Here is a 60,948-nt window from a genome sequence, read left to right as displayed (position 1 = left end):
CCAGAGGAATATACAGAACTACTGAGGTCACCTGACGAAGGCTACCTGTTGGGCGAAACATTGTTTTGTAATAAAGCAGCAGATTCCATGTGCAGGCTTTTCTTTCATTATTTAATCGTTTATGGCCCAGCACCGGTATAATATTTAAGGATGTGCATATCTATTTGTTGATTAACAGTATCTGTTCTTGTTTCAACAGCACTTGAGTTTGGTCTTGTGACATTGCATTAGTGCTGTGTCATTGTAACATTGCAAATGTCAACAGCCTGATAGGAATGACATATTGAAGTTAATATACTTGTGAACTTGAAACAAACAGTTATAAATACTACTTTAATAAACTACAAAATTAGAAAAACTCATACGCAGGAACATATTTTGTGATGTAGTTATTCAACTGTGGAATGAAGTCTTACAGGACGTTTGAGGCAAGTGTCTGAGGGAAGAGGAAATAAAAACATGAAGCGGTCATTTTCCTCAGTCTGGTCTTTACTGTAACAGTTGAAGCTTTACAAATAGAGTGCAGATAGTTAATGCGTCCAGCACACATACCTAATGAAAACAAGCGTTTCAAACAGTAGCTATGGCAACAAAGCGGCTCGATGGGCATGGTTCAAGAGGTGTGCGTGTCCTCCTGAGATACAGTTTACAGCTTTAAATTAGCTACATACAATACATTCCAAAGACAGTTACCATTCATGTCAACAACGTATTTTGGTAAAGCATGAAATGGAGAAAAACTACTTATGAAAATATATTTTTCCCTATTCAACTGCCTGGGGTTTATGGTCACACTAGTTGGGATGAAACCCATAAACCAACTATTCTACAACTTAGCCATCACTGGCCGAAACTAGTGCTCATGCTCAGTAATGTACCTTGACTAAACAGACATCTGTATAGATAATGACAGACATGCCGTTGGGTACTTAGAAAGTTAATAAGTGCTGATTGCAGAACAAGGAACTTGACCCACCTTGGCATACACACTGCCAATCCTATACAGGATGGCTTAACAAAAGAAAGGGAACCAAGAACATTTAGAAAAACGTGAACCAACAAATGCTCAAAACCCCATTCATATAACAAAATATAAATGTATCTTGGGAGTTTTGGAGATTGGAAGCACAGCAAGCTGTAGTACAAACAGTTGTGTTTTCAAACGCACACAAACTGATATAAATTAAATGGAATAAATCCAAAGCTTTAGTTTTAGAGCTAAACACAAGAGAACATGGCCTCTTGCACTTAAGGCTTGGGCTTCTAAACTTATTCTAACCTATCATCACAGTAGACTTGCACAATCAAACCGGCACATTCAAAGTACTGGAGAATTGACAGAGAATTCATGTATTGCAAAGCATGTGAAGCACTTGAGATGTCAAAGAGAAAACATCTTACAGAAAATCCTATTGAATAATGTCATGCACTGTAAAATGACATCCTTAGGCCTATCAATCATGCCTGTTATTCTAAAAATGTAAAATTATTCCACCAACTATCATGTTTGTTGTGTAAACAGTTTAATTGCTTAGGCCCGATCAAAGCTTTATAATCTGAAAAATGTGAGGTTAGAATGTCACTTAAACAAGTTGTCAATGAAGAAACAAATTCAGCAGGAGATAATGCAGAGCAGAAATGGAGGCAAGAATACCTGGACATGAGCAGGGGGTCATCACAAGTTGAAAACAATCTCCTGTCCCAGTTTCATGGGCAGTTCCTATTCTATTGGTGGTTCCCTATTTGCTTAATGGACAGCAGAGGAGGAAGAAGTTACCATTCACAGAAATAAGAGGGGATTTCAGTGTAATTCTGCACACCGAAAGTCCCTTAAAGTCCCAGCCGTGATTTTAAAAAAATGCCCAAGGGGCATGGAAACCGTCTACATCCAGAGAGGGAGATTTTTCCAAACAGTGCTCAGGATGGAGACACATCACCAGGCTTTAGGTGTCTGGAGATGCCCCTGCTCTCTGGGTGTGTGGGGCGTAAGTGGAAGGGACGGTTACTCCATGATGGCTCTGTATATGACAGGCTCAATGTAGTCCTCTCTGTAGCGGGAGTTGATGACCCGTTGTCTTTTGGAATCTTGTTTGACCTCCTTCTCTGTGAAGATCCCATCAAATCGCATGTCTGATGCCACCGACTGAGTTTGGGGGAAGGAGGGGGGGTTAGAGAGAGAAGCCATGAGTGTGACACAAAATTCAGAAACATACACAACAGCCAGACTTCATACCAACAAATTGTAATAACATCAAATAAAAATCCATAGAATAACCTTATCATGCGTTCAATTTGATACAATTTTGCTTAATGAACATTGGGCGTGTCGCACCATTCGGGACTTGACTCGTTTAGGTAGGTCTTCGTCTAGACTGTAGACATCTTCCCTCTTGGCTGAGAGCTGTGAGCCGTCTTCAAACTCCACCTGTGGCGGCATACACACAGAGAACCTCAGCATGATAACGCAACCATGACAAGGGATTCTGAAAACAGGTTGTGTTCAGAAGACACAAAATAAGAGAAAGTTCTATCAAGAGAAAGTTCTACCAAGAGAAAGTTCTACCTGAATGTGTCTAACATTTTCATTTATCGTTTCAGAACGTTTTCAGTTGTTTTCATGCCTATTGAACATGACATATGGTTCTTCTTAAAGGAAAATTTCACCAACTGTCACCACAACTCAACAGCAAGTTAAATTAGTTGTCTTTGTTACCTAAATAGACAAAATAAATGTAAAGGCAGATAAACGAGAAAACAGCCTTTTATCCAATCAGGAAGTAATGTCAGAATGATTAATTACTACAACGTCCATAGTGCTTTGCACATCCCAGCCAGTCACGGAGGTGCGTCTAAGCTAAGACGCACTTTAGCAAACACAAGTGATTGATGAATGCGCGAGCGCGGTGCTTGTAAACAAACCAGGCAGTAGCTAATTCGGAAACGATAACCTCAGTTATTACAATAAACCTACGTATAAAAGCAAATCAGTATAAATACTTAAAACAGTTTTGGCAATAGATATTTTGATGTGTTTTTTTAACAGTTGCACTTTCCCACCACACACCGTTGCTATAAATATCCCCTTGTATCTGTTTGTGGTATTGTTGCAATTATAATGCCGTCGGGTGCAATGCTGTTGTTGTGGTTCTGTTACCTGATACATTGGGATGGAGTGTGACGCTACAAACTTGGCCCCATACAGCAGTCCATCAGTCCAGCGCACTTGCACCACGTCTCCCTCTGATGGTGGACCCAACTGGACGCAGTCCCGGTTCTGAAATCATACAGGGTACACACAGATATGGTCAATATGCCATAGAACACAAGAGGAACGGAGCGATCTGATTACGTTTTTGCAATCAGCAAAGGGAAGTAACTAAATAAAACTGAGCGCACAAACTGTTTTTTTTATAAATCCGACACACACAGCAGACACATGCGGGAGAGAATATTGTTTGCATCATCCATTATGCACATCATTACGCTATTGACTGCCCACTTTCGGTATTGTTATCACTGACTTTCTGTCCATGTGTGCGACCTATTCCGGTTGAAATGGGTACGCCATTCATAACTGTAGGGTCAGTTTCTAATCACCATGATGACGGTAAAGCTATGGCGCAAATGGACCATTTTGGGAGCAGGTGTTAATCCCGCCTCAAGGGCGTGACTTGGAGATGTTGGCTATCAGCAAATCATGAAAATACTTCCAGATTCGTTTCTATGTGTGATTTTGAAATTGTAACAAAGCTATTATGTTTAAAAAATCATTTAGGAAAAGTCAGGGAAGGAGGTGGACGTTTCACAACGGCAGAGTTATTTTATTATAGTGTCACATCAGAAAATACAACAGCAACAAAAGTAAAATTTCAGGAGAAACTTTGTTGCATGACAAGCTACAGCAATAACAGGGTTATTATTATAGCACGCAACTGGTAAATGATAAGTAGGATTCCGTAACAAATCATGAGAGGCTGCTTTCGACACTGATGACATTTCCTTACCTCTATGTCCTCTGGGAAGAGGTTATCGCTAAAGGAGCCGTCATCAAAGATAACCTCATAGAAGGTGGCAGTGGTCAGCTCCACCACCTCGCAATGGTAGTAGCGGCCATTTCTGTACTTGCAGATTACCTTCTGGCCCACCTCCAACTCTCGCATGGAAGCTGTATCACGCTGGGAGCAAAGAGAGGGCCATTACCACACCATCAAATCATTAAATGCGGGTCCAATATTATGAGTGACTTAATTGACTTTCCTTACTTGACTTTCACTCAATATACCATAAATGGGTGACCATTTAGAGATAACATCAAGTATGTACAACATCAACAAATACAACATTTGGCAACTGAAAGTATTATGTGAAGTACGGTGGAGTTGGAACATAGTTAACTTAAACTAGTTAATCTGAGGTATTCAAAAGATCAAGTAGCTGAAAGTAATTATCTTGTAGCACATTAATTTGCATTTCATTGAGCATTAGTCCTGTCTTTACATCTCTTCTGTACAACATGTATTCTCCCTCCCTAATTAGTGAATTATAAAGCACTGAGCTTCAACACCAGAGAGACACTGCAGGTAAAAATAATAATATAAATGTTCAACCTTTAATGTGTAGCTCCTGTTTTGACTCAAGCCAGAGTAGTCTCACAAAGTCTACGATCCGTAATGCAAGTGAGTCTGATGCGGTTATTGATCGAGAGATGAGATTCTGGGTTCTGAGATTTGTGCCAGAGGTACAAAGACAACCAGCACAGCAGAGTTGGTGGTCTCTGTTCTGATTTCAACATGGCCAATTACGGGAGTGTAAAAGACACACAAACCATCTTTGTGCTACTGTTTAAAGATTAAGGTTGGTCCTCAACATGTACACAAATACCATCAAGTAAAAGCTGATAATCTCTACCTTAACCGTATTTCAAATCCAAACTTTTGGAGTGTCGAGCTAAAAGTAGAAAACAATGCTTCACTGTCCCATTACTTACGCAGGGCACTGTATTGGTTGTATTGTTGCCACAATAAGCAGCATGGTCTAGGAAATGATTACAAATATATCCTAATAATTTCCAAGGTAAGAATGATACTGATTATACCTGTCTGGACTTGCAGGTGTGCCAGAAGCCATGCTCTTCTATGGCCATAGGGTCTCTGGTTATCATCATTTGTTGTTGCTCAACATTTAATTACGTCCAATTATGGGATGCATGTCCCTTTTCTCATCCATCTTCAAAGAAATCCCCCTCCCTTTAAATTAAGATGCATGCAAAATAGACAGCTACCCAAACAAGAACTTCACACGATCCACTGATGCTGGAAGAAAATACACTATTGTGTCAATACGCTGGTAAAGTGAATGCAATAAAATCAAAGAATACTATGACAACGGAAATGGAGACAAACATAGCAAGCTTGTATAGAAAGCTCTATAGGATACTGTAAATATAGCTATTTAAAATAGATTGTTGATTGTTGAATGTGATAAAATATGTTTTATTTGATATTAGAGATGTGTGCTAGTACAAGTAATGTACTAGCTAATGTCGCTAATATAGCTGAAAAAAGCTATATTAGCGACATTATATATATATATTTTTTAAATAAATCTTCTAACCTGCACAGTTTTACATGCTGTCTCCATTTCCGTGATGATGGGGAAATCGAAATAATGCTTACAAAAAATAACGTTCCGTCTCCAGTGACGTTCTACTTTACCAGCGTATTCTTAGTGGATGCCTGGTTTTAAAGTGGCCCTCTATAAACATGTGATACAGTAGTACCAAACAGGTGTGCAACAAACAGGTGTGAGATAATATTCCTGGTCTTTGAGCTGCAGTACTGCAGGCTTTCATCCCAGCTCAGCAGTAACACCAGATACATCAGTTGATTCGCTCATCAGAAGTGATAGCCCTAGGATGAGACTAAAAGCCCGAACGTGCTTTGTCTCCCCCAGGACCACTTGACAAACATGAGTGTCCACTCAGGTACCTCTGGGATGGTGGATGCCTTGTGTTTGGAGCAGGTGACGTGAACTATGAAGGGCCAGTCGTCCGGGTGCAGGAGTACGCCTGCTGCCTGGGCGCAGGTGGGGTGGAAGGCTGTGGAGCATCTGCCATGAGAGCACTGCACGCAACAGCCTGTCATCTCCCTCCTTATCCGCTGCCTGCAGAGGTGACACTTCTACAAGGGGGAGGGGGGAGACAGAGGAGGGGGTGGGGGAGTAGGAGCAATGGGATGAAAGGGGAGAGGCAGGAGGGGTGTGGCATGAGAGGACGAGGAGTATAAAAGTGGTAAGTGGAGGATAAAAATGAAAGGAAGCAATGGAGAAGGCAGAGGGAGAGGTGTGAGAGGAGGAAGAGTCAGAAAAGGAGTGGATAAAAGTGAGAGGAAGAAGCGGAGGGGGGTGAAGAGAAGACCATTGAGATCAATGTCCTTTCTCATATTTCAACCTCCTAGTTTTGTACATGACTAAGAACACTTGTGTATACTCTCCTTCCTCCCTGTAGACCAAAGAGGCAGTCAGAGTGAGAAGTGAAACACCACAAACTGACTGATCTACTAGCGATGGCGCCATGCTACAGTACAGTACAATGCCCTTAATGAAGAAAATAGTTAGTTTCTGCCTAGAAGACAACAATTCCGCATGGGTTTCATTCAGAAGGGTCTGAATTCAGGCTCAATAAAGTGACAGACATGAAACAACAATAAAATGAAGTTGAGATGAATTGCCCAGCATCATAAGCCACCCATGTATGTTTATACTGAATGTAACCCATGGCATACGATTGCTCACCAGTTTAAATCTCTGGAGAGGTATACCACTGAGGTCAACGGGACTGCGGTCAATAATGTCCATGAAGCGAGCCTCCAGGATCGTGACTGCACACAACACATGCACCCACCTGTGCAGGATACAGGAAATATGTCATCACAATGACCATAACATCTTGGGGAAGTATATAAAACACAGGGGCAAGTATCCACTGAGGGACAATAATGTGCCTTCTTGCTACCCCTCAAGGAAATAAGAACACAATTTGATTTTAAAACACATATACACAAAACCATATGAATCTTACTCATCACATCAAATGTTTTACAATACACTGGCACAAGATGCCCTGCAAGCTAGCAGTCCCTCACTATCACAAGCCATTTAAGAAAGAAGCTAGCTTCATCTACAGGCATTTAGTTGAAAGAGTGAGACCACTGGCTGTAGAGTGGTTGTAGTAATGTGGTTCACAAAGCTTTTAGAGGGGTTCCATTAGAGAGTAGGTCCTCTAACCACTGTGTTACTTACTTGTCATTGTTGGCTCTCTGCAGAGCCCCGCCTCGCAGTGGACACAGACAGCAGTCCTGGGGGCAGAGACAGACAGACAGACAGACACACAGATGACTCCTGACCTTGAACCAGTGTTTAAAGCAGACTATGGCACTGCTCTGAGATCAGTTTTCCCTGCCAATTAAATTCCTACCTTGGCTATAAGTCTAAAATGGATCCGGCCAAAGAGTACTTCACTATCACAGTTTGTATTAGCAGGTTTTTGTTGTTATCTTATCATACAGTAGGTTACTGTTGTGGGAGCACGATTAGAGAAACTTTGCTATAAAATTGTGAGATTATGGTGATTAAGTACTGTGCCACAGTATGCTCATCACCCTCTAGTGGTATAAATGGTTGAGTCAGCCTGGGACAGCATCCAAGAGATATACAAGAAGCAGAATTTCATTTAACTAAATTGGCTTGGGTGAATTAATCAAAGAATGTTGTGTCAAACGATTAGAGACTTGGCATGTACGCTGCTGTGCAAGATAGGACATGCATTTTCAGCAACTGTATTGATCAAAATTAATGAGGTTAAATCCGTAAATGTTTGGCCTGATTTCCCCATAACAATGAATAATCTGACTGTTTGTTGAGCTGTCCAATTAGACAATGGTATATGTTCACTCCTGACTTCAGAGGTAGTATAAATCATTTTACAAAATCATGACCTTAAGAAGTGAGTGATGAAAAGATCCACCTTCCACTGTGTTTGACCCTGTTTTTCAAGTATATTCAGGAAGTAAAGCAACTTTGTTACTTTAAAACATACTGTAAATCACCCATTATTATCTATCATATTCCTACCCAGCTTTTTAAAAAGCTTAGTTCTAGAATCTTCAAGGATTTTCAATAAAGATGAATCTGATCCCTATACTGAAGTCAGTGTGGGACAAGTATAAGAATGAAGGCTAACACCAGGCCCACATTACTCGCACGCAAGCTCCAACGTGCAACTGTAATTTTTGTATATCCACAATAATGCAATCAGGACAGGCGAGCGCAAATAGCAAAATTACAGATAAATGTACAGCCAAACAATATGAAACCCACCTGGATATTAAAACTAGCTAGCTAGTGAAAGGGATAGCTCAGGTTTTTTGTTTTTTTTTAGACCTAACGTTAGACCTAATTTTCCACTTACTTTGAGTGTTGTAGGCACATTCAAACACTCTTTTTGGTCATATATGGTATATTCTTGAGCTTTCCTTGGCTGGCTCCGGGGCTAGTATTTAACCATACCAGTGTACATGAATGGGAACACCTGTACGCTATACTTATGACTACTTAAAAACATCTCCACAAGAGATTCTACAGCCATGTCATGTCTTTGTGGGCTATATTATTCCAACTGAAAATACTTCCCGTTTTGCCCTCGGTTTGGAACTAATTTTTTATTACATTCACTTGAGCGGAATAACATGGACAACAACATTCGGTTGAAGTAGCTAGTCCATTCTTTTCAAAAGCACAATTACAGATCATTTTCTATAAAATCAATATAATATTTTTCTACGGAACCCCTGATAACTAAATCATGATTTACATTTCGTGTGGAGACGCTTTGAAAGCTGTTTTCTGTGCTTTTGATAGTGTACAGGTGATCCCATTCATGTACACTGGTATGGCTAAATGCTAGCCGCGGAGCCAGCCAAAGAAAGCTCAAGAATGGAAATATGAATATACAAAGTGTGTGGATGGGCTGACAACAGTCCAAGTAAGTGGAAAATCTCCAGAATCAATGAACTTATTCTTGGAGATATTTTAAGGTCATATAAACTTGTTTCTCAAAATCTATAGCCTCCCAGTATGTTTTTTGTATGCAGGTGGTAAAAGCCAATGAGGAGGTGAAATAGGCAGGATTTTCAAAGGTTTGCTTGGTGTGGTGTGTCTCAAATAGAAACAGTACTGCGGTTTTGCCACTTGCGATGCACACGGATAATGTGGATGGCAAAATTGTTTAGAATGCAAACCTTCATTATTCTTGCAATGCTTGCGCACGCTACGCAGGTAATGTGGGGCTGGTGTAAGGTGGCACTGTTCTTGTAGGTCCACTGTATCAGTTCCACTTGACTTGACCCTATACTCACCTCAGTCATAGCATTGGCTTCACAGCGTGCACACTTCCATTCATCCGACACCTCGTCTCCAGACACGCCATAGCAACCTGGCGGGAAATGGGTAAATAGAAAAAGTTGTTCTCTGTTAACAAAGGTCAATGAAACAGCATTCCACAACCAGGCAGCTAAATTAATGTGCATGTCAGTTCATTTATAGGTATACAAACTAAACTTGTCTAAATAAATAAATGTATTATCAGTTTTGTCCTTTGGAATTAACAAAAACAATTACAGACAGGCACTGTTTACAGACATGTAATGAATGAGCTGAGTTAGTAGGTCCTCACTGGTATGGACACGGACGCAGCACTGGGAGCAGCTGACAAGTGTGCTGGTGCCGTCCTCTTCCAAGTGTGGCGTGGTGAGATGGCCCTTTTCTTCTGTGCTCAAACCCTTCTTGGTGGTAGTGCTAAAGCACATCTCTGGGATCAGGGGCTTGGACTTCTGCCTGCCCCCCCGCCGCCCCACTAGAGTCTGGCCAGGGCTGCCGCTGCCCGACTCCAACTGGAGAAGGGAAATAGAGGTCATACAAGTGGAGTCAACCGTCTTAATGGCATACATTCAAATTGGTCATCAATTCAAAGTGAAAGAAGAGGTTTTGCACATCATCGCTCCACAGTGTTGATTTGAATGTGAAAGTCACACAATGGGCAAACAAAACGGTAGGACTCCCAAGACCTGGATTAGGTGTCCATCAGACATTGGTCAAAAGACATTATTGACCCCCCTTTAAAAATAGATTTAATTTAGATTGTTTTTGTCACTGATCTACACAAAATACCCAATAATGTCAAAGTGAAAATATTTTTAGAAATGTATGAAAAGCTGAAATGTCACTCCTAAAAATAGCTCAAATGTAAATAAGTTACACAGTTATGAATGTGAAATATATATTTTTTTTCATTAAGGGATTTCTTTTTGGCCACTTGGTTATATAGACCAATTTTGTAGAGTGACTGGGATGATGTCCCATCGACTGGCCTTTTTCCTCTCAGCCATTCAACTTAGATTTTTGTCTCTCCGGGCTTCAGGGTAGCATTCCAGAGCAGTTTTCTCCTCTCCATTTGCTCATTTTACCTGATCCACAGTGTGTAATTGATTCCTATGCAAATCAGAGACCTTATGAAAACAAAGACATTCATTCCGAAATCACATTATCCTTGCACTCAGATTCAGACTCAATTCAACTTAAGATATGTTTGCATTTGAGCTAATTTAAAGAGTGTCATAGCAAAGGGGGGTGAATAATTACTGATTCAAGACATTGGCTCTTCATTTTTAATTAAAAAGAAAAACAAAATGACTTTGACACCATGGGGTATTTTGTGTAGATGAGTGATAAACACAATTAATTAAATCTATTTTAAAGTCAGGCTGTAACAACAAAATGTGGTAAGAGGTGAATACTGACTGAAGGCACTGTATATCAAATACTTTCAAATAATTGAGCTGCGCATGAATAAGTTTGGTACAATGGAACTTCAGTAAATCAAACATATACTTTTAAGTATTTGACATACGTATTTTACGCCTGTGGTGTCCATGAACACCAGCTAAAGTAAAAACAAAACCCGGAAGAACTCTGCCTTTCTACCTGGTAGTATGTGTGGAAGAGAAGGCAGATGGCGCAGTAGGGCGCCTGCGAGCCCATGTGTTTGTTGTACTCCCTCTCTGCGTCTGGGTTGTACGGTCGGCTCTGCCACAGCTGGGCCAGTGGTCTGGCCCACTTGTCTGTCTTCTCTGGTTCATCCTCTATATCCAGGTACAGCTCTGGGGGAGAGTGGGTGACAGAGAGAAGGGGGGGGGGGGGGGTCAAGAAAAACAGAGAGCACATGAAGGGAGGTTAGATGAAGAGACAGGCAAAAGATCAAGGATTAAGACTAAACTAAATAACTAACTAAATAAAGCAACTGAAATGTCTGCTGTTCTCTCACCATCATCACTACTGCACTCCCTGAGAAGTGGGTGCTGACGGGGCAGCTTGCAGAGCTCAGTCTTCTGTTTGCTCTTCAGACTTTTGCAGTATGTCGTACCTTGGACTGTTTGTTTGCAGTGTGTTGTACTTGGGAACATTTGCTGAAGAAGGGGAATCATTATAGCAAGATGATGAGTTACATGGGTATAACAGAGAGTAGAGTAGTAGTACTTTATTAATCCCCATGAGGAAATTCATTTTTAGCAGCAGCTTTACAAAGGACCACGTAGAAAACAGACAGTAAATATAAAAACAAACAATCAACACTAGACACGACCATAAGCCACTAAGTGCAAAATCATATCATCACTGATAATACACCATGAACTGCTTTTTACATTTCTCTGTGAGTGAATTATATGCATCTTGTGAGTGATTCCTACTAATTTCACTCTGGAGATAATAGATTAATTGATTTAAACATTGATTGATTTCCACAACTAGTGACATTTGGACATCTACAGTATCATAATTTTCGAAGGCATTAGCATATGTGTGGAAATCATCCATGATGATTAAGACATATATCCACTACATCAACTTCTCCTACATCAGACACAATCATAGAGTACTGGTGTGTTTCAATAATGAAGCATGAAGCCCTCTTGAATAAATGGTAAGAGGAAGTACACAAACCTTCTGCTTGTCCCTTCTGAGGGCCTCTTCTTCCACCTCTACCCTCTTCTCAGCCCAGGTTTGTGCTTGGGTCTGGACAGGCTCTAGCCTGTTTAACACCTTAGCTTCAGGGCTCTCCTCCTGAGCCTGGGCCTTGCCAGGCTGTTCCTGCTGTCCCTGGCTGAGGCTTTGGCTCTGGGCCTTGGCCTGCTGCTGCTGTCCCTTGGTATATGCTTTGGCCTGGTTATGCTGCTCTCCTTTGGTGGGAAGGCTGTGGCACTCCCCCTGCTCTGTCCTTCCATGGCCGGTGGCCTGGGTTTGAGCCTGAGCCTGGGCCTGGGCCTGGGCCTTATGCTGTGCCTGGTGTTGGAGGTGGAGGCGTGGCTGGTGCTCCCTAGCATAACTGTGCACATGGAGCTGGGTGTGGTGTTGGTGCTGCTGGTTCTCACGGGCATAGCTGTGGACCTGCAGGGCCTCCTTAGGGCTCAGGGTCTTGTGGAAGAGCAGACTGGCCACCCCTAGTTTAAGGGTTGGTCGGGCAGACTGGGTCGTGGCTCCGGTCCTGTTAGGGAGAGCCGCTACAGTGACATGGCCATTCCTGAGGGACTGCTGGGCTTGAGCCAATATGGAGGATGCAGGGGTAGTAGTGGAGCTGATGGTGGCCTCTTGTGGAGGAAGAGGTGTGCCACTGCCTGGGTCTGTTTTCACAGAGGGTGGCTCCCTCAGGAAGAGCTTTGATGGGGTGATTACCAGCTTTGGTGGGTCTGAAAATACAATTATCAGTGTCAGGAGAAGCAAAGGGACTAGCATTTGCAAATAACTGATACACAAGGACCTGAAAAGCAGATATACTGTATATTCCATCATATTCTATTCCATTTAACACACAAATCCGATCTAACCTCATGTGTTTTAACTGAAGTGAAAATGATTTAAATACAAAAAACTTTACATTAACAACCCCTTTAAAAAGGTTGGAGTCTAATCCTATCACCAGTGATGATACCTCCATCTCCACTGCAGTCCTCTGATCCAGTGCTAAGTCTAGCCTTCTTTCTGTACTCCTCCTCCTCCTCCTCCTCCTCTTCTTTTTTATCATCTCCGAAGACCACAGTGTCAGGTACCTCCAGACACACTCTGTGCCTCTTGGCCCCTATCCTCTGTGTGGGGCTGGTGGTTCACAAATCAGACAAGAGGATAAAAGGAGTGTGTTAGCAGAAGATGTTTTGGCTGTTACTCCCTCTCATAGTTACAGTTGTATTGGATAGCTACTAGCTTAGAGGCAACTGATTTTCGATGATGCTTAACCTTTTGATCTAACTAAACAACCTTATATAATGACAATGGAAACAACCAAAAACTTAATACAGTAATTTAATATTTTATCAAATGTGGGGCTATCAGGGATTGGTGCATCCATTTTTTGACTTTCAAATTAATAAATATGAATATATATATATTAATATAGCCATTGATTCTTAAAGAATATTACTTATAAATGCCTCATGAGCTTAGTTCAACTGTCCTACCCCATGAGAACCCAAAATATCAGACTGTTTTACTCCACTATCTATAAACAATGGCCCTGTAAACATCCTCTTTTCTGACCTCTTTCGTTCTCCGTCAGTGTTGAGCTCCTCTACACAGGGCCCCTGGGAACTGCTGCTGATGCTCCCAAGCTCCTCCCCCAGGAACTCTTTGGCCTCAGGAGTAGGGCGTGAGTGGTCGATGGGCCCTGTGTCCCTCCCTGCTAGCCAGCGTTCGTAACGGTCCGGCTGGTACTTCTTCACAAACACGTCCATGGATATTTTCACCATGTCTTTCCTGCATGAACACTGCAGTCAAATAAGGCAAAAAAGGAAGAGATTAAACAATTGTGATGTATTTGTGTTTGAGTGTGTAGCCAATAATAATTAAATCTTAAATGGCAAATGATGAATCAATATCGTGTTTGCAATCCTTTTCCGAAATGTGTATGCATTGTTTGTGACACAATAAACATATTAAAATTCAAAACTGATAATTGCATTATCATTTTCATGACTGAGTACACCTAATGCCTGCCAAACTGAAAAAGAAAAAGCTAAGTCTATTGGACTTTTCATTGTCATACATATCCGGTACAAAACTGCCACATTGATATGGCAGTATTGTACTGTATTGTACTAAGAACAAAAGTCCAATAGACTTTGCTTATTATTATAATATATATATTTTTTAATTTGGCAGGCATTGTGCATACTCAATCATAAAAATTATAATGCAATACAGTTTTGAATTTAAAATTTTCATTGTGTCACAAACAATGCATCCACATTTGGGAAAAGGAATTGCAAACATGATATTGATTAATCATTTGCCACATTGAATTTAAGATTTTGTTAAAGCAGTTATATGCTTCCATAGGTACATCACCATCTCCTATTGGTTAACATTTGCTCAACTGTAGTTTTAAACTAAAAGCGGGTCTAGGTGTCAAGGCATACATGTTCTTGTCATATTGCTTACCAGTGTGGCTTTCTTGCCATACTCAATCCATCTTTCGGTGGCAAAGTTGGTAGACTCTGCACAATTGAAGCCGTGGTTAAAGCCAGCATGGTAAGAATAGGGAAACGTCACCATGAACTCACCAGCCTCCTGTGTGATCTGGAACACAAGACCGGGAATATGACAAGATGACAAATCAAGTAATCATGTTTAGTATTTGGTCGACAATCCTTTGCATGCAATGTCTGCGACCCATTGACCCCACCAGACGGTGGGTATCTTCTCTGGTGATGCTCTGCCAGGCCTGTACTGCATCTTCAGTTGTTGTTTCTTTTGCCTAAAATCTTATTGTCAGGACATGAAATGCATGTTCAATTGGATTTAAATCTGAAGATTGAATTGGCCAGTCAAGAACTCTCCGCTTTTTGGCCCTGAAAAACTCCCTAGTTGCTATGGCAGTATGTTTGGGGTCATTGTCTTACTGTATGATGGAGCGCCATCCATTGAATTTGGAGGCATTTGCTTGTACTCGAGCAGACAAGATGTTTCTGTACACTTCAGAATACATTCTGCTGCTGCTGTCAGCAGTAACATCATCAATTAAGACATGTTAGCCAGTTATTGTGGCAGCTATACATGCCCAAACCAAAGCACCAATGCACGAGGGTCCACCATGTTTCACAGATGAGGTGGTACGCTGTAAATCTTGGGCAGACACTCTCTGAATCCTCTTATGATCACTCTGGTACATGACAACATTGTCTTATCTATCCACAACCTCTGCAGGCTTTTTAGCAAACTGTAACATGACCATCCTTTTTGAGGATAACTAGAGGTTTGCACCTTGCAGTGAAGCCTCTGTAGTTCTGCCGTCACGTATTCTGCAGATGGTAGTCTCTGACACATTCACGCCTACCTCCTGGAGAGTGTTCCTGACCCTCTGTGGGACAGTTATTTTGGGGGTTTTCCTAATTATGAGAATTATTTGGTCATCCACTGTAGATGTTTTCCGTTTTGTTATGGCTGAGCTCACCAGTGCTCTTTCTTTTTTTTCTGATGTTACAAACTCTTGATTTTGGTACGTCTGAGGTTTTGGCTATGTTTCTGATAGATTTTTCTGATATTTCAGCCTCATAATGGCTTCCTTGACTTCCATTGACGTCTCTTTGGTCCTCATGTTGACAGACACCAATAGCAGACTCCAAGAGCGAATACTAGAGATTGACAGCTCTCTTATGCCTACACAAATGATGTGACGGAACACACCTGACAAGCCAATACTTTTGGTGCCAACCTAAACATGAGTACTTTATTTGGATATTATATGATTTTTTTCTCAATACTTTTGGAGCCCTGAAATAGTGGGAGTATGTTTAAAAAAAATATTCTAAATGGTGAGACCAATCTGAAAATACAAAACATTGAATTAAAGCTGAGAATCTTTACTTTAAATCCAAATGTTGGAATATTGAGCTAAAAGAGGACAAAATGCTTGCATGTGTTTGTGTCAATGTTGGGATTGACGAGGAAGGTGAGCCACTGCTTTTAGCCTCTGTCAAAAAAAGTTGTTTTTATCTCAGTAGTTTTTAAGCCTTTTACAGCGGTGATTAGATTAATGCACAATTGTGTGTAAAATCAAGGCTAAGCTGAACAATTACCTTCTCAAATGGAATGCCATATTTTCTCAGTATAGAGGGCGAGATGAGGGTCATCTTATGCCTTAGAAAGGCCTCACAGTTTTGAGCACTGCCAGCAAAAAATCCTGCAAGAGAGCAGCCGCAAATGTTAGTGTGTTGGACTTAAGGCAGTTGAAAGGCAATTTTTCTTTATCACTACTGTGCCACCTTTGTTTTGGTCTCTTACAAAATTGCCTCATGCGTCCGTTACACAAACATCCCCTTACTCTTACCGTGAGCAAGACGCTCCAATCTTTTCCCATGTTCTGGGGGAACACAGTACCTGTTAGTATACAAATATAGAAATGATCTTTTATAGTCTGTTAAAACAACACTACCATCACTTTTGCTGCCAGTTCATAGAAAAATCTAAATTGACTTAATACTTTTTTTTCCAACATAATAACATGCTACTGTTGATACAGGGACCAGTCACATTTAATGTCTTGCCTCTCACACAAACTACTCAACACTTTCAGAGTCAGACTGTGGTTCATTACCAGGACTTGGGTTCTCCAAAGTGTAGGTAGTTTATGCTGTAGAGGTCCATGTCCTCCGTGTGCCAGGCGAAGGTGGTCTTCCACATGCCAAAATAAAGGTAGGGGGTGTTCACCCCTTCAATGGTGATCCCACTCTCATGCTCCACTGTGTCCAGGATGGTGTTCAGGTGGCCAATGTTCCACTCTGTGACACTCTGGTGATCAGATGAATAAAATCATGTTGTTGACAGATTTTCAGTATCATCATCCTCCTCGTCCAATTCAATCAGTGCAGCAGTGGCATGTGACATGTGACATGACTGAGACAAAGTTAGGGCTGTCACAGTTGTTGCATAATCGGCACACCAATAACCATTGCGGTCATGTGATTTTATATATCAAGTTTATATCATTTTCCAGTTTTCTTTTCAAGTAAATTTTGCCAACTCAATAGCATATGTATTACTGAATAATAACATGAACAATTGTCACTTTCCTATCCAGCTATCTAGCAAACTTTCTGCGTTTCCTCCTACAATGCACATACTTGCAGGTTTACAGACATTCCAGTGCTGCTAGGGTTTGGGAGGGAGAGGCAGGAGAGCATTCTAAAGCAGTAGTTCACTTTCTTTCAGAACTTAAACCCATAACTTGTGATGCATTGTCCACATTTTTGGAAGTGGAAAACGCTGCTGCACGTTTTAAGAACCTGTCAATTTCAGCTACTTGGCACCATTTCAAGCTGCAGAGGTTCCTGTGTAGAGCTAGTAACAACAATCAATAGCTTGTGAGCAGGGTATAAAATTAACTTTTTGGTCTACCAGCCAAGGTGTCTGGTGGATGAGAATATTCACCAGCCACATTTTTTTTAAACCAACATTAAGGCAAATGGCACAAAAAACACATTAGCATGACTTCTGACGCATTGAAAATTACTCCCTGCACAGAACAAACCTCATGTAGTAGGCTTTAAGTTTCGTGCCTATCCCTGTCAAAATACCGCTACATTTTTTCCCCTGCATGTCATCTCACGCGGTTGCATCTAAGTTGCTATCTCATGCTGTCGTGTGTAGTATGCTTTATTTTAGGTTGGAACCACAGACAATGTTGTAACAAGAAAGTTCATAGACTCAGGGGTTTGTTTGAAAGTCAGGAGAAGCGTGAGTGAGATGCGCAGCAGTTACAGTCAGCTGGAGGAGGCAGGAGCAGCAGGAGTGTCACAAATGTTGAATCAACAGTGACCATAATTGCGGATCGCACCAGTTTAGCTGGAAGCTTAGTATTCATAAACCTTTGTTGACTACCCGCCAAAGTGGCTGGTAAGACTGAAAGACTTACCTGCCAATGACAAAATCTACCTGCATTTGGCAATCAAGACTCATGCTTGTGAATAATAAAAGCACAGCAGCTAAACCAGCCTGTCATTTCAAAATAAATGTTACTACAGTTTTTGGGCACACCCTCATCCACCCGCCCCCTCTCGGAAACAGTAATCACGATTATTTGGCTAACAATGAATTGTTGACTCAAATTTCATGACTGTGACAGCCCTAGACAAAGAGCTTAAATAATATCTTCGACCAACAACAAAATACTGATGAGAAATCTCCCCTTGCGACCTCATAAACAGCAACAATTACAATGTCAATATATCAACGTTGCAAACAATATCCAAGAAGGGATTCACTATGACTCACAGGATCATAGAGTGTTCCGTTCACATCTGCCCCGTAGATGGGGGGATTAAAGGTCACGTTCTTCCAGTACTTTCTCTCCAGCTCCTCAAAGTCAGCATAGAGAGGAGTGGAGAACCTATAGCGGAGGGAAAACAATCAGTGCTGATCAGTAGAAATGTTGTGATTCATATAAGGGCTCTAAGCGGCAGTTTAAACGGAGCTGGTCAAAATCACAAAACATCTTGAATTATTCTCATAAAGTTTTACACATTAAAGTTTTACACATTAACCGCTTTGTCCTCTATAAGGATTCCTCAAATGGCATTTCAAAGTAATTTGCAACACAGACAGACATTTCCCTGGACAGATCAATGTCAAAATCCCTTTATAAAGACCAATGTCACAAAATGACAAATATATCACCCATTCATAGACACTATTACGGTGTTGGTTGGTGCTCACTTGTCGCTGTTGGCCATCTTGCGGAACTCTTGAACAGTCATGGCCTTCTTCTGCATATTGAACTGGGTGAACAGTCCTGACTGGCCTGTCACCACCTGCTGTATAGGTGCCGGGATTACCAGCTCATCTATGTCATCATAGGAACCCCTGGGTTTCCAGTCCTTTGGGGGCACAATCTATAAAATCCATACAGTTTAAGTACCACTCAGTGCTCCATTCTTTTCATTCAATAAATGTATGCCATTTATCTGCTATTATTGTGTGTTTTAATGCTAAATAGTCAACCAATAACCAAAGAAATCAATACACTGTCTTGTAGGCAAGCTCCATGATACAAAATAGTATTTCCAGTAGTTGCTTTAGCCTGACATGATAGATTGGTACTTGGAAGATGAGGCTCTAGGCTAGTATATAAATGTATATCATGAAATAATCATCACCATTCAGCAGAAATTGTTTCTGGACTCACTTTAGCCAGGCCTGCTTTGTGTGCTCCCTGGAACTCCATGTAGGCGATGTAGCGGCTGAAGTTCTGAAACTCTTCACTGGTGGGGTGAAAGGTCTGGATCCCCTTGGAGACGGGATTCTGGGGTCCCACTTCGGACATTATCTCAAACACAACGGCCCTGCAGATCAGAGTTAAGCTTCACCATCTGTAGGCATTGTTTGGTGTACTAGTATGTATTCAAATTACTTTTACCCAAATTACTAATTTCAACCGTTATTGTTCACAGACTGCTTGCCAACTTCTCACTCAGCCCATATTCAGAAGAACTGCAACATACTGTTGATAGATCACCAAATATTGCCCTAGGTGTGATGCTTATGATTATGTCCAAAGCATAGACTTTTTGGTCTACACCTCTGGTTCAGTTTTTACTGAAAAATGAATTCATCACTTGCCATCATGACCACGGTTTTTCCATACACCGAGTCAAACAATTGGACACGCCCATCGCCACACCCCATTTATTTAAAAGTGCAATCCGTGTTTATTAGCCATCAAAGCAAAAAACTAAAAAGACTATGTAGCTAGCTAGCCATAAAAGGATTAATTGATAATTGCTACTTTAGTCACTAGCTACAATCTAACGGACTCTAGCTATTATCTTTTGTCTGATAATGCATGATGTACCTCAATGTGCGAATCAGACACGCCCACAACCTAAAGCCTCTGGACTGGTAAAGCAGTAGCTCTCATTTATAAGGTTAGATGCAAAGTGGGACCTTAGGGCGACCCTACCCTAAACCATAACCTTAACCATTAGCTACCCTCACTCTAACCATAACCGTTACCTAACTGTTTTAAATCTTAACTTCAATGGTGTGACGTCAGAGTCGGGTCGTCCCAACTAAGAATCCCATTTAGCATTTACCAAGCAGCATCTCGAACTTCTGACACGTACGGCCTACCCTGAAGTCTACAGTGCTGGATAGCTAGAGACAGTTAGGTAGCTACACACACCAATAAATACGACGTCCATATGTACGATATGACAAATTATAAAAAAACTGCATATTTGTTAAAAGTATGCATACAGTTCAAGGAAACCGGACTCTTTTCATCTTGCCTTGGCTTGGCTAACGACGTAATACTAGCTAACAGTTAGCTTGCTATTACTGCATAGTGAAATCGCGTCTATAAGTCCACGATACCTTTAAATTCCAACTTTCTAAAAGATAATTATATCCGCACACTTACCAACAACGTCAACTTGATTCAATAAATGTTCTCTGTACAGTTTGTGTCTAGATACATAGTATTTCCGATGTTATCCCAAAGAGAAGGATATGTCCTCCATTACGTAAATGTACGCAAGCGCACGCACGTTGCAGATTTGTTTACCACAGACGCACAGGATCAGACCACGTAGCCGTGTGCACACCCCACAGTCGTTGGGATTGTTTGACTTCAAAATTGAACCCGGCTAGAATTCAGGCAAGGCTAGGCGAGAACATGCAGTGTATCTGTAGTCTGAAGTTGAAAACATGGCGGTGACTGAAATCCTACGAATTCTCTTTGAATAATCACCACATAACACAAGCATCAACTGAACATATGTGCAATCAGTAGATCTCACAAATACCATAATGATTTTCATCCTACCACAGTCTATACATCAGGGCATATAGGGCGTTTCCTGATTCAGGGACACCTGTCAAGAAAACATTCATGATAGTGACGTTTCACAGCTCTCCAATGGGGTTTCCAATGCGTTTTCCAGTGGGGTACCATCGACTTTTAACTATGATGCAGGTGATTTATGGTGATGACTGCTGCTAATTATTTTTGATACATAAATATAACAACACTGAATGTCGAAAGTGGCCAACGGTAAGCTATTTGTAATGAGGGTCAATGGGGAAACTTGACTTTCGTACCCCAGTAGAGGGACATGGCTTCAGATTTCTGGGATTTTAACGCTTCACTGCGTGAACCTCGATCTCGCGACACTAATAAATCATATACAGCCGAACTTTGAGTAAGTCAGACAGATTTTATCCCCATCATGCAACAGGTATTGATTGAAAGGCGCTGATCAGCAATGATCGTTCACTGCTCAAAATTGATCCTCTCAAACACAGTCAATGGCACATACACGTCCACTGTGACGTATATAGCACTGCCCACCAGGCGAAATGGCGTGTTGTACAGTGGTTGTACCTCATCATAACCAAACTTATTACTGTATTGTTTATGTTTTTGTTGATATATACATTTAATGTAAACAAATGATAGCTTGAAGGTAATGCTTCTCTTAAGGAATGTAATTACTTGAGCACAACAGAAGTCCTAGAAATCTAGTGCTACAGTATTTGCATGTTAAACTGCATTTTCCCCGTTGTTTAGGCCTACTTGTGATTAGGCTGATCTTCTTTAGAATAGCTGGGTCCTCAACCCTGCACACTATAACCTTCGGTTCAAAACTGTTCTGTGTTCAGATTGCATAATTAATGACGTTGCACCCTCCTCTGAACAATGCATGTATGCATACTTTTACTGCACAGAACAGTAGGCTATATTCAGTGTTTGGAAAGACCTAACCAGATGGATATTTTACTGTGCTTCAGAGGCTATTTATTAATCCTAGATCAATCACACACTCGAATGAGGAACATTTATAAATGAGCACCGTAGCCTATGTGTCTTATTATCATGAATGTCTCACCTTTGACAGGGTACAGATAGACTGGAGGGCGGTGGGTGGGGGATATGCTCTGTATTTCAATGGCAGGAACAATATATGTATGTAATGTGTGTTATACAATAATGTAAAGGCTTTACTATAGCAGCTGTTGATCATCACATTTCAAGACGACATGAACTGCTAGAAGTTTAATACATACAAGTATACTGTAGCAGCAGTATTAAAACATAAATTATATGGAGTACCACCTCGTCTACACTTGACACTTAAATCCAAATAAGATGATCACATACAACTGTACAGGTCAAGACGCGTAGAAGTCGCATTATGTTTTCATTGTGGCCTGATTGTGTTCGGATCCGGCTGACCACCTCGCGAGGTGGACGAGTTCGTATTGTATTCCGATTTCTATCAAGTCTAGACGCAATCCGGTCACCGAAAGAGGCGCGTACGAAATACAGCGATGGGAGAAGGAAATGCGGAAATGCGGACAAGAGACTCATTTTTGCATTTTTAATAACAGGTGTCGGCGCACATACTGTGATCGGATTGTGATCTCATCATCATATTCAGAAGTCTGATAAGTGTCAAGTGTAGACAAGGCCTTACATAGTTTGGGCAGGGCTTTAATCCCACCTGCATTACCCCCAGATATTTTTAGGGTTGATGTCTGTTGTAGGCTACATGATATTTAAAGCATTTTCATGCTGGATTTATATGGTCGTATTTGGTTAGATATTTCATGTTGTAGACACAGTTAGCAGTACAGTATAGGTTCCTAATACATGACTGGGCCTAAATGTTCTGGAAGCAAAACACTCCACTCCATGTTGTGCATAGATGAAGGATTGTGTTTCAAAATCTAACTCTGTGCCCTAGACCTCAAGCATCAGTTAATGCACAGTGTGTGGGCACGACTGGTTTCCCAGACAGTTTTTCCTACTCCTTAACTAGAAAGCCCTTTCAATGGAGATTCTTCTCTGAACACAGACTAGGATTAATCTGACAGAGAAACTATCCCATAATGAAGCTTTGACATGTTAACATTTAGTGAGGTTTAACGAATTCCATTAGCATTTGATTACTATTTTCATTACACTTGCAACTATACATACATACATTATAACTTATTGCATATATTTTAGTAATATCAATCGTTAATCCATTCGCCACTACCATCCAGTCAACATTCAGTGGTTACAATGTAGGATAATCAATGCTCAGTTCTTAGTCTATACTCTGCTTTATAAGGGAAGATTATGATGATGACCTCATGCAAACTAGAGTGTCATGGAGCATCATCTATCGTAATTCAGCACACCACAGTCACTCATTTACTTGCATTGTCTGGATAGTTTCTTAGTTTATCTATTCCTCTGCCCTTTCCTTGTAGAGAATATAGTCATATGTTATACAGTACTATACAGTGGATAATGGACGAGAGTGAGGAAGTCAATACACCATTTTATGGTCATACTGTCCTCACTTGTTCTCAATGATCCACTCACCAAATAAAGACTTGTTCTTGAGTGTATTACAAATGGACATTGGGTTTTAACATCCTGTAGACCCCAGGTTTGCGTGATTACAAACACCACATGATGGAGCACAGACAGCTGTCAAAAGAGAAACAGAAACAAGCATCTCTGCTGTTGCATTAGATTCCTCTTCTCTTCTTTACATCCTTTCCTTTCTGCTTGCCACCATGCAAAGTCACATTCATATTTCAGATATCTTGGAGCACCAGCAGCCACCCCAACTTCCTCATGATACTCTGGCCCTGTTCATGACAGCTCTCAGCCTGTGAGCAGCATTAAGACCACGTGCCACCTGTCAGAGATAGGTCCTCTGATTCGCATTGCTCATGAACAACAAGAATCCTTATTGGTTATTTGTCTATAAGCTTATTTGCTTTTGGTATCTGGACTGTGCCATTGACATTAATAGTCTTCTCAGAGTCTGTCTTCAAGGTATTCTTTTTGGACATGTCGGGCTCCCATAAGAAGAACTCGTGCAGGAGGGTGTTGACTGTGTCAGGGCATTCCATCATCACCATGTGGCTGCCCTCCTCTATGACTTTTAGGAACGCAAACAGAAGGATCTGAAATTAGATAATAACACAATCTCTGATCAAATTTGTAATATTCAATAGGTAATATAATCATATTAGACATTGAACATGACTTGGGGTATTGTGCTGTTCACATATGAGGCTGTTAGTGTTTACCATCATAAATTGATTCTGATGTTGAATGAATGAATCTGATCTGACAATTTTTATATACATATTAGGTTGCTACAACCATGTCAAGTCAACAATACACATTCAAAACCACTGAGGATAAAAACTCAATATAGTTCATAGACCTATTTCCATTGTGGTCCTAGTAATAATGTTTCTAATTACAGCTTCTTTCATAATGCTATAATATCAATTCAGTTTTTAAGTATAAACAGCTTCTTTCATATGGGCATCAGAGTTTCCCAATATAATTCACACAGACTGCTTATACTTTGTCTGTGCATACCTCTGCCATGCGCTGGTCCTCATCCATGGGCACAAACTTGTCATACATGCCATGCACCAGCAGGATGGGCACGGTGAGCTCAGCGTGGTATACCTCATCCCCCTCGGGCCAGTACTGCCCACTCATCATGGCACGCAGGACAAATGGAGACACATTGAAGGCGTTGCCCTGCTTCAGCAGCTGCTTCTCTTTGGCACCTTGACGTGCAAATCCAGCCCTGGAAAAAAGGGAAAGCGGTGTCAGCTCAACAGTAGACCAGTATTCCCCCGTTCATTTTAAGATCTGCTCATGGAGGAGTGCTCATGTTTTGAGTGATTGATTGGCTCCCTAATGTGTGTATTTTGTATTTAATGTGTGCTTTTTGTATTGTATTGTATTTTTTATTTTTGTATAATTCAAGGTTCACTTGATAAGGAGAACTGGATCACAGAACCCTTTTTTATTGTGTGAAATTCTACTGTAGATTTAGATTTTTCTGGAGTGGAACTGAAAGCTAATGGAGTTTAACTGAAAACTACAGTGGTATTTGTAACAGACAAGGGAATTTGAAAGTCTATATTCTGTGGTAAATTCCTTATTTTGTGTGCCATGGTAACAACGATTTGACAGTGGACAGTCTTCCAGAGTTCTTGGTTTTATTTTGTCTTCACAGTGATGGAATGATTGTTGTTCTGTCTATACTGTAGCAACTGTAACCAAGTTGAGATGGTAAACTCACTCCTCAAGTTGAAATACCCCCACCCACGTCTTTCAAGTTCTAGCTTTTCGGTGGTGTAGACTCATGTGAGATTGTATGAGAGGAAGCAATATTGTTTGCGGCAGTGTGGCGCCTGTTACAAAGGTGCTGTGACCCGGATTTGCAGTTGCACTCAACGGTTGGGGATGCTGTGGTATGAGTTTAGAGGGGTAAGTGTAACCGAGTTGTAAAGGTAATAAACTCACTCCATAAATAGCCCCACCTGTGCCATTGAATTGCGAGCTTCTTGGAGGCGTAGCTAGTTTACATAGGTGGGCGGTCACATGGATTTTGCAATACAGAGGATGCAGGTTTGAGACTCATGTGAAACCAAGTGCAAGGAAGCAATACTGTTTGCAGCAGCGTGAGGCCTGTTATAGTGGTGCTGTGACCTGGATCTGCAGTTGTGCTCAGCTCAACGGCTCAGGTCACTGTGGAGTGAGTTTAGAGGGGTGAGTGTAACTCCTCAAGTTGAAACACCCCCACCCACACCAATGATTTGCTAGCTTTTCGGTGGTGTAGCTGATTTGCATCTGGTATTTCGGAGAGCAGTCACGTGTGTTGGCAATACAGTGGATGCAGGTTCGAGACTCATGTGAGCTTGATTGCGAAGAAGCAATAATGTTTGCGGGAGTGTGACGCCTGTTACACAATGTTGTTTGGTCTGTATAGTGATGGAATGTTACTGGGATGTAGTTTCATCTATACACAGTGGTGGGATGGAACTAAAGTCTTACTTGAGGAAGCTCCAGGCCAGGCAGGGAGAAAGACAGTGCAGCACACAGGAAGGCAGCTGGAAGATGGAGCACAGGCTGGGCTCCAAAGCTGTGGGTCCCCCTCCATTGATCATCACTACCTTATGGACCTGCTCTGGATACTCGTGGGCCAGGAAGGTGCAGAACGACACCCTGAAGAGTGATGTAGATTCATTATTTTAAAATGTGTAAGAGTTTGAAATATGTAAAATCATTTCTCTTTTTTGACATTTTATTTAACCTTTATTTAATGTAAGTCAATTGAGAACCAACTCTCATTTACAGTGACAAGTATGATACTAGGTCTACTGTAATGTTAACTTCCCTTTAACAAGTTCAGTGATTATCACTTTGAGCATCTAACAGAGAAGCATGCACACTGACCCATAGGAGTGCCCGATCAGAATGTTGCGCTTGCGAGCATATCTCTTAAAGATGGCTCGTAGGTCCTCGGCCAGGGCGTAGAAGGTGTATGCCGCTGCGATGTGGGGAGCAGTGCTGGCTCCATGTCCCACCAGGTCAGGGGCAATGACCTCATAGCCCAGCCGAGAAAAGAAGTCCAGCTGACTGCCCCAGATGTCCAGCGAGCCGCCCACTCCATGTATGAAGAACAGCGCCACGTCTGAATGCGTCCCTTTGCAGCTGATGATCTCCCTCTCCGAGTTGATCAGCACTGTACGCTTGGGCTTGCGACGGCGTCTGCGAGGTGGGGGTGCAGGTTTCTGCTCTCCAGCTAGGGGCAAGGAGGGTGCAGGTTTGGGGTCTGGGGAGGAGGCTACTTCCTTATAGTCAGCCAGCTCCACCTCCAAAGTGCTGCAGGTCTCTAGGTCCCCATCCTGGCAGTGGAGGATCTCTGAGTGCAGCATGTCACCCAAGTTCTCAATAACCAGCTGGCCGTTGCGGTAGACGGTGATCTTGCGCTTGCAGTGCACTCTGCCGCTGCCACCCTTTTCTGCCACCTGATCCTCGGTCACTACTGCTTGTCGCTCTGGGATGATGTGGCGTACCCGCAGGATTCTCCCAGGCTTCACCTCTACAAACTCAAAGGCGTCAGAGGGTTCTGAGGATTCCACAGGCAAAACCAGGCTGGCAGCCTTCCCAGTCAGACAGCAAAGGATCCCATCAGCAATGCTGGTCAGCATGGTGCCTGCCTGCTGATAAATAGACCTGTGTCAGTGTGGGATCATTTAAAAGAGAAAAGAGAATAAAACCATGAAGGTAATAGGGGAAAACCCCTCATGTAGCTTTGATCCAAACACAATATTGATCAATGATACCTCTGTTTTGTATTCATTATAAGTGGTTAGTTACATGGTTATACAGTATCATGCACTGCATAGTCCTCTCCGCCTTTCAGTTTTAAGTTTTTCATTGCAACTTCCTGTGCCTAGTTTTCACAGATAATAAAGGCCCAGCTGGCTCTTACCACATCAATCCACCACACAGAAAACTCTAACATTTGTTTGAACCTGTCATTGACTCCCTAATAAACAACCTTGGGCTCTCAGTATTCATGCTTTCCATTCAAAAACTCACCTGAGTGAATGACCAGCTTAACATTGTATTCAAAATCCATCCATAGCAACGATAAAAAAATACCCATTTAGTTCTCAGTTTCAGTGTGGAGGGACAGAATTCATTCACACACTGACCTAGACACAAACTAAAAATAGACATCGTTCTTCCAACATGGCCTCTGAGGTATAAATAGAAAATGTCAGGAATGGCACATGACTGGGTTTATGAAAGCCTCAGAGTACTGTATGTATTGTAATGTTTCCACATGGTTCCGTTTTCAGTAGGGAAAAAGGTGGTCTTTCCCAGGATGGTTATATCCAGACATGGCTGCAGTGTATTTTGGCATTAGGATAAATGAGTACTAAGTGTCACACACTGCTTAAATATAGACAAGTAAATAATCAGGGGGAAACAGAGTGGAAGTGTCATATCTACAGTACAGTATGTGTTGAATTCAAATGTTATTGTTTCCTGTGTGGAGTAGCTGTGTCTGTGAAGAAACAGAATGTGTACTGTTGGTTTATTACTCTATAAATCATTACTGTACTATGAAATTTTAACGCATGTCTGATGTTCACAAACTGATTAGGATCCCTGCCATGCATGAAGGTTGATTAACAGTGCATAATATTTGCCAATATCATCAGATCAGGGAACGAAAGTATTTGGAGGAGACTGACGAAGCCATTTTCAATACTCAAAAAAACTTCAGCAAGACGGTTTTGCAACAATAAGAGCTGACCTGACACACTGGATTTGATCAGCTAATATACTGTATTTCTTCTTAGTTATTCCCACCAAGGTCACACACACATGTTGAGCCTGGATACAATTACAGCGCTCTGAGGGGAGAGGCAAAGCTATCAGTCATCCCATCTATCCACCTCCAATCACCTTTGAACCCTGCCCAGATTCATGTTTTAGCTTCATACATTAACACAATGAGAGAAGATGTGTCTAAATTATTCATATTCAATGGTGCATTTAAAACCCCTGGTGCTAATGTCTCTTTATCTCTTTACTATGAAAATAGATGTCCACTTGTACAATTGATTGAAATTACTATTGTAAACATTAAAGAGCTGCAGATAAAACTGCTGAGTATGAGTGCATTCTACCCCCCCGACCCAGATGTATTGTATACTCTAATTGCCAACCCAGCGAAGAGTTTGTTAAGAAAATAAGGTGCACTAACAAAATGTTTCTTAACCTTATTGATTTTAAAAGCACATTTTGGCAAAGGCAAGTTTTTGTTTAATATGTTTTTTTTAGGGCATTTCTGCTTTATTGAGATAGAGACAGTAGAGATTGACAGGAAGGATGGGAGAGAGAGAGGAGGGATGACATGCAAGATAGGTCGAGGGTCGGAATCGAACTAGGAACCTTGCGATTACATGGTAAGCGCATTAGTGTGCGACGCCACTAAGCGCCCCAGGCAAAGGCAAGTTAATAAAATTCAGCATTATACACAGCAAATCAGAATGCAGGTAATGAAGAGAGGGGGCATTGATCTTGGTAAAACATTCCTCTGATTGTCTCTGCAATTTGCATCCACACAGGGAGTTCATTAATGTATTGAAATTGTACAAGGATCAATGCCTGGCTGAGGGAGAGACAGAGAGAGAGAGTTGGATAAAGGGACAGAAGGAGTGCTGAGAGAGAGAGGGAGAAAGAGAAAGAAGAGAGAAAGAGAGATGGAGAGAGAAAGCGTTGGTGAGAGGGAGAGAGAGAGAGTGGACAATGGAAAGGATTTATTGAAAGAGTTCTGAAGAGTTCCTGTTTCATCCAGGAGGTTGGTGAAAGTTGTGATTGCCTTTCCTAGATCAAAATGGTGAGCTGCCACTAGGCAAGTGACTGCTCCATTAATCATATGGACACTTGCTAATACAACAGATCTAAATGGCCTAAATCCTTGCAAATAGTGCAGATGTGCAGGGTATTAGGAAAACGTAGCATGTATGTGTTATGACAACTCAACCATGACACAGGTATATGAATATACAAAGATGCCTCGCAAAATAAAAAATGGTTCAACTGCCTAATTATTATATTTAGGTTATTAGCAGCAGGTAGTCATATCAGGCTAGAGTGACTTGACTACATAGAGTTGGGTCTGGCAGTGGACTCAGAGAGGTGGTCCACCTGGCAATGAACCTGCCTGAGTTATAACCCAACCCTAACCACTACACTACACTATACTACCAGATATCAAAATGCAGAGCACCATTCAATTCAATATTCCCTTCAATTTAATCTTACTGACACAAGGTTGAATATGAATGAGTTTCCAAGTGGACTTCCCTCAGTTCTCTAACCATATCACGTTATTCAGCCATCTGCAATACACAATTACTGTAGGTTGTTAATCGAAGCGTCATATCTAACACACATTTAGTGCACTGTGTGCTGCTTTACATTACCACCCACACAGTTTAACATTCTGATGCATACACATTACAGGATTTGAGGGATCATTACCATAGCAATGATGTACAGTGAAAAGAAATATAATACAAAATAATAATAAAATAAATACAGAAATGTAATGTCATTCAAATATAGATGATGTGAGCAGTATTCATTACATTTACAAAGCATTAGAAAATACATAATGTATTACAACAAGCAGCAAAATACAAGATTTGCCAAATGAGCATGCATGCATCATGTTTTACTGATCATTTCAGATATTATGGGAAAGATTCAACCATTTGCACCAAACTGGAAACACTATTGCAATAATACAGTATGGTAAGTGGACCATGATCAAAAAAATAAATCAATACTATTGAGTGGGTGTTGCGCAATGCAAGTTAGCATGCAAACACATCAGCATTGAGATCTGATAGTCTAAATTACTAAAATGCCATATTCAATATGCATACAGTATCATGTAATAGTGTATAATCATGAAAAGATATACACCGTGTAATAGTCCTGCAATGTATGCTGATGCAGAATACCCCAGAGAAATCCAAATACTTACCTGGACTGCTGATGATACGGATGATAATTACGTCAAAGATGACACCTCTCCTACACGATGACAGCGCTGATGAAAAGTCAACTACATTTGAAATTCTGTTGCAATGACAATGTATTTAAAAAGATTATATAGAGAAGTTATGTATTCGCTTAATCTGGTTTACATTTTACACATCCAACAAATGCAATACGGCTTGAAATGAGCAAAATGCATGTCTACTTAGGTGAGCCAATTGCAATTTCAAAATGCCAATGGTTATGACAGATAGCAATGCTTTGTTGATCAGCATCCTTCGGCGTTGCGTACACCCTTTTGCCCTTGTTTTATTCCGCCTCCACGCTATTCTACTGTCAGTTTCCTTCTTTATTTGAGTGACAAGTAAAATAGCAAATAGCCTACAAACCTTAGGCTGAAAAGAGGCCAATAGAATGTCTTGTATCCTTGTTGCTAAGGCAGAGTGTGATGAACAAGTGTGTGTGTGTGTGTGTGTGTGTGTGTGTGTGTGTGTGTGTGTGTGTGTGTGTGTGTGTGTGTGTGTGTGTGTGTGTGTGTGTGTGTGTGTGTGTGTGTGTGTGTGTGTGTGTTCGATGGATGAATGAATGAATGAATGAACGGTAGAAGTTAGGGTTCTCAAATGATCTGAATTTTGATTGTTTTGTTTTTGTGCAAAACATCCTCTTAAGTCATAATGAATATATATTTCGTGTTTTAAAGTTTCAGGACAATGTTATCTAGGCTTTTCATCAGGGCTCCTGAAGGCGGATGAAGTGGAACATCTCTGTTTTAAAAGATCTTTGCGATCTTTGTGTAAGCGGCAATCCAATTGGCTGTTAATGCAAGGCCAATCATACCTCTGCATGGACCGAGGGTGGTTTTGCAAGCGGATGACATTCATATTGCGCCCTTGTCAGTGATAACATTGTAATAATAATCTAAAATGAATATCGTAAGGCACTCACTCTTCCGATTTAATGGAATGATAAGCTCGAGCAGGTAATTATGTTGTTCAAACGACTCTAATATTTCATGCTGCAAATGTATGGTTGGTACAAAATGCTGGGCTTCCAGCAAGTAAGCTAAGCTAGGCTTGCCTTGCCCATGCCACGGCCATAGAAATTGAGCCACTTAGCTAGCTACAGAAGTACAATTGCCCAACCTCTGATCCTACATGTCAAGGCACTAGGTGGAAATGTTAAGCTAGTTTACTGTTAACAGGGTATATAGATATGGAGAAAGTGTGCTTGAATATGCATGCATCTATGTTTGACTCTTGAGTGGTGGTGTTGTTGAATTACAGTCAATCGCCAACTAATCATATATTATTACCGCCAACTGCGTCCAACAATGTAATGCATGTACTAGTACCCATCCCAAATACAGCCGGCAACTTTTTCTGAGTTCCTTTTGCCTATATATATCATTAGTAGGCACCATAGAGATGGAAAGAGTAGCCAATAGCTATCTTCCCCACTCATTACATTGGTGACAGCATGAGGGATGCCATGTAGTCGACTAGGGTGGGAATTCCTATGAGTTGGGAAAGCATCAACCAATTGGATCAACGCTAGCCGGATAACACTCTCCTCTATACAGTCCTGTGGACAGAGTTGAATACTTTGACATTTATTGAAATAAAAATGACCCTGCCAAGACACAGTTTGTAATAACATCCGTCTTTTACCGACTCTGATGGTTCCTTGTGTGGTTGTCCCCATTGACGGGCATCAAGCTTGCCAAATTTCTCTTGCAAAGTAATTTAATTGAAGTAAAGGGAGTTAGCGAGCTAACTTTGACCAAATCCCGAGTTGGAGCTAAAGTTAGCTTCCTAACTCCCTTAAGTTGCTTTGTAGAATACTCCTTGAGTAGTTGAAAAATGTGTTTATTTTTTTGGAGGCACATTTGGCAAGTTTTATGCCCACCAAAGAAGATAACAATCAAAGTGAGTGAAACATTTTTATTTTATTACAAACTGCCTTGGCAGGGTCATTTTTATTTCAATAGATGACAATGTCTCAGACACTATCTGTACATAGGAATGTAGATCAACGCATGGTCTTCTTCAAAAGGTTTATCTATAGATTGTAAATGGCGTTCAGGTGCATGACGCCATCTACGAGTGCCAATATATAACTGACCTGAGACCTTGGAGCTGAGTTGATACTACACTCCAGCACAGCAGGAGGCAGTGAATCACCAACATTTGATTTACGCCCACTCAAATCACAGAAGATGAAGAATGTTGACTACATTGCGCTCCCTTTGTAATCACAGTTTATTTAAAGGAATGCACCCTCTAGTGGTTATATTTCTATAAAAGGAACCTGAGGATTTCTTGACTTGTTTTTTCTCTTGTAGTATATTTACATTTTAGACATTTATCAGACGCCTTTATCCAAAGCGACTTACAACAAGTACATTAGTACCACCCCCCCAGCATCAAGAGGATGACAGCACCCTCTCACACAAGTCCCATAATTCTCACAATACTTTAACCAGATAGCATTTAAACTTCTCTTAACAATAGGAAGATTCCAATCTTATAAGCAAATGTAAAGTAAAACGTGTGGAGGCACATGCATTGCTGCTTTGAATTATATGTTGATAATGTGACAGGTCAGGTGGTCAAGAATTTCATAGGTCCTTTCTTATCAACCATTGTTAATTGGCAATAAAGTTTGAATTTAGTTGTTACCATAGTCAGGTCATAAGGTGTATGTGTTTCATCTTAAACATTATGTCACTCTTTTGTGTTGTCCCAACAGGACGGTTGCGCCACAGCTTCCAGGTTCAAGTGCTACCCAGCTGCGAGCACTGAGCGGCTGGGTTCTATCACGTGCTCCTCTAGGACCCCAGTCTCTCCATGGTGGAACTCTCCCATCACAGGCAGAGGGAGCTGGAGTGTTCCAGCAACTCCCCTGGCACTACCACCAAGTTCGCACAGGAAAGCGGGGCACAGAGTATCAACCCAATAACCTAAAGCGGAAGAGGACCCATGGCTGGATCAAGAGGATCAGTACACAGGGTGGTATCGAGGTGATTCTTCGCAGGATGCTGAAAGCAAGGAAATCCCTCACACACTAAGCACCCAGTGGACCATATTGCCATGAACTTAACAGACAGATTTTGTGCCCAGATGTTGACTCCATGAATGGTTGAAGATGTTGATCAAGCTTGCTTGTTTTGTATAATGGTTGATGTCAGAGTTATAAGGATATGTGTGGCAGGTAGATTTGCTTGTCCATGCAAATGTTTTTATGCTTTTGACAACACATGTAGGCCAATTCATCATGTATCACAACATCAAGAAAGGCTGTGAAGTTGTTCAGAGCACATTTAGGGCCTGTGGTTTCAGTCAGAGTAGGTGAAATGAAAATGGCAAACCGTCTTGGTAAGTCATACATGAAAGAAGTACTCCATTGCATCTATCTTACAGCGTCCAGCACTGCATCTGCTGTATGCTCATTGCTTGTGGAACCCGTTGGGGTGGCTGTGAGAAATGTCAATTGATCCTGAGCCTCCTGCACAGTGGTCTCTTTGACATGTTTTTCTCAAATAAAATCACCATTGCTTTGTGAAAATGTTAATTTATGTGTGTACCAGAGAGGCTTTAAAACAAAATGTAGTAGATTAAAATGGTAAACCATTAACTGACATCCTTCTATTTCAAAACCCTGTGTCATTAAGACCTTTTTTTTTTAAAGAGCAGTGTTTTTATGAAAAATACATGGTCATATTTTGTGCACCCACTTACTGAGGGTTTATTGCCATAGCTCTTCTTATTGCCATAGCAAGCACCTTCATTGTGGGAGCCACTTTTCATGACCAATCATACATGTTTTTTGATGTGTACCTGAATCAGGAAAAGCCCTAGCTGTATGCCTGGATACCATGGTAGGATATAAATCATTATGCTATTTGAGAGATCTATTGATTGCACATACTGTTCAGTTGATGGTTGTGTTATGTGGTAATTATTTAAAAATATGATGTTTTATCGAGGATTTAAGAGCCGTCATGTTGTCAATACAATGTTTTCAAGCCATGCGGTCAGAATTGCACTTCATTTTCCAACTTGAGACTGCACCCGCCTGTTGTCGCCTAGCCTCTAGTCGGGTTCAATTTTTAAGCCAAATAAGCCCTAGGGTGAAGGCAGCTGAAGTTGTGGTCAAAAACTGTCCCTGCATACATTGGCGGACTGGGCTCTCACGTCAACACTAGCTGCCCAGTAAACATCGCCTTTGTCATTCTACTACTGTCCATCTAATCTGCAGCCAATGGAGCAGCTGGTAAGACGATGATCACGCCCCTTCACGGATCAAGCCACAAAAATGGAGTGGATGTATCCCTTATCGCCAAGCTAACTAATGTTGATAGTTATAGTATGGTTGCTTATTCGATTAAACGTGATTTGATCCCAGTCGATATCAAATCTGATTAATCAAAGAACATATCGGTGTCCTTTATTATAGCATACATAGAGTAATCGAATCGGTAAACAACAGTGGTTTCTTAGCTACTACAATTAGTGCTTGCTAGCCAGTCTGTTTCGAGTTGCTGTGAGCTATCGTTAGCCAACTACTAGCGTCGCATCGGTTGCCACTGGCTGTTGTCTTGACTTGCGCGACTTGGAGACAAACATGGATAAGGTACTTTTCATCAATACACATATGTTATGGCTCACTTTGACAGATAGAATTGTCCAGTACCATCTTCTGGTTTGCTACTGCTAGCTAGGCCTTGGAAACTAGCTAGCTAGCCGTTTCGTGTTTGCCACTGCATTTGACAGCAGAATATTGAGGCTTGTTTGATCATGAAGCTCATTGTTCAATTAGCCATGAAATGTCTCCCAATTGCTGACTTTTAAAGAAGAGACGAAGTATGTGTGGGCATTGGGCAAAAAGTGCATACGAATTCAATGTTTTCTTCATTCAAGTTGCTTTTTCTCCATCACACAGGCGGATTTTTTAAAAGGACTACCTGTCTACAACAAAAGCAATTTCAGCAGGTTCCATGCAGACTCTGTTTGCAAAGCATCAGTAAGGGATCTTTCAAAATACATCTAAACAATGCCACATTTTAAGCCATTGATGGTAGTGACTGTGTTGTTTCATTTGTTATGCTTTTGCATGTGTCGCTAAAGACTGAAATATGAAAATGCCAGTGAGTAGTCAATTTCTTTGTTCAACTTTTTCTCACTGATTTCTATCTTCTGCCAGAACCGGAGGCCATCTGTGTATCTTCCAACTCGCGAGTATCCATCTGAACAGAGTGAGTGTCCCTGCAGATTCATAACTTATACTATTGTCAGCCGGGGGGGGGGTCTCAGACAGTTTTGTGTTTGTTCTGAAGGGCTTTTCTTCCCTCCACAGTCATTGTCACAGAAAAGACAAATATCCTATTACGGTACCTTCACCAACAGTGGGATAAAAAGGTAAACTGCTTGGCGAGGTACCATGCACACTCACACTTCACTATTTATTTATATGTTATTGTTACTATAGCTATTACTGTATATTAATTTGTTCTGCAACCTCTTAATTTGTTCTGCCTTAACAGAATGCGGCCAAAAAGCGGGAGCAGGAGCAAACTGAGGGGGAGAACACAGCACCCCCGCGGAAAATCGCCAGAACAGACAGCCGGGAGTTGAATGAGGACTCATAGAGGGCTGTATCATCCACATGCTCAAGACGCACACAGATGTACACACAATTGCGAACAGAACTATGGATAAAGAAGCACACAAGCAAAGCTGCATTTGACAGACAGGACAGATCACTGCCTACATTTTTCAACATGATTTTGGGATACTGACAACTTTGTCTCTTTGTATTTCTTTTTTCTTTTTGCATTTTGTTTCTTTCCCTTAAAATGCTATCCTTTGTAAGTCTTCTGATTGGCATATACAGTAGCTGCAAAGCTCTGTATTCATAACAAAAGGCACGGCAACATATCCTCTTCACATTAGCTGTTGCTCAACCATGTTTTTATGCGGGGAGGATTTCAAGTGTTTCGCTTTCATCAGTATACTTGTACTTCATGTTCTCATGATCTGCATGTTTTAAGTCGTGTTTATTTAATCATTTAAGTTGCATGCCATCATACATCCTCCTGGGCTTGGAGTGGGCCTCCACAGCCTTGTAGTTTTTAGTTAAAAATGTATGTGATGACAGAGGTCAATACAGTAACCCTGAACGATGCTTGATAGATCCCCAATAGGCCTACTTATTATATTGACCGAAATTGGCCATGTATCGAATGAAGGCCATGTATCGACTGCTTAGATTGAGTTAGTCTCAGGTAGTTCTTGTGGGGAATGCTATCTCAGAGGGTATGATAAAAGTTGTATTCTCCCCTCTTCTGAGTGATGAATTGCCTTAATGGAAATGTATTTCTTGAACAGTTAAGGGTCCTCCTTCTGTTAACATTGTGATTACAGTGAAGGAAGCATACACACTTTTGAACTAGTGAGTGGTTTTTTGTTTTGTAATGTAGAGAACTGCTACAAATTAGGGTTAATTTAAAGGCTTACCAGGGAACAAACCCTTTCACAGTATAAACAGACCAATTTTGTAGCGATACATAACACATGCTCAATATGTCTTTATCAATGTGCATAGATTGTCATCACGTCTACAATTTCTAGAATTTTTATTGATACAGATGTGTCTGTGGATGTAAAAAGAAAATTGATTAACCTGACTTAACATGAATTGGCTCCACGAGCAAAAGCATAGCTACCCAGAAGAAACTTGGCTTAAGTTGTTTGTATAAAGACTTATACCGTATTTGTTGCTTCAGGACTTTTCAATATTATATTAATGTGCCGTTCAGGTGTAGAATCTTGTTTCAAAAAGTGATCCACCATATAAAGCATGATGTTTAACTGTTGAAATGCGATGTGTAGTAGTGCTTGCAACATATAATTGACAACTGTACATACACAAACACATGGGGAGTATTGTTCCATGATTTGCTCTTTCCTCCTCTGCTGCTATTTACAAAGACCTGGTATCGTCAAGTGAACCCTGGCCAAAATTATGGTTTATCAAGTCTGTGTATACGTATGGTTTGCTTCCTCAAACCATTATCAGGTAATAGTGCAAGGGACTTGCTGTGCCCAGTACCTTTTAGATTATTATGTTTTATTTTACCCCAAACAGCCACACCTAATTGTTATTTGAATGCAGGCCATATGTTTTAGGTGGTGTTGCATCATCGCCTATAAGAGACTTGAGGATAGGCTGACTATCAGCTACCGTCCTTGGTAGTAACTGTCTACACGTGTTAATGTGGAGTTTGTTTTCACAGGGTAGACAAAAGTGGGTTGTTGTTTTTTTAATATGATATAAGATGCACTCCCTCATTTCATTCTCTTAAGCAGTAAACAATATAATGACCTGGAAATACATTGTGTGCTGTGATATAACCGTGGCGATGTGGGGTCATGCCATATGAGACTTTAGGATTATTTTGAGCTTTGACATGTATGTCATCATGGATAATTGATGACAATGGAATCTTTCCAGTACAAGAAAGAGTAAGCATAAAATCTGAATTTTTGATTGTTCTCATATGGAAATGACCTTCTGCAGAGATATTCTTCTAAAGTATTTTTATGTTTCAATTTGAGTTTAATACTTTGATCATTGTTCCCAATAAAGTGATCTGAGTATTGTGTCAGAATTTGCTTGTTTGTTTCTGCACCACAATATACTGTCAGAGTTGAGGTCTCAGTTTCATTCATGGATTAGAATGAACTAAAACTGATTATCAGAAAAGGTGGAGCTAGCAAGAGTAGGCTTGGTTACATAATGAAATAAAAAGTGTCACTAGCAAAATCCAAGTCCATGGTCTCATGATAACGTTTATTGAAGTGAGTTTTTATTTGCATCAGTGAGGTACATTCACTACTTTATATAATAAAATAATTCATAGAAAAACAAAGTTAACAAAAATAGAATATCTCTCACAGTCACAATGAATGCACTCATTCTGTGCTATTTCAGGAATATACAATGGCTTTCAAGGTGCTCAATAACTGAGACATTTATGCATGCAGATGACTCATGCTTTTCAAACAGGCATTTAATGAGAATATTCCACTCTGGATTTAAGAGCTATATCCAGATTTTAAAAAATATTAAGATGATTAGAACCAAGTGCAGTTTTATTTTATCACTGTTTTATGGCATGTGGGCCTCATTGAAGGGGATAAACATTCTAACTTTTAAATGGTATACAGTATAGTATTGTGAGGTTATTTGGATTATGGAGAGTGAACCAAAACCAGCAGACCTCATATATGAGTCATTTGGCTGACACACATATCTAGAGTGATCAACAAGAAGTGCTAACAAGTTAAAACCTAACAAGTTATCAAGGGTGAATATTTCTCGCATTCCTTTCCTGCTTTTTCTGTATTGTCATGATGGACTAACACTTCTGGCCAGGGGTGTCAGCATCGGTAGATTGTCTCATTTCTCCTTTTTCACTCGGTCGAGGTAAACTCCTCTAGTGGGGTATTCAGATCAGGCTTGGTGGGCTGAGTGTTCTGGGCCTGGGGGGCATCGTCCAGTTTAGATGGGTGAGCCCCATTCACACACACCACACTGCCCTCTGACCTGCTGAAGCTGAAGAGTTTACCTGGACTGAAGGTCCTGTTGGGAGACTGGGACCTCTCCTGGCTGCCAGAGGTGGCAGTCACAGCTGTCCCTGATACTGCTGTTACCAATACTGGCTCCTTCTTCACTTCAGGAGACTTAAAGAACTTTAAGCTAAGGAAACCAGGCAGTTTGGCTTCACTCCCTGTCGGGGACTGAGGGGAGCGGGCCGTGCCAGAGGAGAACTTCCCTTGCAGCGGGATGATCTGTTTGAGCTTCGTCACGTTGTTGTTACCCAGCAGGGAGCTAGGTCTCTTTGGCTTGTCTCCAGGCTTTCCATCCCCCTTGTCATGCTGGTGCTTGTGGTCCTCGCTCTCTTTCCTGGCCTCGGCCTGGAGCTGCTCAGTCTGCCTCTGCAACTCCTCCTCCTCATGCCGCTGCCTCAGCTGCTGCTGGAAGTGCTGCTGGGCCTGACACTCCTGCTTCTGCTCATGTACAAAGGGATGTATGAGTCAGTGAGAGAGAGAGAGCAGTTTATTGATTTGAGAGGGAAAGAGAGCAGTGGCTAAGCTGGATAAAAAAGCTAACCAGTTAGCTTACCGAAACAACAGTTTGCATCATGTCTATCAACCTTTGTAAGGTTAGTTTCATACACTGACATCAGCTGCCATGACTGTTCATGAAATCTTTCATTAAATTAGTATTACAGTGTTATGTAGCGATAAAAGAGGGTTCAAGTAAAGTGATGACATATTAGCATACAGTGACACACACAGTGATATCCTGATGGACCCAAGCATGGTTTTATCACTCTGAGACAGTTGGATGAAGAATGCAATTAGACACAAGCATACAAAGGGATTCAAAATGAGCAGAAGACACAGTTGCAGGACGCTACATAATGGTGAGGGGCAAATGTACAGTCTACAACATGTTGTTCTGGATTTGGCCAAAGATCTTTCAAGCTACACAACTTTACCTTCAAAGCGTCCCTTCGACAGTACTCTAGTTTGGCCATCTCATCTGCCACCCATCCAGGGATATCAGGGATGGCCACATGGATGGCATACTTTAGGAGGATGGCAAAATGCTGTAAACCACGACAACAAGGGATGGGCTTATCAAACAGTGACAGAGAAACTCTGAACTGTCTATTCTATATTTTGTGATGAAGTGAGCTTTCTTGCAGAAATCAACACGGATGTATTACTGCAATACAATAAAAACTTTCAAAACGAGACAACATATTTGAATGTACATACAATCTGAATTATAGAAGCCATCATGGCTGCCCCTGCACAGTACAGTGGCTGTACCTCAAGCAGTACGATGGAGATGATGATCATCTCAGGGCTTAGCCAGGGGAAGAGACGCTGCAGCTGACCACACTGGCCAATGAGGTAACAGTTCACTATTATGGCTATCAGGCCCATGGCCTCCATTGCTGTCTGCACAAACAAGAACGTTAGGATATGAAGAGTATCCTTGCAAAATGCTATATCCACCATTTTCAAAAATTTACTTTCTCTTCTATAAAATGATTGCTGTCCTGACCCTTTATGATACATTTGAAAAGACAGTAGCTTTTTTAGTTTATTGCTCACATACAAATCACATTCTTGACATTGTAATTAATTTTGATTATTTAGATTTTTGATGATAAATGTAACATCGCCAAAAATGCAGCAAATGGCTACAGTATATAGTGTTTTGGAATTAAAATCTTCATATCTACATTTTGAGGTAAATTTGAGGTAATGTAATTACGAAAGAGTAACTGTTGCAGGGCTGTTCTCTTGAAAATATGTAGTAAACTCAGAGGTTTTGGGATAGATAGATCATATCAGGATAAACTAAATAAGTTCTATGCTTGTGGCCGAATAACAACAAATCCTTAATGTTTAATCCAAACATAACTGGAACCTTCAATCAAATATCCCATTTAGGTTTACAAGAAAGTTTGAACACATGCTGTATCTCATGTCAGAATTCTAAGGACTGACCTGCCACTGTCCGATGCTCTCCACCCTCTGGCCAAAGGGCCTCTGCAGGCCTGTGCAGAGCTTTAAGGCGTCACTGCGGATCTCAATGATGTTGTTGATGAGGGCACACATGGCAGCCAAGGGGAAGGCAGAGGAGAAGAGCACCACATAGCCAAACTGGATGAACATCTCCTGGTAGTCTTGCAGGGTGTCCTGCCAGGTCAAATGTCACACAACAGAGGATGTTGTCATAGAGATAGCATTTGTATGAAATAAATCATTTTCTTTCTTACATTTTACAAATAGCCATTTTATCATATGTGGCTGATTCCGGCTCATTCAAACCTTTTTATTAAACAGAATGCATAAGACAGTGTAGTGGTACATTGATAAATAGACAGAAGAACATATGTCTAGACAAAGACAGACCTCATAGGTCTGCATGCAACCCTCAATCTCAGCTTGGGTGAGGGTAACAGACTTGGGCTCCTCAGGTGGGTCAATCCAAGACTTCTTGTCCCCCTTTCCAGGGATTGGACTCTTCCCCCTACAAACATATTTTGTAGGGGAGATACCACTCTCTGTTGTCTCAAAGGACTCACTGTCACTGTCATCGTCACATATCTCAAAGATGCTGGAGGAATCCATGCCTTCCTCCACCAATGTGGGACTGTCCTTGAGAAAACTGTCCTCTGCGGTCTGGGTCGCCATGGCAACATCCTTGTAGTCCACCTTCTCTGTGAAGCTAACCTTCCTTTGCCTCAGCCCACTGTCATTCTGATCCCATTCTTCCTCTGTTAACCTGAAGCCAGCCTTTAGATCACCCCTCTTCCTCCGATCTGGCTGTCCATTGCTAGGATGTGCACCATTTAGCCCTTTGGGGCCTAGAAGGGAGTGGATGGTCATCAAGGCCTGGGCCTTTCCTAGAGCCAGGCGGCCATATTTCAGCACTATTGCCTGGAGCAGGTCCCAAAGACCCTTGGGTGTGAGCACCCCCAGTTTGTGGTGCTCATACAGGTAAGGTTGGAGCACCTCATTGATGTTCTGTAGGAACTGCCGGACGATCAAGAGAGTGGCAAGCATCTGTGAAGACAAAGTGAAGAGTTCTGTGTAGGAAAGTAATAATACCTTTCAATTAACTGTTTTAAATCACCCTCCAGTTCCCCTTACCTCTTTTAGACGTTCCATATCCTTGAGGTAGAATCCAATGTAAAAAAGGCTAAGATAGGAATTTATAAACTCAAACTGCAAAATGAAAAGAATAAATTGGAATACTATTTTTGTGGGAGACATTTCTAAACATAGATGCAGAAGTCACAGTCAATAATATTACTTTGGATAATCATGGTAACAATAATAGAATAGAATAGAATAGAATTGAAACATTTAAAGGGACACTTCACCGATTTAGTTATCTCATATTCATTATATCCCGCACAATACCAGTCTACATATTTGGAAACAGTGATTTTCTACAGCAATTTGATCTAACCTGTAGGAGAAAAAAGTAATATGAAAAAAAAAAAAACTATGATATCACTGGGGTTCATTATTTTCTCAATTCAGTGATTTTCCGAAACTGCAACAAGTTTGTGACTGTAGTTATGAGGTTAACAATTGGTGAAGTGTCCCTTTAAGTCTCACTTACAAAAACCATTTTGATTATGAGATTATTCTCATAGGCACTCTGAAGTCTGTAGTTCTCTGCAAAAGAAAGAAGATATAGTGTCAGCAAAGCATCAACGACAAATGCTGGTAAATAGTAGTACATTTTCTGTATCTACACTTTGGGACTTTTTGTAAAACCTCTCCAGATCACAAAAGTCTGTATTGCACATCTTACCTATGTCATTCAGCCAATAGGCAATCTTCTTATACACCTCATCACATATAGTCACAGTGATGGCCAGCACTAATTTAGGAATGAATCTTGTGATACTGGGTAACTCCTTAATCTCCATCACTGCCTCCTGGAAAAAAAAGAAAAAAAAGAAGAGAAACCGCACCTGAGCTATTTTTGTTTATTACCGTTGTTGGACAGTTGAGCAGATATATGAGCCATTGTTAGCCAGGTTTCTGTTTACTTAAATGGGAGAATGAAAATAAAAATCTTAACTGGCACTGTATGTAACTTTAAAACAATATAGACCATGTTAGATTATCAGAAATATAGGAATACCACCTACAGTACCAGTCAAAAGTTTGGAAACACCTTCTCATTCAATGGTTTTTTCTTTATTTTTATTATTATTTTCTACATTGTAGATTAATATTGAAGACATCAAAACTATGGAGGAACACATATGGAATTATGTAGTAAACAAAAAAGTGTTAAACAAACAAGAATATGTTTTATATTTTAGATTCTTCAAAGTAGCCACCTTTTGCTTTGATGACAGCTTTGCACACTCTTGGCAAGTTTGTGGCCAAACTTTTGACTGGTACTGCATATCACCACCTAACTAATGATTATATTTGTATTATTCCAAGTCTGTTTTCCTGTCTCTCACCTGCAGCTCCAGACAAAGGAGCATGGCCATGAAGACAAAGCAGAGACAGAGGAGGCAGATAGGAAGGCTGACCAGCCATCGGAACATGGTCCTCTTCCAAGGAGGGTAGTAGAACTCCTCACAGCCTGTTATTGGGCTGCACCGCTTCACACCCTGACAAGAGACATTATTGTATTATACTAGGGGTTTAATGATTCCTATCATAGATTGACACTACAGAAATGTATATAGAAGGATCTCTATAGCCCATGGATTTAGAGGTTCTTCATGGATTTCACTTAAAACTAGATACAGCCTCATTAATCTAGTACAGCACAGACACTTTCTCTGCTCCATTATGAAACACGAAAGGTAATTGAGGGCACATCTAAAGTACTGCCGCCCAACGTGGGGCCTGAACCCACAACACTGAGTTTAAGAGTCTCATGCTCTACCATCTGAGCTAGCCAGGCTTGTAACAACAACCCCCAATAATGGCTCTGGTACAGTCGCCTGAACCTGCTGATGTAGTCTCTGCTCTGGAGCATATGAGGGGGAATATGCACATCCCAAGACTTGTAGAACAAGTCTTTTACAGGCCAAACATAATACAGACAAAGGAAGTGTTACTCTGGCCACAGTCCTGGAGGAGAAAACTGCACTTGTTAAATGTGAAATTAGTATAATGCAATAGCGTTTCCCAATCCATTTCTGGGGGAACACCAGTGGTTGCATATTTTAGTTTTAGACCAATTCTAACACACCTGATTCCCTCACTAAGCCTTTGATTTGTTGAATCAGATGAATCTAACCCTAACCCAGACAAAAAATGTACACCCCCTGGGTAGCCACTCTTCTGTATTATGTATTGGCAGCTAAAATAAAGTTACTCACCCGAAATTGTGGCCGAGGCTCCTCTAGGAATTCAGCGGGGGTGTCCAGCGTGCCCCACCGGTATGCCAGCTCAGCCTCTCTCCGCTTCCACCTCTCCAGGAACAGAGTGGCCCACACCACGTTGAAGAGGGCAAACACCACACAGCAGATGTCCTGGCTGGTCTGTGGGTGAAGTACATGAATAAATACAGATCAGGGGATCTGCTCTATTTAAAATACAGTAACAATGGAAATGTACCACAAATGACTCACAATTGAAGACATGGCTGAAAGCAATTACATGACTAGCTTGATCCAAACACCCGTTTATCTGCTGTTTATTTTGTTGTTTGATTGTGATGCCATGTTTTTAACCTGCCCAGTGACTATAGTTGTAAATGAGCTTTGAGACATTTGCATTGATGTGTAAACTGAAATGTTGATTGTGTACTGTCCTTGTCAGCAAATAGATAGCCAATAGCCAAATAAATAAATAAATTGTTTATGATAGTTATACTGAGAGTAATATTGTGGTCTCTATCAGGTGCATGGTGGTCTATCAGGTGCATCAGATCATGTGATGTTGGGCCAATCACCTGGTCTGCTTCAGCAAGCATCCACAGCAGGAAGCCAATGACTGCAGGGTACAGCATGGAGTTGGTGTAGAAGCCCAGCCAAGCAAAGTACATGGCAATCTTCACCCCAAAGTAATCACAGATATCATCTGACACAAAGGGATACAGACATGAACAGAGACAGATACAATGTGCTGTTCTATCTCAATTAAACTGGTTAGGCTAATGTTTTGCTTTGTGGGATGGGGTGTGAGGGGTTGCCACTGAGGGTGTGGAGAGGGCTTCATGTGGTTTGTTTGTTCATTTGTTATATTTATTTTTTCTGATTCTGATGTGTGTTTTTAAAAGTTCAAATGCATGTTAAAAATCAATAAACACTTGATCACACAAAAAAATACCAACTTTCACATGTGTATGTGTTGAACATCAACAGTTCATCATGAGCATTTGCCTGCATTGCCTGCATTCATGAATCAGGCAGGTGTACTGTTTCAATAACATGGAAGACCTACAATATTCAGAATATCAATCCTGAGTCGAAACTCTGACACATGCTATTGTTTTAGCTGGTGGTGCTCACCCATAGGCTGCCTCTCACAGACAGCCTGGACCCATGATGTCATCAGCTGACTGAGGATCCTTCGCTCATGAAGAGGAAACATTTGATGGATCACTCCTCTGGCAACAAGCTCTGGGACTGAGATGAACATTATTAGTACATATTACATACATGAACATATTAGTCACTAAGCCCTCATATACTGTATACACACACTAGTTGGTCAGCTATTTGTTTACCTGCTCCGCCCACAAGTACGTTTTTTTCTGCACATTTATTAATCAATGTCAAATGTTTTTCTCTCACAAGAGACTTGACATCTCTGGTTGCACTGCTTTAGGTCTATGTAGGCTATATTGGCTCAACATTATTATTTAGCACGGAATAATAAACTACGACATCTCCGGTCGGTTGAACAATAGGCCAACATGAAAGAAAGTGCATGCTGAAATACATTTTTTGTAACAGCTGAAATTCATCAACACAATATTGTCTGACCCTTAACCCACCGGATCTGCAGTTAAACCCATGGGGTCTGCAGGTTATAAGTCATCCTGTGCATCACTAACACACACACACACACACGCACACGTACACGCACACGCACACGCACACACACACACACACACACACACACACACACAGACATTGCAAATTTGCCGGTGAATGGGGTTCGGAGGGTTATACTGTATTTGACTGAAAGTTACATAAAAAACAGTTTACTGATTGGCTGCCCCTCCAGGAAGTGAATGTTGTGAAGAACCTCCCCTTGTTTGGCACGTAGATTGTCCAGCCAGTACTTGATAATGCTCTGACGCTCCTGAGGACAGGTAAAGGTAAACAATTAAATAAATCAATGACATGCCATGTACAGTGGCAAAAGAGATGTTTAGGTGATGTTCAGATGAGTGTAGCCACAGTATATATGACGCTAACCTGTGAGGTGAAAACACACAGCCCACTCTTTATGTTCTCATAAATGTTATCCTCCTCACAGGAAAACCTGCACATTCCTCCTCTGCACTGTGGTTTAATAACTTTGTGCATCCCCATCTGCTCTGCACCATGCAATAAGCTAAGGAGAAGACGGAGAGGATGAGGGAGAGGAAATTAAAATTAGCTGGTCAGATATGTTACTGGAACTGTGGTGGAGTTACAGTACATAATATGGTATTACACGCACGCACGCATGCACATATACACACACACAAATCAACTTATTCTATCAAAATAGCAATACAGCCAACAAACATTTAAAACAACCTGGCCCACAGTTCAGTATCTTACTTCTCAAAAGTTGTTGTGATGAAGAACGCATCGCCCAAGTGTGTATGCTGTCGAATCTGGATGGTAACTTGTGGTATTCCAAGCCGGATTTGGTCAAGCAGCCACTGCAAGGTGTGGTCATCTATGGTGTCTGTGAGGAGTAAAGGGCTAGTCAAGTGACTGATACAGAGCTACTGCACACTTGTCATTTACTTGCCCATTTGCCATTAATTTACATAGAACCTCTGACGAAGCTCCTTCAAAGCTTGACATTTGTTTACATTTCACATTCAGTCACATGGACTCTCTTATCCCACCCAATCAACTCACAATAAGTGCATTCAAATAATGAGGTTGAAACAATCACATTTTCCAAAGACTTACAAAGGTAGGGCCAGTCAGGGAAAGGTCAATCTAATCAAGTATGTTATCTGTTTAGGGGCAAGGCACCACAACAGTCTTTGTGTAAACCAGCTGCATTTTAAATTATGTAGTAAACTTTGATTAAAGACATTGATCCACATGTGCATTCCTATATCATGGACAGACTCCTGTAGTGCCTTACTTTGTAAACATGCAGGTAATGGATTTGATTAAATTGTCCCCACAGACTGTTCCAAGTCATGTCTCTGAGTGGTTGGCTGATTGCCCTCAGCGGCCAATAAGATGCTGATAAATTGTGGTGATTAACCATACCTGAGAATGTCATTAGGACATCACAGTTTTCCGTGGGCACCATTTTCTGCCAGGATTTACGGGACATGATGTAGCGTCTGACCTGCATAAGGCGTTTCCTAAAGAATTTGTCTACAGAGAGAGAGAGAGAGAGAGAGAGAGAGAGAGAGAGAGAGAAAGAGAGATGGATGTACAGATAGATGTAGAGGATATTTCAGGGACACTGTTGACAAAGTGAGTGGAAGATCTTGCCAAACTTAAATCCCAGATAGAGTGTTACTCGTTATCCAATAATCAAGGTAATTGTCTGTACTGACTTCTTATAACTCTTACATGTAGACATGGGCATAAAATCAGAATGGATCAGAAATTATTATTACATTGACAACACAAAAAGGCGGCGGAATAAAATCTGTTCATCAAAGCCAAATCTGTTAATCCATGAGAAAAATCTGAATTTATGGGACATGTATAAATACATACCAATCCATAGAGCATGTCCACTATACAACAGTCTTCCAAATGATAGATTTTTAGAAACCGCTCTTGAAAACCAACCACTGTATGATGATGGCTAACCTTGTTGAGACCAGCTTTCCTAGTTCTGAAAGCCTAGCCGAAAGTATGTAACAAACAGTTTTTCTTCCATGTTCTTCAGTGTTGCAAGCTAGCATAGGCAACAACTCTCTCCAAAATAGTCCTACACGGTCAGAAAAGACATTACAACAAGCAACCATTTTACAGACCCATTTTAAGGGTTCTTGGAATATAACATCCAATGAAATTGCGAGCACATTCTCCCATCCATCCATCCAGTTCAATCCAAGCCAGGTCGGCTAATCTAAAGCCCTCCAGACCTCCAAAGGAGGCATGAGAACAACGTAATTTGAAGGTATTGCCACGCGAGACTAGATGATGGCCAACTACAGGCTGTCTTTCCCACATGCATATTGCGTTTTGCATATTGAAACCATAAATATTGGTGTACCTAAGCTAAGATCTGCTGTTTGAATGGTATTTGAATGTAAACCCAATACAAGTGTTATGATACAATGAATGTGATTGAACACACCATTACAGTGCAACAAAACATCCAAAGTAGTTTTCAAATCTGAATTTTGGTGTAGAGAGAGTGTAGCAAGAGAGTGCTTTGAAGATACATTTTGTTTTTTTGGTGCACTTAAAATCAACATCCAAACACTAAAACACGGTTTGTATAGTATGTTTTGCCAGGCTGTGTCATCCATGTTATTAAATGAATATTAAGTGAACAGTCAATGATAAAATGAGCTATGAGAGAGAAAACAAGTGCAGTGTCATAATAATCATATTTGCAGCATAAAGAAATCTATTAAATAATAGTATAATAATCTGCAATGATGAGGCTTGAACACTGATAATTTGTTCTTCATGCAACCACTCTACCCACGACTATAAAAAGAGGTTTAGAGGAAGTTTGTTAGGCTTACATAGGCCAGGATCACGACAATTTAAAAAAAAATCATACTGTATCAACATTTTTGCTCTCAATTGACAATTTTTGCTCTTAATTGTGGAGGACTGTAAGCAAGAGGTAAAACTTGGAGGTCAGTCATCTAAGTAAATTGTAAAACCTGAGACTTGAACCCAGGACTGCATGTAGAGGAGTAGTAGTGGATCTGATTGAGCTAAAGCCTGTGTACTCATACAGTAAAAGAATGACAAATATTTGTATTATTGTGGCTTTGTGAACTATGTACTATACTATTGTGCTGGGAACAATTCATAAAGATGTGTTTTCCTAGATTTCAAGGGGGTACAAAATATAAGACACAGTAGCTCTGCCTTAAAAAGACAAACTCAGTTTTTGCCCTTCAAGCAGTCCTCTTGGCCTAATGGTAGATGCATGTGTCCTCCACGTGGGAGACCTGGATTTGAACCCTGTCTCTCTCAGCATTGTATATTCAAAACCATACATTGTCTATTTACTGTATGTACTGTGTCCCTTCTCCATCTGCTACCCTATCATACCTTTTTATTGTCTTAAAGTTACATTATTAAGGATTTTACCAAAAGATTTTTCAGCCAAAAGGAATCCCCTAAATAGTCTGAAATAATACCCAGAAATTATCTTATTGGTCAAAAAGTCTCTCAATGCCCATGCGCATAAGCTTATCTTGCCAAAGTGTGTAGCCCTAAAACTATGCATTGTGTAGTTTATAATGCGCTAAGAAATTGATTTAAATTACATCATAGGATTTGAAAAAAATACACTCAACCAATTTGCAATGAAACTTCTGTAGTGTATCTTTAAAAAATAAAAGAAATAAGAAAGAATAACTCACCCTACACAAAAGACAACAAAATAGGAAAACACATTAAAAACTATTACAGAGATAAAGAGACTTGGATCATCACTGGCATTATATTTTGTCTTTATTTTCATTTATTTCCATAGGAGTATTTCAACATACCTGATTAGAGGTGTCTTAAAAGACAAACCTGTCTGGGGAAAGTGTTTTAAACATGTGGGAACAAGATGTGGCTTTTCATTGACTACTGAGGTACATTTGATCACCTGCTCAACCAATGACCTCTAATAGGAGGCATTCAAAAGTATGGACAGTCTCCCTTCTCTTTCAGTCTGAGGTCAGGTAGTCCCCAACGTTGTTGCTTTTAAACTGCATGTAGTTGCAAGTGACCATGTTTAACTAGTAAGTACTTGGTTTCATTGATAGTTCCTGTATAACTCTTGGATATGCTAACCTGTTCCTTCACTGCTTGTAAGTTCTTATTCTTAATTTGTATTTCTTCTTACTATGGTAAACTGTACAAACTGTCTTAGTCCTATTTTTTATTTGGTCAACTTTTTTGTTTGATATGCAAGATGGCTGACAACATGTGCTTTTCAAAATGGCCAAAATTAAAATGTCCATGCTTCATGTCCACATGGTGATATTGTCAGACATTTTGCACATAGGGCTCCTCATCTCACCTAAGTGGACATTTAACGTTTATCTATCACATCAGTCCATATCCTCATTTGAATTCCATGCTGTTTCTGTTACTTTCCCTGTCAAACGTGTTATGGAAAATACATTGATGGAACTGTTTTCAGGTTATACACTTTCATATGACTGATACCACTTGTGTAAATATTGTGATTACATTTTCTCTTGCCACACCTCTAAAGTTCTATAGCCATTGTTCTGAGAAGCACTGTATGATTTACCATATGAACAGTGGTGGTTTCGGAGGGAGTGGTGAGGGAGAGCAATAATGGGGGGACAGACGTATCTTGCCGATAGGTGTGAAATGTTGAACACCGATTGATCAGTAAGAAAGCGCCGATTGATCAGTAAGAAAGTCTCCCCATTGTTCATTCTCTCCCGCCCTCTCTCACGTAAACACAAGCCCATCAGCCGATAGCCTTGGCGGCGCCTACCATTATGTTTAAACTGTATAAAAGACAACCCTGATAATCGTCTCTTCAGACCTTGCCTTCACCAGATCCTGCTCCACTTCCAACCTTACTGTTACCCCCCTTCCGGTTCGGACCATCACTTTGTATCCTTCTCCCTTCCCCTCAAATCCAACTCCTCCCATTCAAACTCGACCCATTCGGTTACTACCCGCCGCAACCTGTGGACCGTCTCTCCTACCTCTCTATCTTCTATCATTCCTACCCTTGGCTGAATCCTTCTCCCTTTTGTCTACTGATGCTGCCTTCTCCATCCTCATATCCACTCTCTCCTCATTTTCTGACTCTCTGTGTCCACTCTCCTCTAGGCCAACAAGATCCTCTCCTCCCGCACCATGGGTGTCTGAATACCTGCGAGCTAGTAGAACAGGCCTTCAAGCAGCTGATTGGAAATGTTTCTTCCTTTCTCTAGTATTGTGACTGCCGATGGCACTTGTTCTTATCCAACACTTTCTTTTAACAGTGCAGCTTCCAGCTTAATCAGGCAAAAACATGTGATAACAAAAACAGAGAAGCTCAAATGCTCTTATCTTTTGATCTATTTAAGGCCTTGCCCACAGAAGAGTCAACCGACCCATAACCCACATCCTATTACTGTACTGACATGAAAAGTAGTCTTCCCACCCTGCTCTCGTCTCTTTCATGCTCTCTTTCTCACATGCGTGCGTGTGTCACCCGGGGATACTATGGAGAATATTTGTCTGTAAAAGTGCAGTATATTATCAAATCAATGTGTGCTATCCTCAGTCTTTGCTATCCAACATACAATATCACTTCAGAGCATTGCCCTTCTCCACTAATTCATTTCAATCACATCATTGCACATATAGGCCTTCCTCCAAGACTTTCCAAGAACATTTAGATTTCTGTAATAGTGGCGGTCATTGGCAGTATAACACACTTCAAGAACATCATCTCCTCAATTAAGAAATGGGTGTACTGTGATGGGCGTACTGATCCAGGAATGTCCATCACCAAATTCATAGAAAAGCCACATCCTGTGCAATATTTTGTTGTGTTGCTCTGTGGGGAGTTTTCTCAACCATTGCAAAAAAAATAAACATCAGTCAGCCTCAGACTCTCACCTCTCCTACATAGGCTATTTGTGACAGAATTTGCAAAACAAAAGAAAGTGCAGAAAAGTGTCTGTGATCATCTGATAACTGTAGGCCCACTGTGATACTCTTGATAAGTTATTGTGTCCAGAGACAACTGTCAATTTGACAAAGTATCAAATGAGTGTTATATGTAGTATATGCAGAATATGATGTATTACTTTGGATATGTGTTTCAGTAAAATAAGAATGTTACATGTAAGCTAATTGTTGTTGGTTGCTGAGCGTTATCCACAATGCACTTTTTCGAGGGGAACTGGATGTGTGATTCCAATGGGGTAGCATTTTTTGACCAGTCACATCTTGAAAAAGTCTCTAAAGAGCTCTCATTAGATACATGACTCAGTATCAAAATCCAAAATGTAAAGAGCTTTTTGTCTCACCCAGTCAAAATATCCAATTTGACTCTAGCCTATGCACTAAAATAAATATTAATTAATCATTTAAGCACAATATAACATTGCACTCTTGGGTGGATGAAGAATTGTCAAATACAACCGTATTGGATCCATACACCAGTGGACCACGACAAAGCCCCTCTGAATTAGAATGCGCAATAGGGACCCGACGCACCAAAAAACAATAACAAATTCACTATCGCACCAAAAACATTGATACGAGCGATGAACGGTGTACAGGCTATCCGATTGACCTCGAAGTCTTGGGTCAATGGCATTTCGAAAGAATGAGCATAAATCCTGCATCCTTCCATGGAATTTCTCATCTCGAGTTTACGCATCAAGTCGATACGAGTGGTAGGTTTCTCACGATAGGCTACTCACCCAGGACACCAGACGACATCGAAGATGTTTCTTGATGAGTTATATCCCTTTCCATCTCCTCCCCTGTCATTTCGTCGTCCGTGGTACTGTTTACAGAAGCGGCGGATTCAGCTTCTGCGCTCGTCACGATGGTGATGGTGCATGAATTCTCAGTCGAGTACTGGTGCTGAAAAGACTGGAGAGGTGATGCACGTACGTTGCAGGAGTTGAGGAGGGAACAACGCGTCCCGTGCAATACAGACTGGACTGAAGAAGACAGATGCTGGAACAGCTGCTTAGGTGGATCAATCGTCCGTTTTATTGATTTCAAATGTTCGTGTGCATCGATGCATTTTTTGTTTAATTACCTCGTTGAGACCAGGCTTTCTAACTTGACTTGGAGGTATGGATTCGCGAGACTATTTGTTTACCAATATATGTTTGCCATCACGCAGAGATTATTATTTGTATGTCTATTGTGAAATAAAAAAGCTGTTATTATTACTCTATCAAATCAAAACCAGACTATATTGATCAAAGCGATTCAGCGAAATGTCCCTGGAACCACAGAAATAGAAAGCAAGATGTGTTTTATTCAGATTTCTGAGTGATGTGTCACAAACATCTATTTGGATACGTACATATTGAACGTTAAAATAAGAGGTAATGTCCTCTTAAACCCTCTTGTGTCACAAGAGGCCATCTGGGTTTAAACAACAACAAAGCAGTCACCCCAAAGCGGTTTTTAAACAGCTGAGGGATGGGGCCGGAGAAATGTAACCACTCTCAAATTCAACATTGGATGCAAGGACTGACCATCCATGAGATCAAATTTTTAGTTTTAACCATGTTTTCAAGCTATACAGTGTTTGTTTACAATTATTTATTTATTTATTTTTACACACAATGGCATAAAACAAGCTTATATTTTGGGTTCTGATGTGGTAAGACAGTTGAAATAACCTCAAGGCAAGTATAATTGATATTCTTCAAGAATCAATGGCTATGTATCATTATATATCCAAAAATGGATGTACCAATCCCAGATTGCCCCTTTAATGGCTGTTAGGGTTTTGTATATCCCAAATGTTTTCTTCAAAGATCTATGTGATTTTCCTATTTTTTTTGGTTTGCTGGATTTTGTCAAGTGGCACCCTTACAAATTAATTAATTTGTTGATGGAAGTTTTGGTCTTTTAGTTTTGGTGTATTGTTTTTTTACTCCCTTTATGAGACATGCCAGTCATATGTTGGTACATAATGTACATTTCATTTTTAGGGAGCAAGTAATTAGATTTTCTCAGTATTAATTATTCATTCACATTACTCCTGTTTGTGTCATGAACCAGAGGTGGCAAGAAGAAGGTGTAACAGGCTCTCTCTGTAGCTTACCTGGAAGGCCTCTTGTACTCTAGACTAGAGAAGGGGTGACCTGCACAAGGATAGTAGGTCTACTTTTATTTCATGTTGCTCATCAAAGACCAAACACAGCTAGGGCTGTCAATGTCATACATCACAGGAGCCAATTGTTGGCCTGAGCTGATTTTGTCATCATTACGTCATAGGTATCAAGAAAGTGTAAAGGAGTCTTTGAGACAGACCCACTGGGCCTGTCATATGGGTGGCTGGGCCTGTATGTCATACAGCTTGTGGTGGCTCTAAAAAGTCCCCTTAAAACCCACTAGGGGGCACCAACTTCTGGAGGATCCCACTCAATTGCTGTACCTCTGGTTCTGCAGTCGTGAACCAGAGGTGGCCGTTAGGGACCAGTAGTGGACAGAAGTGTGAGAAGGACAGAGGCATTACGCTGCCCAGAATCATAAACATTCATAAAGCAGATATGCCTCAAACAGGTATGACATCTGTAATTTAGTTCATTTTCTGCCTACAGAAAATGAACTGATGAATCAGTCTAATCCTGGCCCTTTGCAGGATGAGGACTGGGACACATGGGTAGAGCCAATGAATTGACAGTTTTGATCAGCTGAACCAACAAGAGTCTTTAGGTCACAGTTACTTGCTACTTTTCAACCTACCTTTGTGACACAGGGTGTAGGACAAAGGACAGGATATCCTGGTGAGGAGCCAGGCTGCTACCTTTCACCTCTAACCTCCTCCAGGGAACACAGGGTGAGGGGTCAGACATAGATCACTGGCCATGCTTGGCTGAGTAAATTACCTGTGATCCCTGTCTCTCCCTGCTCTACCCAAAAGTAATGGGACAGATTTATCAAATGTCCAAATTAAGCACTCATATTTTGTATTTGATGGACAATCCTTTGCATGCAATAACTGCCTGAAGTCTGCGACCCATTGACCCCATCATACGCCAAGTATCTTCTCTGGTGATGCTCTGCCAGGCCTGTACTGCAACCATCTTTAGTTGTTGTTTGTTTTGAGGTCTTTTTGCTTAAAATCTTCCCATCAGGAAATGAAATGCATGTTCAATTAGATTTAAATCTGAAGATTGACTTGGCCAGTCAAGACCTTTCCACTTTTTAGCTCTGGAAAACTAGCAACTGGTCCTATGAATTTGGAGGCATTTGCTTGCACTCGAGCAGAGAAGATGTTTCTGTACACTTCAGAATACATTCTGCTGCTGCCATCAGCAGTTACAATCATCAATTAAGACAAGTTGGCAAGTTCTAGTGGTAGCTATACATGCCCAAACCATAGCACCCCCTGCACCATGTTTCACAGATGAGGTGGTATGCTGTAAATCCCTTTTTTCTCCAAATTTCCCTCTTGCAATCACTCTGGTCCATGATAATATTAATCTTATCTGTCCACAATAGCTTTTTCCAGACCTCTGCAGGCTAGTTAGTTACTTTTTTAGCAAACTGTAACCTGACCATCCTTTTTGAGGATAACTAGTGGTTTGCACCTTGCAGTGAAGTGTCTGTAATTTGGCTGGTAATGTGTTCTGCAGATGGTAGGATCTGTGGGACAGTTATTTTATTTTTTTTCTTAATTATGGTGAGAAATCTTTGATGGAAGTCTCGCTTGGCCTACCAGCCCATTTGTGAATGCTGAGCTCACCAGAGCTTTTGTTTCTTTTTAATGATGTTCCAAACTGTTGATTTTGGCAAGCCTAAAGTTTTGGTTATGTTTCAGATTTTTCAGCCTAATAATAGCTTCCTTGACTTTCATTAACACCTCTTTGGTCCTCATGTTGACAGACACCAATGGCAAACTCCTAACGCAAATCCAAATCCTAGAATCAATACTACACATTGACAGCTTTCTTATACCTGCACAAATGATTTGACCTCACTTACCAGAAACACCTGTCAAGCCAATTGTCACATTGCTTTTGGGTACCCTAAAATAGGGGGACTATGCATAAAAAGTGTTATAATTTCTGAATAGTGAAACCAATATGTACACGAAAGAAGAAAAAATGCTTCACTGTCCCTTTACTTATGCAGGGAACTGTATTTCAAATGCAAATGTGGTGGTCATTGTGGTGCCAGACACAAACACATTTGTTGAGGGGTACAGACCAATATGAGTGGGGTGATTTAAACATATATACCCCAAGGTTGACCCCTTCAAGTGAATGACCTTACCAATCTCTGCATCATATCATTCTTCTCTTGTAAAGAGGCCAAGGTGATACCAGGTTCGACAGCTACAATCCATGGACACCATCATCATTGAGGCCCATTATTTCCTCCCAGCTGCTTTTACTGTTTACCTCCAGCTCAAGTATCAACAAGAGAAAGGGCTTTCCCCCCCTAATGTTTTTACCAGTCTGGTGACCATGGGACAGAAGGGACCGGGAAAATAGGAAGTACAATTACCACTCATGGTCAAGAGGGAACGTTAGTGGCCAGAGACAATAGGGGTCATAGTTCTACAATCCTGCTTAGTAAGGAGGTAGTAATAATAAGCCCTTCCTGCTTTAGGGTGTGACAGGGAGACGTGGCCTCTCGGGGCCCTGAGTTCCATAGCCCCTAAAGAACCTAGTAAATCAAGCATTCTTAGGTATTAGTAGTGTGGCTCCATACTGCCTTGTGTAGACAGGCAATGACCTAATTGGCCGAAATACCTGGAGGTGCACAATAACAAATTACTTGTATGTGATGGTTGAAAACATGTGTATGTACAGTGGCTTTGGAAAGTATTCAGACCCCTTCACTTTTTCCATATTTTGTTGTGTTATAGACTCAATTTAAAATGGATTATATTGACATTTTTTTGCCATCAATCCACACACAATATCCTATAAGGACAAAGCGTATGCAAATTGAAATACAGAAATACCTAATTTACATAAGTATTCAGACCCTTTTCTCTGACACTCTTAAAATTTGCTCAGATGCAAAAATGTCGTCAACAAGTTACTCAACAAGTTTAATTGAGTCCATTTTATTGCAAGGATAATAGTTCATGTGATTTTGGAATGAATATCTTTGTTTTTATAGGGTCTCTGATTTGCATAGGAATCAATTACACACTGTGTAGACCAGGTTGTCATTACAAACAGAGCAAATGGAGAGGAACACAACTGCTCAGGAATGCTACCATGAGACCTGGGGAAACTTACACAAATCTACAATGTTGAATGGCGGAGAGGAAAAAGCACAGTTGATGGGACAACATCATCTCAGTGACTCTACAAAATGTATATATAACCAATTGGTCAAAAGTAATCCCTTAATTGAAAATAGTCTATCTCTCATCCATAATTGGGTTTGCAACAATGCATTCAAGTCATTATGGGGTATTATGTGTGGATTAATGGCAAAAAAATTTAATCAATTTTAAATTGAGTATATAACACAACAAAATGTGGAAAAAGTGAAGAGGTCTGAATATTTTCTGAAGCCACTGTGGAAGTAAAAGTGCAGAGGAAGTACAAGCAGAGGATGCCTCTAGCTACAGCCTGTTACACACTAAATCATTTTGACATAGATTTAATGTTCGCATAGCAAGATGTTTGAAAGTTTGGGACATTCATTCTAAGAGCATCAGGGAGCACAATTTGTTTTATGTGAAATGTTCATCACAAGCTCCTGTTGTTCATATGACATCTGTACCTGTGTGTGCCCTTTGAGAAAGAACACATCAGGAACACACCACTGTGAAATCACTTTGGCTGCTCCAAAAACATTTTTAGATAGCAAAAGAATTTTCACTTTGGGAACTTGTCCCAAACCCCATGTTCCCCCCAATTATATAGGCAATGGAAAACTGTATTAACCTTGAAAAGTTTGTATACTAGCAGCATTATTGGTTTAGGACTAGTGCAGTGAACTGACATGAACTGTAAGAACATTGGCACTGTGTTGATGTCTCTGTCGCAGACATGGTCCCCTGAATCAAGCTAAGAGGATGGAAAGAGGCAATGTTGTCTTCTGGCTCGGTGTGCAAAAGTGGATTCAGACCAGACCGGACCACCGACATACAATCCCCTCTTGGCTTCTCTTACTGTAAGCTAACACAAATGTTCTAATTGGAAAAACACTTGATGTTAAACAAAGGATATCCTTTAGACAGGATAGAGGTTTCCCTTACTGAACTCTACTATTTATTAATTGGCGTCTAGTCAATCCACTTTAATTTTGTTATTCTGTAATAGTTTGTTACCTTTGGCATTCTCCCCAACAGGATGTTTGTTATCAACATGTTGGGTTGTTGCACTGCTTTACTTTGCAATCAATACCGACTGCAGTTTGTGTCAGTCACATTTTACATTTTGATTCAGGAAAAGGCTGTACAATTTGAATAGAATGATAACCTGTGAATTGTATGTACTGTATGAGTAGTTTTCAATATTAATTTATTTTCCAGATATGAATTTAGATGAAATTGACCCTGACCCTTGACCCACAAACATCTGCATATCACCATGTCATTCAAACATCAATGCTCAACCCATTGAGTAACAATACTGTTTTAGACTGATAAAGTTTGTGTTTGTATTATGGGACAAGGGGTTGCTTGGGTGCTATTTCCAACTGTTTATATCCCATAGACGTAACAATAACAATAGAAAACATTGTTTGGTGGCCAAGGCTATTTTAACGCCACTTTTTGGGAAAGGACATAATGAAGTCTTGATGGATAACTTCATCCTTCCCTCCCTCAATGTTTTCATTAGACTTTCATGTTAAGTGCATGGAAATCCGTGGCCAACCCAGAGGGTATTGTTCAAATTTGGTCTGTATACACCGGTGTTTGTACCTCTCCCTCCCATCTGCCCCCATTGGCCTGTTGACAGGTTGACAGATAAACATAAACATCTCAGTTGGATCAAATGGTTTTCTAGTAAATGGTGTATGAAATATTACAAGAGGGAGGAGGTGGCGCCTGTGGAACAATTGCCCTCACAATGGGTGACGTAAATGGGGACAAACAATAATGTTCGTCTTAGATGGAGTAGCCTAAATCTAAAATCAGAGGTGTAAGATTTAAAATAATAAATTGGACAATGAAGTTGTTTTTAATAAAAGTATATACAATGAATACATCATATTAACGACAACTTATTTAGACTTTGCTCTGACTAGATCAACATACTCAAATAAAATACATTCATGGCTGGTTATGACGAAGAAATTCTAAAAAGTGCAAATGTTGAATACTAGTAGCAGACCCTCTTATGATATACTACAATGTAGCTTCTAGTGGTGAAAAATAAAATAAAAAATCATACATAGTATATTGACATACGAGAACTCAATATGAGGAGTTATAAAATATTGGTTTTGTAGATGGAGCAGAATGTATCATTTCATGGATTACCCGGATGGATTATCACTGAAGAAAAAAAAAAAAAAAAGGAATTGTTGTTCAGATCAACGTCACACATATTGCATCAGCCTTTTCTTTATGTATTGTCAGTCAGCCACTGAAGTTGAATTAGGTCTTTGACATGCTCAAAACCAACACTTGATCATGTTTTATCTTAAATTGCTATTCTTAACCTGTGTAGAAACAATGTAAGTATTGTAGTAGCAACCTTGTATTAACATGTTATACATAGTAATCTAGCAATTGCGTCATAATAGTTATACTAAGTAATGGAGTTTAATTTTTTTTTATATACAAAAGTTAAATAGGAACTCTTAATATTACCAAAAAACGCCTTACTCCATTACAATATATAAATACAATGTTGTTAGTTTATTAATTACATTGTTACTACACAGAGTGTCTGATTTAGACTAATTAACAGGTATAAATACAGTGTTACAGACTTATTTAAGGGTATGATCAGCATGGGGTTTTGTACTGTACTCACTCTGAGCCAGAGGGGTTGGAATAGCGCGCCAGGTCTCGTAGGTGTTGTTCGATAGGGTCTATTGGAACAACAAAACAACAATTAATCATTGACCTTCAACAAAGAACAGAGTATAGGAATAAAGTGATTAAGCCTATTCAACGTCATTGAGTTTTACTTAAGATGTAGTTGTTTGTTCCGCCCATCCCTGGTCCATTCATCCTTCCTCCAGCTGATGATGACAGGCTTGATCCAGCCCCACCCATACCAGCTGAACTTGACCCTGTGCTGCCAATTCCTGTGTTGCCAAATCCTGTGTTGCCCATTCCTGGTGAACCCAACCCACCTGTAGACCCCACCCCAGTTCCACTCCATGTGTTGTCAAATCCCATCTTAGTTGAGCCTGGCTTCTTACCTATTCGTAGCCCACCAACCCCTGTGCTACTGGGTCCTGTTGAGCCTATCCCTCGAGTATTTGTTATTTTGGGGAAAGTGATTGATGCTCCAGGGAACTGTCCAGGCTTAGGTGCAGCAGGCTGAAACATAATGAGAGATGTCAATAATGCATACCATTAATGTTTACAGATGTGACAAAAGGGCTGTAAAAAATGACAATATAACACATTTATATGATACATACAAATTCTATTGAATAAATACCTATCTAGTGCAGGATGATTATGCTGTGGCCAGGGAAGTAGTGGATAAAAAGGTGGGTAACCCCTGAAATCCAGTCTATAACACCAATGCTAACAATGTCAATGTCATGGAGCAGGTGGATAAAGACAGTTCACCATCAAAACAGGTCCATAAATGTGTTAAATGGTTTTATACTACACTACATTTTCTAAATAAAAAATTAATTGACAAAAGAGTAGGTA

General features: G+C 40.7%; 6 protein-coding genes across 8 annotated transcripts in view; 2 read left to right on the top strand and 4 right to left on the bottom strand.

The window, feature by feature from the left end:
• Positions 1-370: 370 nt before the first annotated feature.
• Positions 371-20,618, bottom strand: LOC310802126 (lysine-specific demethylase 4A-like). The gene is made up of 22 exons (XM_083666416.1): positions 20,516-20,618; positions 19,283-19,439; positions 18,814-18,989; positions 18,373-18,487; positions 16,697-16,890; positions 16,430-16,479; positions 16,179-16,282; positions 14,542-14,679; positions 13,642-13,868; positions 13,040-13,203; positions 12,055-12,797; positions 11,378-11,519; positions 11,038-11,213; positions 9,731-9,947; positions 9,414-9,490; positions 7,300-7,355; positions 6,793-6,901; positions 5,988-6,179; positions 4,005-4,175; positions 3,155-3,274; positions 2,333-2,425; positions 371-2,143 (listed from the first exon to the last, which is right to left on the bottom strand). The coding sequence occupies exons 2-22, from the start codon at positions 19,418-19,420 to the stop codon at positions 2,003-2,005; spliced, it is 3,543 nt and encodes a 1,180-aa protein (XP_083522542.1). The 5' UTR covers positions 19,421-19,439; positions 20,516-20,618; the 3' UTR covers positions 371-2,002.
• Positions 20,619-22,137: 1,519 nt separating this feature from the next.
• Positions 22,138-27,393, bottom strand: LOC310804050 (protein ABHD8-like). 2 transcript variants are annotated; one of them, XM_083669135.1, is made up of 4 exons: positions 26,366-27,393; positions 25,964-26,134; positions 24,491-24,707; positions 22,138-24,063 (listed from the first exon to the last, which is right to left on the bottom strand). In XM_083669135.1, exons 1-4 carry the CDS (start codon positions 27,121-27,123, stop codon positions 23,851-23,853), a joined length of 1,359 nt encoding a protein of 452 aa, XP_083525261.1. In that variant the 5' UTR covers positions 27,124-27,393; the 3' UTR covers positions 22,138-23,850. The 2 variants fall into 2 exon arrangements, with proteins under 2 accessions (XP_083525261.1, XP_083525262.1); XM_083669136.1 differs by having other exon boundaries at positions 23,945-24,038.
• A 3,950-nt stretch (positions 27,394-31,343) lies between these two features.
• Positions 31,344-34,514, top strand: mrpl34 (mitochondrial ribosomal protein L34). The gene is made up of 2 exons (XM_083669789.1): positions 31,344-31,478; positions 33,248-34,514. The coding sequence occupies exons 1-2, from the start codon at positions 31,423-31,425 to the stop codon at positions 33,564-33,566; spliced, it is 375 nt and encodes a 124-aa protein (XP_083525915.1). The 5' UTR covers positions 31,344-31,422; the 3' UTR covers positions 33,567-34,514.
• A 300-nt stretch (positions 34,515-34,814) lies between these two features.
• LOC310807720 (DET1- and DDB1-associated protein 1-like) lies at positions 34,815-38,307 on the top strand. The gene is made up of 5 exons (XM_083674300.1): positions 34,815-35,131; positions 35,441-35,521; positions 35,702-35,753; positions 35,855-35,916; positions 36,042-38,307. Exons 1-5 carry the CDS (start codon positions 35,123-35,125, stop codon positions 36,144-36,146), a joined length of 309 nt encoding a protein of 102 aa, XP_083530426.1. The 5' UTR covers positions 34,815-35,122; the 3' UTR covers positions 36,147-38,307.
• Positions 38,308-38,454: 147 nt separating this feature from the next.
• ano8a (anoctamin 8a) lies at positions 38,455-47,592 on the bottom strand (the record flags this gene model as incomplete). Its single annotated transcript, XM_083694752.1, has 16 exons — positions 38,455-39,570; positions 40,065-40,175; positions 40,402-40,533; positions 41,089-41,280; positions 41,497-42,150; positions 42,238-42,312; positions 42,716-42,771; positions 42,911-43,037; positions 43,578-43,730; positions 44,451-44,612; positions 45,026-45,153; positions 45,585-45,701; positions 46,287-46,383; positions 46,500-46,638; positions 46,851-46,980; positions 47,526-47,592. 16 exons carry the CDS (start codon positions 47,590-47,592, stop codon positions 38,974-38,976), a joined length of 2,937 nt encoding a protein of 978 aa, XP_083550878.1. The 3' UTR covers positions 38,455-38,973.
• An 11,682-nt stretch (positions 47,593-59,274) lies between these two features.
• The window catches only part of plvapa (plasmalemma vesicle associated protein a), a 4,238-nt gene continuing 2,564 nt past the window's right edge, over positions 59,275-60,948 (bottom strand). The window contains exons 4-6 of one of the 2 annotated variants that reach the window (XM_083684262.1): positions 60,483-60,603; positions 60,089-60,146; positions 59,275-59,604 (exon numbers count right to left, since the gene is read on the bottom strand). In XM_083684262.1, coding sequence (XP_083540388.1) covers positions 59,586-59,604; positions 60,089-60,146; positions 60,483-60,603 — 198 coding nt within the window. In that variant the 3' untranslated portion in view covers positions 59,275-59,585. Of the gene's footprint in view, positions 59,605-60,088; positions 60,147-60,477; positions 60,604-60,727; positions 60,803-60,948 lie in introns of those variants that run through there. The other variant, XM_083684263.1, reaches the window with a different exon arrangement.

Source organism: Argentina silus (genome assembly GCF_951799395.1).
Source record: "Argentina silus genome assembly, chromosome: 1".
Lineage (NCBI taxonomy): Eukaryota > Metazoa > Chordata > Actinopteri > Argentiniformes > Argentinidae > Argentina > Argentina silus.
The sequence above is the reverse complement of the archived record's forward strand: the minus strand, read 5'-3'. Positions and strand labels throughout refer to the sequence as shown.

Coding starts and splice junctions, on each gene's coding strand:
- LOC310802126 (XM_083666416.1), bottom strand. CDS start 19,420: ATGTCCGAAGTGGGACCCCAGAATCCCGTCTCCAAGGGGATCCAGACC. Junction 18,990..19,282: donor ACAAAGCAGGCCTGGCTAAA/GTGAGTCCAGAA, acceptor TGGATTTTATAG/ATTGTGCCCCCAAAGGACTG. Junction 2,426..3,154: donor ACTCCATCCCAATGTATCAG/GTAACAGAACCA, acceptor ATGCCGCCACAG/GTGGAGTTTGAAGACGGCTC.
- LOC310804050 (XM_083669135.1), bottom strand. CDS start 27,123: ATGCTGACCAGCATTGCTGATGGGATCCTTTGCTGTCTGACTGGGAAG. Junction 26,135..26,365: donor CTGATCGGGCACTCCTATGG/GTCAGTGTGCAT, acceptor ATCACTCTTCAG/GGTGTCGTTCTGCACCTTCC. Junction 24,064..24,490: donor AGGACCAGCGCATGGCAGAG/GTATGCACAGAC, acceptor ATCTAATTTCAG/ATCCTTCTGTTTGCGTTCCT.
- mrpl34 (XM_083669789.1), top strand. CDS start 31,423: ATGAATATCGTAAGGCACTCACTCTTCCGATTTAATGGAATGATAAGC. Junction 31,479..33,247: donor GGAATGATAAGCTCGAGCAG/GTAATTATGTTG, acceptor TTGTCCCAACAG/GACGGTTGCGCCACAGCTTC.
- LOC310807720 (XM_083674300.1), top strand. Junction 35,754..35,854: donor CGAGTATCCATCTGAACAGA/GTGAGTGTCCCT, acceptor TTCCCTCCACAG/TCATTGTCACAGAAAAGACA. Junction 35,917..36,041: donor ACCAACAGTGGGATAAAAAG/GTAAACTGCTTG, acceptor CTGCCTTAACAG/AATGCGGCCAAAAAGCGGGA.